The following is a 72,089-nucleotide window of genomic DNA, read 5'->3' as shown; positions in this document are numbered from 1 at the left end:
GCCTCAGGCTGGGCCAGGGGAGGCTCAGGTTGGATATTGGGTAAAAATTCCTTCATGAAAAGGGTTATTAATCCTAGGAACAGGCTGTCCAGGGCAGTGTTGGAGTCCCCATCCCTGAAGGGATGTAGAAGCTGTGTGGATGTGGCACCTGGGGACTTGGGTCAGTGGTGGCCTTGGCAGTGCTGGGAGAATGGTCAGACTCAGCAATTTTGGAGGGCTTTGCCAACTTAAATGATTCTGTGACTCTTTGATTAAATATGTCCACCCTCTCTCAGTAGTGCTCAATCTCAAATAATTCTGTTAGTAATTCTATTGAGTACCCAAATTCTAACTATAGATTTTAGGGAGCCTGGCCTTCCCTCATAAGTCAAGAAACACAGAGGAGATTTGAACATTTAAACATCTGGCCTTCTCTGATCAGTTTGTGTCATACTTTTGATGCAGCTGTTAAAAATATTTTACCACCTTTATCATTTGTATTTACTAATATAACTGTTTTTCTTCTCTTTGTCATTCAAGCACAGACAAGAACAGCATTTTAGTGCAAGCAGAGCAGAAAAGAACAAAAAAAATTTGTTTTTGGAATACCAGAAAGTGTTCGGTAGTTGTGGACTGCATCAGAGAGATGGGTTTAGCGACAAAATGCACCTTTGGCACAGGAAATGGTGCATTCTATGATTATTCAAAGCCTAAAGGAGTGTGTAGTAATAATAATAATAATAATAATAATAATAATGCATTGAAGAATATTTGGTGGGGTGCTTGAAGAAATATCTTTTTGAGAATATTAATTTCCACTATATCCAGAAGGGAAAAGACGGGACTCAGAGAAGGCAGCTATAAAAAGGCAAGAATTATGAACTTAAAAAGTAGTCAGAATTAATGACCATGAAAAAAACATTTCAGAAACAGTATCTTCTTCTTCTTCTTCTTCTTCTTCTTCTTCTTCTTCTTCTTCTTCTTCTTCTCCTTCTTCTCCTTCTTCTTCTTCTTCTTTCTTTCTTCTTCTTCTTCTTCTTTCTTCTTTCTTCTTTCTTCTTTCTTCTTTCTTCTTTCTTCTTTCTTCTTTCTTCTTTCTTCTTTCTTCTTCTTCATCTTATCTTACAGTTTTTACAAAGCTTTATGAGCAAAGAATTCTTTTATTTTTAAATATGCACCTAGGTAAACACTGAATTAAAGATGTCAGGATTATACTGTTGCTGATCTTTGTGCAGGATGGGAAGACATGAAAGGAATTAAGTTTTGCATACGTGCACATTCTGCACATTTGATAAGTAATACTATTTTACAACTAATCAATACATTTCATCCTCAAGTTTCTCAAAGAACTTCCCACAGTAACTACGTGTGGGTGTGCGTGTTTGTTTGGAAATCCTGCCATGTGTCCACATGTCTCCCTGTACACTACTGAGGGGGCACAAACCATTTTGCCCAAACCCTGAGCAAATGCTGTGGGTACGTAACGGATCTGAGTAACAGACACATGGAGACCTTGCCTAAAAGATATAGAGGCTGTTACTGCCCACGACTTTTGAACCCACTGGGTGCCAAGATTGCCACCCTCCTAGCATAAATGGCAGAACAGGGAGTGTCCTGACAGCTCAGTGAGCCAAAAAAGTTAGAACAAAACAAATCATATTCTGTCAATGCCCCCAGTAAGAGATCAACGACACATGTGCACACACACACTTGTGTGTACAGAGAAGGAAGAAGCACTGAATCTTCTCCTCTTTCAGTATAAAGGCTCCCAACCATCCCACTGACCTGGCTGCCAAGAGCAGGGTTTTGCATCTTGCCTTTTCTGTTCTCTTCTGGACTTCACTAAGAATCATAGAATCCCAAAACAGTTTGGCTTGGAAGGGATCTTAAATATTGTCTTGTTCCATCCCTGCTATGGGCAGGAACACCGTTCTCTAGACCAGGTTGCTCCCAACCCCATCCAACCCGGCCTTGAACAGTTCCAGGGATGGGGCAGCCACAGCTTCTCTGGGCAACCTGCGCCAGGGCCTCATCACCCTCTTAATAAAAAATTTCTTCCCAATATCCCACCTAACTCTGCCCTCTGTCAGTGTGAAGCCTGGCACTCTGTCTTTGTCCAAAGTTCCTCTCCAGCTCTCTTGGCACTGGAATGGGCTCTAAGGTCTCCTCTCCTCTCCTCTAAGGTCTCCTCTCCTCCCCTCTAAGGTCTCCTCTCCTCTCCGGTCTCCTCTCCTCTCCTCTCCTCTCCTCTCCGGTCTCCTCTCCAGTCTCCTCTCCCCTCCTCTCCGGTCTCCTCTCCAGTCTCCTCTCCTCTCCTCTAAGGTCTCCTCTCCGGTCTCCTCTCCTCTCCGGTCTCCTCTCCTCTCCTCTCCTCTCCTCTCCTCTCCTCTCCTCTCCTCTCCTCTCCTCTCCTCTCCTCTCCTCTCCTCTCCTCTCCTCTCCGGTCTCCTCTCCTCTCCAGTCTCCTCTCCTCTCCTCTCCGGTCTCCTCTCCGGTCTCCTCTCCTCTCCGGTCTCCTCTCCTCTCCTCTCCGGTCTCCTCTCCTCTCCTCTCCTCTCCTCTCCTCTCCTCTCCTCTCCTCTCCGGTCTCCTCTCCTCTCCGGTCTCCTCTCCGGTCTCCTCTCCGGTCTCTCCTCTCCTCTCCAGTCTCCTCTCCTCTCCTCTCCGGTCTCCTCTCCGGTCTCCTCTCCTCTCCAGTCTCCTCTCCTCTCCTCTCCGGTCTCCTCTCCTCTCCTCTCCTCTCCTCTCCTCTCCTCTCCTCTCCTCTCCTCTCCTCTCCTCTCCTCTCCTCTCCTCTCCTCTCCTCTCCTCTCCTCTCCGGTCTCCTCTCCTCTCCTCTCCTCTCCTCTCCTCTCCTCTCCTCTCCTCTCCTCTCCTCTCCTCTCCTCTCCGGTCTCCTCTCCTCTCCTCTCCTCTCCTCTCCTCTCCTCTCCTCTCCTCTCCTCTCCTCTCCTCTCCGGTCTCCTCTCCTCTCCAGTCTCCTCTCCTCTCCTCTCCTCTCCTCTCCTCTCCTCTCCTCTCCTCTCCTCTCCTCTCCTCTCCGGTCTCCTCTCCTCTCCAGTCTCCTCTCCTCTCCTCTCCTCTCCTCTCCTCTCCTCTCCTCTCCTCTCCGGTCTCCTCTCCTCTCCAGTCTCCTCTCCTCTCCTCTCCGGTCTCCTCTCTGGTCTCCTCTCCTCTCCGGTCTCCTCTCCTCTCCGCTCTCCTCTCCTCTCCGGTCTCCTCTCCTCTCCGCTCTCCTCTCCGGTCTCCTCTCCTCTCCGCTCTCCTCTCCGCTCTCCTCTCCTCTCCGCTCTCCTCTCCGCTCTCCTCTCCTCTCCTCTCCTCTCCTCTCCTCTCCGGTCTCCTCTCCTCTCCGGTCTCCTCTCCTCTCCTCTCCTCTCCGGTCTCCTCTCCTCTCCTCTCCTCTCCTCTCCTCTCCTCTCCTCTCCTCTCCTCTCCTCTCCTCTCCGGTCTCCTCTCCTCTCCTCTCCTCTCCGGTCTCCTCTCCTCTCCTCTCCTCTCCTCTCCTCTCCTCTCCTCTCCTCTCCTCTCCTCTCCTCTCCTCTCCTCTCCTCTCCTCTCCTCTCCTCTCCTCTCCTCTCCTCTCCTCTCCTCTCCTCTCCTCTCCTCTCCTGTCTCCTCTCCTCTCCAGTCTCCTCTCCTCTCCTCTCCGGTCTCCTCTCCGGTCTCCTCTCCTCTCCGCTCTCCTCTCCGGTCTCCTCTCCTCTCCGCTCTCCTCTCCGGTCTCCTCTCCTCTCCTCTCCTCTCTGGTCTCCTCTCCTCTCCGGTCTCCTCTCCTCTCCTCTCCTCTCCTCTCCGGTCTCCTCTCCTCTCCTCTCCTCTCCGGTCTCCTCTCCTCTCCTCTCCTCTCCTCTCCTCTCCTCTCCTCTCCTCTCCTCTCCTCTCCTCTCCTCTCCGGTCTCCTCTCCTCTCCTCTCCTCTCCGGTCTCCTCTCCTCTCCTCTCCTCTCCTCTCCTCTCCTCTCCTCTCCTCTCCTCTCCTCTCCTCTCCTCTCCTCTCCCTTCTCGTACAAAAGTGAGGCAGAGGAGGCCTTCAGGACAAGCAGTGGGACCAGAGGAGCTCTCAGGAAAAGGAACTGCTGAACTGAGATGAAATCTCATGGGATTGCTCATCCCAGTGAAGACAAAAGTCACAGGGAAATTACTGCAGTCTCTTGGGAACAAAGAATGAGGATTCCAAGGACAGCAGTCACTCAGAGGATGTGTGTGAGTTGACTACAAATAAATTTTAACTGGAAACAGTGGGAACAACAGATAAGAAAAGGAGTTAGCAGTGCCCTCTAACAGTAGAAGGATGGGACCCCATACCCTCAGAAAGGACTTGCTGAGATGATTGTTAGCATTATGAAAATCATTTGTTTCATGACCAAGAATGCCTTGTCTGGTCTTCCAATGCACAGCACAGCACATCTTCTGGCACTTCAGCAATGTGAGCACTGTGCACCTCACTTACACCAGTTTCACTGCTGGCATCTCTTCCTCCTCTGTCCCTCCAACCACCCCCGCTCTTAGAGGTCTTTGGATTTGAGATTGTTTCCTTAGATATTTAACCAGCACTTTTTGTGACTCCAGTTATTTACTCTTGCTTTAAGTACTATATTAAAACATCGCAGTCAATACTGCAATGAATACTGAATAAACTGGACTCAGTAAAAAATTAGCCTTCCATGTGAATTACTCTGATATCTTGTGCAAGTTTTAAATTATAAGTCTTCATACTTTGTGCCTTGGGGTGACTTTATGATGTTGTATCCCATATTGCTGTTCTAAGCCCAGAAATTAATTTTGTGCCTTTCTATGCCTTTAAACTGAGCCCGAGAGGGAGAGAGAAAAGTGTACTTTTTCAAAGCAGTTTGCAGTTTGTTTTCATGTTCCAAGGACACAGATAAACCTCTCTTGCCTCTAACAAAAGCAGCTGGAGAGGGAGGAAGCAGCTTGCTTTCCAGCCAGTTTTCAGCTTTCTTTTTCTCCAGAGAGAGATGGAGAGTTGAACTTTTGTTTTACTGGGACTTTGTTTCTTCCCTTTTTCTCTGCTAGATGGTTTCAACACCACAATACATTGGGAGGAATTTCCTCCGAGGCCTCAGCCCTGGAGGTGGGCACACCACCCCGTCCCAGCTCCGAGAAGGAGGGGAGAGGCTACCTACAGAAGGACTCTGAAATTTTCTCAGGTTTTCTCTCTACAGTGAGGGGTTCTATTATTTAGCATTATTATTTTTTTTCTGTGTGTTTGTTAAATAAATAGTTTTATCTCTTTCACTTTCCTTCGAGGAAAATTCACTTTTTTCCCGAACCTGGTGGTTGTAACCTGCCTTCTCACGGAGGATATATTACCAAATTGGCCCAAACCAGCACATTTTGCTTTCTTTTTTTTTTCTTTTGTTTTAATTCAACTTACTAAACTGCCAATTGCTCTGTTTTATGCAGGGATTTGGAAGATGCGACATTTTTTTTTGGAACTGGGAAAATTTGGTTTCCTGCACTGAGCTGCGATTTATATCTTCTACGTATACATGTCTGTGTTCAAACAGAGAATAGCAGGAGTCCACAAGATCAGCCCTCCACTCGTTTTCAAGGAGCTTTATGACATTCTTGCTGCAGGTTCTTCTTTCTGGCTTAGCTGACAGGAGGATAGGGAGCAGCATGAGGCAGCCTCACTGGTCACGTACTCACTGCTCGTGTGCCTGCATTCAGAGACAACTTTATTGACCATATATAATGGGTATTATCAAACCCAGGTGGTTCCTAGGGGAATATATCTGTGCCCCAGGAGGAGATTCTCCACCATCTCTTCATTCACAGGTGGTTGTTCTCACACTGAGATGCTGCTGCCAACCCTCTGCTGGAAGAAGAGCCACAAAAGTTATTTAGTTCTCCTCAAAACTGGATCATATGACAAAACCTGTGCAGAAACAGGTCTATAAACAATGTGCAATTCTAAGCAGCCATCCAGAAAAAGTAATTAAAGAGGACATCTAAATCACAATAAAGTGCACGGAATTTTAAATAGCCTGTCTAAATGTGTTCCTGCCCTCGAGCGAAGTCATTTACAATCACTTGTTGATTCTTTTAACTACACATTAAAACCTATCTCTTCTACTTTCACACAAACACAGAGATCAAATCCATTCTCCCTAAACTCTTTTGGTTTAAACTTTTTGATGGGACCAGTCTGCAAATAACCAAGCTGCAGCTTGGCTTTGCATCCCAACAGCTCTATTGCCTGGCACAGATTCTTCAGGGTCCACAGGGATGAAGGGTAATAATTTGCTGCTCTTAAAGAGCGGTCTCTCAAACAGTGTCTGAGTCCTCCAGGCTCTGCCTCCCATCCACTACCTGACCATACAGATTACATGCAGATAACCTGTGGACTTAGTAATTCAGGCAGCCAGTGGTGTATGGAACATTTTTGGTGTGCATGGGAACTGCCTGCTGGTGCTCTTCTGTTCTCAAAACAGTTGAGTTTTACCTTGAGAACTGCCACAGTGACATGCACAGGGTAGCTGGACTATCAGCACGGTTATGTTCAAACAATAAATTTCCCTCTCATTTAGCAATGCCACACTGTCACACAGCCTCATAGAATCATAGAATAATTGGGGTTAGAAAAGCACTTCTAAGATCATCAAGTCCAACCATTAACCCATTAACCCAGCACTGCCAAGGTCTCCACTAACACAAGTGACACATCCACACTGCTTTTAAATCCTTCCAGGGATGAGGACTCCAGCACTTACCCAGGCTTCCTGATCCAATGATTGACAGACCTTTCAATGAAAAACTTCTCCCTAATATCCCAGTCTAAACCTCCCCTGGCCCAGCCTGAGGCCGTTCCCTCTCCTCCTGTCCCTGTTCCCTGGGAGGAGAGCCCGACCCCCCCGGCTGCCCCCTCCTGTCAGGGAGTTGTGCAGAGCCACAAGGTCCCCCCGAGCCTTCTTTTCTCCAGCCTGCGCCCCTTTCCCAGCTCCCTCAGCTGCTCCTCACCAGAGCTGTGCTCCAGACCCACTCAGCAGGAGTTAACTGATGTGTGAGATTGAGTGACCGTGATTACAAAGCAGTAAGTCAGAAAACTTGTGTGGGCAGCCGTTGTTCCTAAGGTGTCCAAGAAGAAAAGTGTTTGCTAATTCCTCTCCTTTATGCACTTGTCCTTGCTTTGCTTTTATTTACAATTTTGGCTGAGCTGTTTTTCTGGCACCTTTAATTTTGCATTGATTGGCTCTATGCTTCATACCCACACATTGACACCCTTTTAACCTAGTGATGTTTTCTCAGCTTTGGCCACTTAGGGGTTAAGCTGGGATGTTTTGATCAGCCAGTAATTGCCTCAAAGCCTTCTCCAAATTTTGCAGACATGGAACTGATATTTTTACTGTCAACACTTGAGTCTTGGCTGGTCATAATCCACAGGAATGCACCTGGATGCAATTGTGCTTGGATAACTAAACCCGAGCGATGTGTTTCACTTAGTGGGGACTCCTCTGGCTTCATTGTAAAGATTAGAGAGTGATTCAGCATTCATGAGAAAATGTGGCAAAAAAAAAAGGTTAGCTGAACAGTGCTAGAAGTGGAGCCATATTGGGAGCAATTGAAGGAGGAAATGGTCTGGATTTATTGTCTGCATTAAAGATATTGTGGGTCCCATGGATACCAGGAGTGTCATGGAGATGCAGCTAATAGGATTTTTATTGGATTATTGTCCGGCTGCTGCACCTGCTTCTGAAGGGGACAGTGCAGTGGGTTTTCTGGCACAATCCTTGAACAAGGGATCAGAAAGGAGCTATGGGAACTGGAAGCTCCAATATAAATTTTTAAGGAAACTTTTACAGTACCCTCAAAGCCATTTCCAGGAAGGCAGCCCCTTCTCTCTCTTTACAAAATGTTCAAGTATAGAAAATATATTGCTGGAGTGAGTAAAAACACCAAGGACCTAGCTTACACACTTTTACTCTTCAGTCCATATGTAGGTTACTTTTTATTTGAATTGACTTGAAGGAAGGTTGCTTTTAAAGTTTTTATTATTTTTAAAATAGCAATATTGATTATTGCTGAATTTTATGTGGGGTTTTTTTGTTTGGTTTGGGTTGGGTTGGGTTTTTTTGGGTTTTTTTTTGTTTTTTTTTCACAGTGGTATACAATCATAGAATCATTAAGGTTGAAAAAGATGTCTAAATTCATTGAGTCCAACCACTAACCTAATCATGTCTCCACATGACACACCTACATGTTTTTTGAACACTTCCAGGGATGTTGACTCTACCACTCTTCTGGGCAACTTGTTCCAGTGCTTGACTCCCACTTCAGTAAAGAATTTTTTCCTAATATCCAATCCAGATCTTCCCTGGCAAAACTCAAAACCATTTCTTCTCATCCTATTTGTCTCTCATTTCCCCTGTCTCCTGTGCATTTAGGTTGCAATAATTTCCTCTGTTGCCTGAATCAAAGCTTTTTTACCTGTATCTAGATTTTGCTAAAGGTTCCAGGTGCAGACCCTTTCTGGTCATTTCCACCCCTGAAGATGTCACACAGAGTTTGCCTCTATGTTTCACAAACCATTTCCCAACTCCCTGTTTTAGTTCTTTTGTTATCCAACAGAGAGCTGTTCTGAGGGGGAAAAAACGGGAGTTTTCATCACCAGTTCATTTTAATTTTTAGTCCTGCTTTCTATTGAAGCTGAACATCAGAGAAAATTGGAAGCCATCTAAATTCAGGTCTCAAGCTAAACACTTCTAGCATTGATTTAAGATAGTCTTATTAGATTTTAAGTAAGTTTGGATGAATAATTTGTAACAAGTGATTTCATGAATTGCATCTCATTTCTTTGCTCATTAATTACTTAGAAAGGGGGTCAAATTGTTCCATTCAAGATCAATTTCAAAACTTTTTGGAGTAAATGGAAGGAAACAGATGCATTCTGGATTAAGATACACAGATATTTTATTGAATTTCTAAGATCCTCCAGAGAAGTAGTGCTTTAATAGCTATCTATAATACATGATGTAGTTCCTATCCACATATAAAAATGCTGTGACTTTTTTTGTCTATGTTTTCTTAACAAATACAGCATCTCCTGGAAAAGTCCTACTAATGTGGTGTGAATATTTTACATTTTTTTACTTTAAAGGTATTGTTTTAGAAAGTTTTTTTGCCAGTTAATATAGGGAGAAAACTGAGATCATTAACGTTTTTAATTAATATTGTCATCAAGGATTACAGTCAGTGGCTTCTAACAAGTGCACAGCAGGACGCAGTCTCAAGCTGCACCAGGGGACATTTAGGTTGGACATCTGGAATTTCTTCACTGAAAAGATGATGAGACTTTGGAATGGGCTGCCCAGGGAGGAGGAATCACTATTCCTGTAGGTGCTTAAGGAAAGCCTGGATGTGGCAGTCAGTGCTCTGGTCCAGCTGACAAAGTGTTGTTTGGTCATAGGTTGGGCTTGATGATCTCAGACATATTTTTCAACCTAATTGTTTCTGTGATTTTCCACATACATTTTTTTCCCCTCCATCTTTTTTTTAATCTTTTCCCTCAGTGATGCTATTTATTTGCCTCTATACTAGTCTCTTATTCCAGCAACTTGAATAACACTGAGGATGTTTATACCCACTTCTAGTATTATTTTATCACTTGTTTCTTCACCTGAAATTAATAATCTTTTCTTTTAAATTGAATCAGTTACTTTCTCAGCTTTATTAACGTATTTATTTATTTATTTATTAATCTTTTCAGCAGTCACACTCTACTCACTTTCCAATAACCATTCCTCCATTTCATATATTTTTTGTTCCCTTCTTTCCTTTTGCTTCATGTATTATTAAACCAGCAGTCAGCATCATATGGTACATTGTCCCTCAAGCATGGCTAATTTCTGTTTCTGGTAATAAATTTAAAGGGAAATAATTTGATTAAGAATATATTTTCTGTTGAAAGAGGCATTATTTCAATTGCAGATTTTATTGTATCTTTGTGATCAGTTTCTCATCTCCAAGAAGTATACCACTAACAATAATACTGTGATGGAGATGCAATTTAACAATTTAAATTGATAGTGAAAAGATATAAGAGTAAATTACATAGATAATGCAGATTCTTTGAAAATCCTGCTTGTTTTAACTTTGCTTTCTCATTAATATGTTCCTGCTAATTTAGAATAAATAATAGGAAATTTATGATGGCATGCTGCTAGAATTTCTCCTGATGTGGAGTTGGTCATTGTCATTTCCTCTGAGAAATTTGGGAATTTATATATTTTTGAGCAAATCTTTGAAGAGAACTGGTGCTCTCTCCAGATTGAGGAGTACAAGAGCTTAACAGTACATGTGTAGACCCCTCATGACATATTCCCTCCTTGCCAGTGTGGTCCTGAGTGTGCTTTATTTTCTTCTACAGGTGAATCCCATAATATTTATTGTGTTGTTATTCATAGTGCAGGGGCCCTCATCGAAGCACTTGGCTTTTCCCATGTCTTCTACAAGGCAACTACCAACAGTTTTGTTCCTTTCTAATGGCTAATAATAATAATAAAAAAAAACAACTTCTAAAGCTATCCCACCTACTTTATAACTTGGCTTGGCTTAATCCAAGCAGATGCACCCACTTCAAGATGTATTTCAGGAGAATACTTTTGTACTCAAATAACCATGATGGATAAAATTTAACTGAAAGACTTAAGATGAGGGATTGCCTACTTTGAAATACTGTCAAGGAATATAAGTTATCACTTTAGTCACACACTTGCTTTGATGACACTTTCATTCATACACAGTATAGGTGTGCATTTGACACTGATGAAAACAGATTTTTTTTAATTAATAAAGTGAGGGTACAATGCATGTCACCATAAGGTGGGTTGAATAATTGCCTTCTGCAGCTGCTTTGTGACTGTAAAGGTAGTCTGAAATCACTCAGGGGTCTAACTCTGACACTTTTAAAGCTAGATAAGGCATAACCTTAACATTTCCCTGCCTCGGTTCTACCACCTGGAAAACACAGAGAATCTGAAATCTGTACTAATTATCTCACTAACATGCTTAAAATATTTAAGGGGTAAGCTTGAAGATATGATTGTAAAAGGCAGTTAAGAGCTAATTAGCCAGGCAAAAAATCTGTTTCCAGTTTACCAGGGGAAAAGAGGTTGCTTAGATGAACTGAAGAGGGCAAGGTACCAAAACATCCTGCAAGTAACCTGTCTGTTACTCTGGACCATGAGATTATTAGGACATGGATTGTACCTTTTAAGGCGCCATCTAACTAACACAGAGCAGAACAAACACAGAAGTTGTCTGCATTTAAATTGGAAATGCTAAAATATATCTGTAATCACTCAATTAGACAGTTCTGGGACAGCTCTCAGGGTTATTTTACCCCCAAGGATGTGATTGCCAAGGTTGGGATTGATGTGGGGGTATCTGAATTTCATTCCAATGATTCATGTGTACATGCTCTCTGTGCCTCCAGGCACTGTCTCAAGGTAGGTAGTAGCAGAAAAAGCTGAAAAGGTGAGGAGAGGCATATGTACCACAGTCATGGAAACTTGGCTCCAATGGTTTGAAGAGAGGGGTTGCTGGTACTCCACACAGTGACCTAGAACTGATTGTGTGGGAAGTTAGTGCCTGTAAAACCTGCCAGTTTAATATCTCTAGAGAATGATTATTTTTATTTATTGGCCATTCTGTAACTTACTGCAAAAAAATCATGAGAATCCTGCCAAAGTGTCACCTCTGGTCAGGGACATAACATCATAAACTGAAAATACACTATTAGAGACACACACACTGTGAGCAATACAACACCTTGTGTTGATACAAACAAGATTAAAAAGAGAAGTTTATGTTAGGTTGAAACTTTTCCTCCCAGCTTTCTATTTTCTTAGCTGAATTTTAAAGTTTTGACCATTTCGTTTCTGTGATTCCAAATATAAATAGTAAGGCTACTACTAGAAAGCGTTGACTCATAATACTAATATTGCCCCTAGGAGAATAGTAGGGCCATTAACAAGACACAGTCATCACATCTAAAGGTCCTCGATGGCATCAGCCCAAGCTTTGCAAAACAGTGTTCCTCCCACAGGGGTTGTGAGCTCATTCAGATTTCTGCCAGCTTCCAGGATCAAACCCATGTGTTCAAAGGATTTGCTTTGACAATTGGCTGCTGGTTCCAGTGCTTCACTTCCTAGGTAAGAAAGGCCAAAAATCTCACTGCTCTCAGACATGATGAAGGATATACTTTCAGGCTCAATATTAATAACAGAAAGAAATTCAAGGGGAAAAACCATCTTGTATAAAAATGAGACATTTATAGAGCAGTTTATTACACCCCAGCAAGATGCCTGAGTGAGTTTTGATGTTTTTCCTCCATGATGGCAAAGGAAGCCAAGATGTCAAACTCTGGATTAGACAAAAAGATACTGAATCCAAAGTTAGGTGAGATGAATCCTGGTCTCTAAGGAATATGTCACATAGCTACTAGGGTGGAAGCAGAAGTTTGTCCCACACATGCCCTGATCTTCTGTATTTATTCATTTTGCAAAACACTGAGTTAAGGTGTCTAGCTGCTATTTGAAACAGCAAGACAGAAGTTCTTAATGACCATCATAAGTGTGTAGTATCACATCACGGATCCAGAACTGTCTCTAGACATTAAAAATGTCAAAAAAAGTGATCTGAACAATCACTGCCCTCCCCCCAGGGACAGTAAGCTTTGTGATGAGGTTACCTCTGCTGAAGGATTCAAAAATATTCATGAACATTTCAATAAATATAGGGAAAGTATTCACAGAGCTCGGCTCAAATTTTTAAGTACAATGTGCCACCTCTTTTGAGAACAAAAGTCGTGGATACAGCTAATGTGGGATGACTTACAGATACGCTTTGCAAAGCATCCATATTTTCTCATCACTTTGTTATAGAAGAAAGTCACAACTATTCTTTTGGTTGTTTTAATTTTGCTATCTTGAATTTGCTTCACTCCTGAATTCTAGATGGTGTGCCTGACTCACAGGCAGTATGAAAGAGACATACATAGATGACTTTTTAAGAATGAAAAACACAAACTGTCTTAGATTCGAGTAAACCTCTGAACTTTCAATCACATAATTAACTTTATTCAGCAGTTTCTCTGACATGTATCTTATTCTTTGCACTTTTTTAAAAAAGTTTGTGCAATTATGTATGCTATTAAGATATTATCATGGACACAGTGTGTAGTCTTAAATGATCTCAGTGCACTCAGTGACAGTTTTTTCAAACGCTATTAAAAAGTAAAATTGACAAATTATTTTTCAACCATCTTATTCTGGTCCTAAGGGCCAAAAAAGCTCTAGTTTGCATAATGTCTGAGGAAAACAGAATTGACTGATTCAAAAAAAAAGGTCTGATAAAATTTTTGCTTATCTGAAATTGACACAAATTCTCTGAATTTGGAAAAGGTCAGTTGTATATTTTTTTAAAGTAATCACATAAAATCTTGGCCTTCAAAATAGAACAATCTTGTTAAGAATTGCTTAAACTTCAGAGCAGTATCTGTCATATAACTTATTTTACTGGAGACATCATTATTGCCATTATTGCTTCTTGAGTCACTTTTTGACAAATAGTATGAGAACAATCAAACTATTTAATTGGTTAAACATTTCATGATACAATTTTTTGGTCAAATCCTTTAAATTTTATCAATGTGTTTATTCATGGAATAGTTTAAGAGAAGCTCTATGGTGTGGTCTTATTTTTGAGCAGGAAATTAGATGGCTCAAATGAACAAAGAACTTTACTGCATTTTTTTTTAAAGGTTGGGTTGAGTTATCCTTCTTCCTCACCTCACCATTATTTTTCATTCCATTCTGATTCTAGGTTACAAGAAAGAGTAAAAACACATACATATATAAAGACTCTAAAAGCCTTTCAGACTGCATATTCTCTTAGAAAACAGGATTTCCCCCCCTATTTTGAAAAATCAAAAATCTCAACTAGATCAGGCTTTTGCTCCATAGCAATGCCTTTTGCCAGACATATTAGTTTATTCTTCTACCTTGAGCTTGCATGTTCAAGAACTACCCACAGGGCTGTCTTCTTTCCCCAAATACTGATTTTTGCTCAGATGACCTCCTCTCTTTCCACCTTTAATTATGAACAGTGGATATGAGTTTAGCTCTGCAGAAATATCTTTACAGGAATGTGCACGTTTACATGTGCTCATTGCAAAATGTGCTTTGACAGCCCCCTGCTAAGGCTTTTCCCAGATTAAGGAATCATAAGCAGCTTTGGACCACTTGACCCTGCTGGTTCATCATTTATGCTGTTCAAAAACATGTATGTGGCCAATTTAAGTTTATCTAAACACTTAAGAAGAAACTCTTTGATTAAAGATCATGCTAAGTGACACTGACAGGAACCCTCTAACCAATGTGGTGTAGCTAAGTCACCATTAGATGCTGGGAAAAGTCCTCTTCATAAAGAAACCCAGAGAGAATCATGTTTGGAGCAGTTCTTTCTTAGCAGTAATTTTTCACTATCTTGAAAGGGAAAGGTAAACTACCATCAAATGATCCAGGAAGATTTCACTACAGAGTTTTGCTTGGGGTGTAATTTCCAAATATTTGAAAGAGAAATATACTTTTATACTTTTATATAAAAAGGAATGTAGCCACAATTTTCGCTATCAATCACACACAATGATTTATCATTTTAGTAAATGATTCCATATAATCTTTTTGTCACATCAAACACCAATTAATTCACTGGGGGGCACTTACAAGGGTATCCATGTTGAATTGAGTTGTCTTTTAGTCCTTTTCCTAAATTGTCACATTTACTGCCTGCTGTAGAAAGAGGAAGCCACCAATTGATTTCTAATTCTGCAAACCCCAGGGTGTAAATGTGATTAGCAGTAATTGGAGAAGTTCAGCAACTGTTAATTTCTCCTCTCTTTTTTGTTTTTCCTATTTAAAATATTAACGAAATGTGTATGTAGACCAAAAACTGACTCCAATGCAGCTGAACAAATGATACATATTTAATCAGAGCTGTGGGACCCCAATGCGATTGTCTGAAACAAATGTGACATGTGCTTCCTCTCCAAAAAAAAAAAATAGTCAGGCAGCTAATAAACAGCATCAGTATTTTGTTGTAACGTTCGCTGTCTACATGATGTCGAGTTTAATGGCATTACACTATGTAAAAAAGCCAGAAGTACACTGCTAAACTCGTCTTTTCAAGCTGGCTGTCCCTGAGGAGATTATAATGTGAGCAGTGTCTTTGTTGCATGCATAAGTGCGCACAAATTCCTAAGTTTTCAGTTGTAAAGTAAGGTGGCCAGAAGAAACATTAACCCCTGCATGACTGAGTGTCTACCTGGAAAGAAGGAGTTTCACTGGTGCATCTGGGAATTGTGGAAAATAAAAAAAAAAAAAAAAAAAGTTTTGCTCTCTAACTGCATAATATCTCACTTGGTTTTTCCTAGTCAAGATTCTCCCTCATCCATAGTTACAAAGGTTTGCTAATATTTTTTAGCAAGGAAATGGCTCTTATTTTTCAGTACTTGAAAGGAACCCATGTTTACCTTTATTCCCTAGCATTAAATAATTTTCTTCTCTTACTTAGACCTGGGAAGGTCACGAGCACAACAGTGTGTTGTCCTATTCAAAATGGTTTGAGTATCTCAGGCAGCCAGCTGAAAGCTGGTTAGCTTGGCATCTACAGTTCATTCTTAAAGGCTAAAGCTAACCTAGCTGTAATTATTTTAAGCAAGAATCTTAGAATCATAGAATCATGGACTGGACCAAATTGGATAGAATCATGGTTGGACTTGGTCTTTATTCAACCTTAAAAAATTCCATGATTCTATGATCAGTCCAATCATTCCCCCAGCACTGCCAAGCCCACCACTGACCCGTGTCCCCAGGTGCCACATCCACACTGATTTTAAATCCCTCCAGGGATGGGGACTCCACCACTGCCCTGGGCAGCTGTGCCAGGACTTAACCTGTCCAGTGAAGACATTTTCCCTAATATCCAACTTAAACACTTACAAGAACTAGGTGTTGAAATGCAGAAATTTCTTACAGACAAACTTTCATTTTGGGCATATCTTTTCCTCTTGGATTGACTTAGTAATATGTAATTTATTGAGTAACACCCTGTAAGTTTTATGTCTGCCTGATGTCTGTTGTCTGCTCTGTTCAGTTGGGAGCTAAGGATGTTTTTTGTGATAAAGCACAGATGCCACCCTGAGCTCAGGGTGGGTGCACAGCAATATGAAGATTCAATTGACACAAGAAGGGGCACATCAAATAGACCTGCATTGCATTGTGAGATGGAATAGGTATCTCCAAACTCCAGTTCTGTGACCCCTTGCTAATTTACAAATTAAATTTGTGTTTTATTCTATATTTTCTTCACTGGAAAGAACAACCTTGACTTCTTTTGCTAACAAAAGTCAAGCGACTCTGTCTTTTTTGGTCACTTGATTGCAAACACGATCAAAATCATCCCAAATACCACAAGGAGAAGAACTCTTCTGTCTTTCAGTATTTTTAATTGTGTTTGGCCTTGTTTGTCCATTTTCTTTTGGCTATACAACCTTGACTTTAAAATAGGCAACTATTGCTAAAAAAATTTAATATATTTTGAAGTATATTAACCTACTATTAATATTATATACTAAACAAAAAATCATGGATTGGTTTGGGTTGAAAGGGACCCTAAAGATCAACTTGGACAGGAGCACCTCCCACAAGACCAGTTTGCTGAGTGCCCCATGAAACCTGGTTTTGAACACTTTCGTATTGTATAGTAATTATATAATAATACTGTATTTATTAGATAGTATCATTATATGTAAAATATGCATTTATATAGATTTTAAATTTACTTTAATAAATATATTATTTATATAGACACATATATAAAACCAGACATGAACACATATGCATTTGCAAAAGCTTTTACAGAATGAATGCTGACCTTGGGTGGGACTGGTGGGACTACTGGTGGGACTTCTTTTCCTTGTCTAGCAAAATGCAATGCTTTTTGCTGCTGTTTACTTAATGAATAATACTTCTAGGACACATTTTTAAGTGTAATACAGCAATTTTTTCCTTCTGTTTTCCCTGGTTTGCATCCCAGATATATTGAGGCACCATCACTCAGAAAATCAGAAAGTGGAACCATAACCCCTTGTTTTGTTATCTGTTATGAAGCAAGATGGAGTTGTCTGAGAGTTTTGTTTCTTGTTATTTCTGTTAAAATTTTTTTGAATGGGGAGATTTTCTCTAATAACATGCTACACAAGCTGTATTCTACTCATGACAAACCTGTACTTTGGCTTCAGGAGAGCATTTCAGACACTGGTGGACACTTCTTTGTGCACTGGTGTGCACAATTCCTTAGGCCCCCAAATGCTTACACCATGCCCATTTCAAAAACACATACCTCTCTCTGCTGACAACTAGGAAGTTTTAACAAGGTGAATCAAGGCTCTTGATCTGCTGCTGTTAGAGGAATAAATATGCTCTTAACCCCTCTCTGAACAATTGCTCCCTACAATTCCCTGACAGGAGGGTGCAGCCAGGTGGGGGTCGGGTTCTTTTCCTGAGTAACAAGAGACGGGACAAGAGGAAACAGCCTCAACTTCCACCATGGAAGGTTTGGATTTGACATTAGGGTAAGTTTCTTCATGGAACAGGTTGTTCAGTCCTGGAATAGGTTTTCAGGGCAGTGGAGGAGTCACTGTCCACTGGAAGTGTTGAAAAAATTGATAGATGTGACTCTTGGGGACAAGGTTTAGTGATGAGTTGGCTGTGCTGGGTTGGACTCAGTGATATTAAATGGCTTTTCCATCCTCAGTGATTCTATGACTCCATGATTCTGCATCTACTGCGGATTTCCTCCCAGAAATAGCTTCCAGAAAAAGTGTTACCACTGACTCCAAAAGTGGAACCATGTACAGCTCCAGAGGCTGTAGGATAGTCACTGCAGTACCTCCACACATGCAGTAAATCCCTACATCCTTGAGGGAAGCCTATGAAAAGAAGAGGTCAGACTCTGTTTTAGCTCAGATGCCTAAGTCACTTGTAGGTGATTTTTTCTGTATCTGAGTTTAACCCTCCTAGGCTGCATGGATATTTGGAAGAAGACTTGGCAGTTTGGTCAATGAAGTAATTATTTGTCACATGAAAGACACTGCAAGCTCCATGGACTGAATGAACTACATCTCTGGGATGATTGACTGAGATGTGAACACCTACATTGCAGACAACTGAGGTGGGAGAGACGAATTTCGCAAAAAGATCCCAAATTAATTTTTTGTTAAGTAGAATTCTTTGTAATTATTTTTATTTAAACTACACTCCTTTAAATAAAATGAAAAATAACAAAAAAAGAAGAACAAACACATTCTGTTTCCAAATTTCTTATTCTTTTTTCCCCCCTAGATTTAGTAGAATGAACAAAAAAGGGGAACTTACAGTAAAAGGGAAGTATTTTTTCATAGAAGGACTTGAAAGAAACAAGAGTCAAACCTCTTCTTTGATCAGGAGGAAAATATAGCTCTTCACTGGATACTGTAGTAATGAAGTAAATGAACTCTAACTAAGTGAAATTACAATAAATCCCACTCTTTGGAGAATAGCACCCAGATGGAAAATATATAGGCATTCCAAATGAAATGCTGGCCTTGTTACACTCCCAAGAAAAACCCATTGATAAATAGTTTCCAGAGTCAGAGGTTTGATTCTTTTTTCTGCTGTGTTCTTTTATGTATCCCTCTCTCCTCATCTCCATTTCTGACAGTGCACTCCTCCACGCAGTCCTCTGCCTTGTACTGCTGTGCCTCCCTTTCAGGGAGTCCCCTTCCAAAGCCTTTTTATTGTGGTAACCTTTAGTTTGTGGAGACATTTCTCATAGAAACTAATTTTCCTTCTCGTTAATGAAAAGGCATTTTTCTGCTTTTTCTAAACAGAAGAAAGAGTGCAAGAAAACGTAGTTAAGGAAGATGTTGAGAGCCATTCACACCTGAGTGAGACCTTGGTATGTCTATACCTCAGAACAAAAGAAGTCAAGATCAGTTTCTGGCATCAGTTATGACAGTGACTGGCTCACATCCACTGGTGCTTGGAGGTCTCAAACTTACAAAATTGTCTTGGATTCAGCTCATTGCCTCAGTCCAAGGCTGAATCAAAACAGAACTATCAATTTGGTGGCTTTAGCTCTTACACTTTCTTTTTGATTTATTTCATGGTAAAGGTGGGCCCTGTGGCTTTTATTCAAGTCAAATGTTGAGGATGAAGAATCACAGAATGAATATGGTTGGAAGGAACTGTGTCTGGTCCAGCCTCCCTGCTCAAGAAGGGTCATTCTAGAGTGAAGAACATAATAGATATTTTAAATGTAGATTATACAGCTGAACACCACTTGGTTACAATACTGTCCTCTGGTCATCATAAGAAGTCTGAAAACACCTCCTTCCTCATGTGTCACCAACATACTCTTATTTCTGCTTTTAAGCAGCTGTTTAGATGCTTTGGATATAGGTGATATGTAGCCTTGTATGCAAATAGTTTTAGAAAAAAAATCTGGCTTCTGCAATTATTTGGCTCCTTTTTTGGTCCGGGTGTTCACAAAAATTTTGGGCTTCAAAGGCGGTAGAAAAAATAAGTATTCCGCCACAAAGTCTTGGTGGAAAATAAATGCTGTGCCTTTTATAAAAGATTAATGAGATCAGAGGAAACTTTTACTTTAGAGCACTCCAGCACTTGTTACAACTCGTCTAAGTCTTTATTTCTCAATTTGCCTATTTTCTCTCTTCTTACTGTCTGCTCCACCCACATTTTCTCCCTAGAACAACTATAAAATTGCATTTACAGCTTATTTGTAATGCTCAGAAATGCAATTTAGATTCCTTAAGTGAGGCTGTCTCCTTCTAAAAAGAGAGGTCTCTCACTGTTTCTTTTTTTACCTGGCGTATATCTAACCCTGCTCCTCCAGAATGGCAAGTATGATAACGGTGTCAAAAACATTCACACCAAAACCACGTGATACGAGTTGTTATTTTGACTTCAGTTGACACCTCCTGATCTCTTTCACCCAGATGTTTCCATAAAGTAGCTCAATTTTTATTTATTTTTTTTCCCTCCTCTGACAAGAGAAACATGCATTTCTGTTTCTGGTGAAACTGAAAGTCTTTCCTTCCTCTATTACTCCATGTGCAGGTGCTTTTACACAGCTGAACATTTCTTTACTGGAACTATCTTTAAGATATGGGAAGGATTTCTGTCCAAACATAGCTTTGATTCACTATGAACTAGATATTCAGTTCATGCAAACTCCTGTGTGCATTTGCAGATATTTAGCTTGAACAGATTGCTCCCCACAAAGAAAGTTAAGATTATCACAAGATAAAAAGTCTGTTTTGTAGACCAGTAGGTGAATTTTTATGGCTTCTAAGTCAGAGTGTTAAAGATGTTTTCACACCGGACTGCTATTGAAGTCATTGTCTTTTAAATATCTGTAAAAGGATATTTCTAGCGATTTTTTGACCTAAAGTTTCAAAACAACAACACCACTAGGGTCTGTGCCTAGTGAAGCATCCAGCCATGACTTGGAAACTCAGGATTCTGCTAAAAGGTGCTGAAGAAAGATACCCCATTCCTCGAAGTGTTCAAGGCCAGGTTGAGTGGGGCTTGAAGCAACCTGGTCTAGTGGAAGATGTTCCTGCCCATGGCAGGGAGGTGGATGTAGATGGTCTTTAAGGTCCCTTTCAACTCACACCATTCTATGATGATTCAAAGTAAGTTGCTGTGGTCACTGGCAATGAGATGCCTAAAATAGCCACAGTGAATGCCCAGAAAAGGAGTTAGGACTGCACTTAAGGACAGGTAACTGGCCAGGCATCTAACTATGGAGCTGAAGTTTATTTTTATTCAGCTTTTTCTAACATGAGCCTCTCCTAAAGTAAAAGTGCCACATTACACACCTGGGCTGCCCTTAAATCTAGTAAATTAAGCACAGACAAGGAAGCTCCTTTAGAAATTGAACTTGTTTCAGTCCCTCACTATACCTGACCTGAAACAAAGACTGGAATCTTTTGGTCTTTCTCTTGGTGAAGTGTCCTATTTGTGAAAATAGTCCAATTATGGTATATATCCACCTCTCTTCTCTCTGTCCTCCACATTCATGCTCTGTAAAAGAATGTGTCCTAAAATCTGTCTTGTAAATATTTTCTTAGTCTTATGGCCGGGGGGATCTTTGTAACAACCTAGTTAAACCAGAATATTTTACCTAGTGCTCCCTGTGTTAAAACCAGTACCTTAAATTAGAGCAATTGCACTTATAAGGAAAGACAGACTCAATTTAAGGACTGGCATGGGTGGTAAATCCACTACATCCATTGGCAAAGCTGTTCCTGTGATTAATTGCCCTCACTGTCAAAAAAATTACGTCTTGCTTCCTGTTTGAATTTTCCAGTACTACTTCAATTGTTTCAGTCAGAAGTTTCTTAGCTTCTAGGTTCTGTCCACAACAGGAAACAGAAGTGCCAAAATACCATGAAAAAAATATTTTTGTCTTGTTTTTCCTCCCTCAGAAGGAGGAAGGAATTAAACCAGTGAAAAAGAAACTAGAGATTTGCTTGGTCTGAACACAGCTTCACCACTAATCAGAATCTGCAGAGGCTTTATTTAAGCTAACCTTTAGTTATCAAATCCATCCCTGCAGTGTTTCTCCAGTTTCTGAGTCAAAGATATACACTAGATAAAGAAGCTCATCCCATCTGAATCACTGAGACTGGGATTCAAACTGCAATAACAACTCTATAAATTCTTATGTGCTTTTCCACTGCTGCCGAAAAATTTGGCCAGTCTCACAAGGCTGGGATTAATCAGAATTCCAGCACTCCTTGGTTTAAGGCTTTCTGATGTACCTTGCACTTTTACTGAATTCACCAACTTTCTTCCCATGGGATTGCAGGGAACCTAGCTCTCTGCTCTGGGCATATTATTCTGTGGTTTCTGACTTTCTGCCTGTGTGTTTCTGTACAGCAGCTGGCAGGCAAATAGGCAGCAAGGGCACTTAGTGCACCCAGGCAGAGTGAAGCATGTGTTTACATCTCTTCCTGAGCCAGGGTCAGAGCAGAGGTACTGGACCAGATTGTTTGTTTTATACTGACTCCTTAACAGCAGGACCCGGGTCTAGCTTCTCCTCCAGGAAATGTTTTCATGTCAGCTTGAATTCAAGGGTAAAAATCTGGTCATATGTAACATCAGGCGCAACATTTGAATTGTTAGTGAGCTGAAAATTCTTGAGGTTTCGTATGACTTTCTTTCCTCATTCTTTGCTTTAATAGCAGGATGTGTATGTTATGCATTTCAGTTTACACACGGTTCTACCATTAAGCACCTGGATTTGAAGTAGTTTCTTCCCTGAGGATTTCAACAAAGGCTTTGCCCCAGTTTCAGGATCCAGGTTGCTACGAGCTAGCCATGTGCCACAGCAATATTAGCTCAGAGAACACTGTAGCTGTTTGCACTGCGAATGCAGCTCTCCTGATGGTCATAATGAAAGAAATCAGCCTGCATTTCTTTAATGACAAAGCCTCCCTGTGTATTAATTTGGTTCTACATGACTATACGTCTTGTCAGAGCAGCCCAACAAATGTGAAAACGTAGACTAAGAGAATTGTCAGTAAAGTAATTTATGACTTTTTGTTCTGTGTTGCACAGCTTTACTTCTGTTTAGGAGCATGGGAAGGCTCCCTAGAAAGGAATACATTTATAAAATAACTTCTTGGCAAAGTGAGTTCTAAAATAAACTCAGGTTTCCAGTGCCTTTTACAAAATATAATCTAGTTCTCATACTAATACATACACTTTGATTCCTGGGCCAAATACCTGTTTGCATTTTAGATTTAGTTTCATTGTATGACAGAGCTGGGATGTGTAATGTGAGGCAGTGTGTTCCTCCTAGTAATTTGAAAAGACTTTTTAATTAATCTATATGTGTTGTGATAGCCTAGTGCAGCAAAGTCAGGCCCAGTAAACTGGACACTGAAATTATGACAATCTCAAATTGGAATTGAGATTAGTCTAAATTATTGAACTGGTGTCATTTGCCAAAAATTATTTCATGTCCTTTCATTTCACTCTCTAAAATAAAACTGGATAAAGATATGCCATACTGACAAGTTACCAATTTCTTTTTGGTTTTTCCAAAATACGTGGGAAGAAATTATCTTGTTTAATCCAGGAATCACTGGGTAATGTTACAGAATATTATATGCTCTAGAATATTATGTGTTATAGAATATTATAGAGTATAATATAGAATAGAATGTTATAGAGTAGATTTGAATGTTATAGAAAGCTATATAGTTGGGCAAATGTATGTCATAGCTTGATCTTGATGATTACAATACCCCTTTTGGCCTAAAATCCTAACAAATTTCATGCTATTATTTTAATTCACTTTACACAAGACGTGCTGGAATATATCCTTTGAAAAGGCTTGTGAATATAAGAAAATGTGTAGCAAGTGAACTGGCAACTCTGATGCTGAAGAAAATGCTTTTAACATTTCTTTCTTTTGAATAGGGATGATTCACCAGGGATCGTTTGCAAATCTTGGGGATTTGTGAAGTGGTGTCTTTGTGTAAGATAAAGCAAACAAAAATCCAGAGTCCTAGTGCTTGTCAGCTTGATGCTTATAAATGTTTCTATTCTGAGGATTGGATTTTGAAGACAAAAAAAAAAAAAACAAAACTAAAAAAACGCCTCAGCACTGCAATAAGGAGTGTGACTTCAAGCATGAGCTCTGTTCTCAGGTTGAAAACAGACTGTGGAGTGAAAGGTGGGGCTATCCCAGTAGCAGGTGGACTACAGAGACACCTTTTCCACCACTGTATTTCTCAGACAGCAGGTTCATGTTATGTGGCTCAAATGGCTCCACCCAACAGGTTTTCCACATAACCCATTTCACCAGCTGTCAGGCTCACAGCAATCCTAAACCCAAAATATCCATCCAACCTAAAATATCCGTTAGTCTTACACAGTCTTCATTTTTAATTCCTGTTTGACTAAATTTATGCATAAACTGAAGTGCTTCAAAGGAATGTAGCTAAATTATCCATGGTTCCCTGCCTGTGGTTTCTTGCATCAGTAACTTGTGGTATTTCAGACACATCTTGAGGTTTAGAAGTGACCTCACCTTGAAGGGAAAGATAAAATCTCAGTTGCTGACATTGATTTGGCTTTAAAAACAGTAATAAAGCAAATATCACTAATGTATAGCCAGAGACAGATATTCAAATGAGAAGAGAATCCCTTCCACTCCCTTTCCCAGCCCTCTGGCCCTGAAAAACCTGATGATTACCCTGTAGCTCAGACTCTGTCAGCAATTCCACCACTGCACTCTGACTGTCTGAGCTCACTTGTGGGAAATTTTCAAGCCATGCTTGTTTGGTTTTCCTCTTCTGTTTGACTTGTATCTTTAAATAATATGGTTACTTCACAACAGCTTTTTTTTTGACTGGGGCACAGGGCATATTTTTCTAGCAGATAAAAAACTTCCCACAATTTGCTTTGTGTTATTTCCCCTTTTGAAGGCAAAGCTGATAAATTCAGGGTAATATGTAATAGATGCCTTCCTGTTTTTACTTATTGCTCTGTCAGGCTTGTCAGCCAGAAATTTATTAGCTAGTTTTGTGGCTGTAACGTTTAAAGAAGAAAGACTAAGCAATACACTTACCTAAAGACCTAAAGAGCAAGTGTGAATAACAGTGCTTATATTGTATTCTGCTCCACAAACCAGCCTTGGAGAGGTATGGTAGGTCTTTTCCACATTGGTAAGACCTTACCTGTATACCTATCTTAATTTTTATTGTTTATTTCTTCATTTCTACTCTGTGCCACTCTCACTTTCTGAGCAATTGGCAAGAGGACAATAGGAATAGCTGTTGGTTTTAGTTTAATCCACCCAAAAGTGAGTTGACCTGACTGAGCAGTCACTGATCCTCTGTAACCAACGGAGTCAGGAAATCTCCATGAGCTAATGTATTTATTTATTTATTTATTATGGATAGGATAGGTTATTCTCTGGGTCCTCTTGTCTTCTCATTGCATGCAGGGAAATTCCATGTGATTAAGTAACCAAAACTGAAGTGCCAAAATTCAAGATGGTGAATGCCTTGCTTCATGAGCTGGCCATGGAAAAAACACTCAGGAAAAATCCATGACCTGAGATTGTCTGTCACATTATCCTACAGTACTCCTGATATTCATACATCCTTCCTCTACCTTTCCCTGCTTATTCTACTGCTCAGTGTCTGAGAGATATATTACCTTCCATCTGACCAAGACTGACCCCACCCATGGAATCAGTGCCACAGGCCCTCTGCTGTTCAATAAAAATTTCATTTACCCAAAGTGAACTGCTCAGATCTAGTAAAGGGATTGGTGTTTGGCTATTCAGTTTGTTTGTTTGTTTGTTTATGTATTTGTCTGGAACCCAAATTATTTTTTATAGAGGGAGGATAAACCTAAGTATTCCCTGGGCTGGAAGCTGATGAGATGATGAGTTGGAGACAAGGAAAGAGAGTAGCTTTTGTAGCACACAGGTTACATACCACGCTAAATGGTGATAGGAGAGTTAAAGGGCACTTCAAATCTCTTCACAGTAGTGAACCAGCTTCTTAATACTATACTGAACACTGACTCCTAAAATTCTGGAGAGGTGTTGGAGAGTTGACTGAATACAGAAGAAAATCTGTTGCTGAGCTGAGTCATTGGATAACTTGCAAGTGTGAGAAGCATTTGAGTTAATTTTCCCCTTTTACCCAAACATGGGGGAAAATGCTAGTGTCCCCTTGCACTTCACAGCAGAATTAAAATGTTTCCTTTTCTGGAGTTTCTGAGTCACTTCAGGCTGCTGCAAGCAGTAGGCAGGAGGAAGCACTGGTCCTGCAGAGCTGCTGTGCAGAAGGCACTGGTGTGCCTCAGATTATTCCCCGCTGGAGCAGTGTCAGTGGAAACAGAAACATGGCCAGGATAATAGTCGTGCCAGCTGTCCCCACGCAGTGATGTTTTGGGCACTTTCTGTATTTGGAAAACGCCCTATTTTCTGTGCTACTCAAATAACACCCACTTAGGGCTTGTGAGCTTGCACGTTGCATGTAAATCAACTTTTTTCTACTGATTTTGCAGCCTGTGATTGTGCCCTGTTGATACAAGTTGTCAAACATATCCCTTCTCCTATCCTGCTGACTGCCAGAGAAGAGTCACGCTCTGTAAACTGCACAGCACACAAGAATTGTGTGGCATTTGAGACAAGAGGGTATAAAGAGGAAGCAAATCACAATGGCCACACATAGTTAAGTCAAAGGTCTCTTGTTATTGGTCTCCTTATTTTAACACTTGATGGTAGCAAATGATAAGGAAAAGTGTAAAAAGCAGGGTGCCCCCAGAGACTTTCCACAGTGATCTTTCCTTGTGTCATCCAAGATCTAATTTTTGGACAATATAAATCACTCTTAGGCTCCAACAACCACAATAGAAACTGGGCAAAAAATATCACTGGAACACTATTCTGAATCAATAATGCATGTAATACCCACAATCCAAATGTCTGTCTGCCCATAGGATCACACCATTTTGGAAACAAAGGGTTTTTCCTCCCTTTGCTCCTCTGTGTGAGAGAGTACATCCAGACTGAAGATCATTTTTTGTTGTTCTGAGGCTGCTGCTGTTTTGAGTTCAATCAATTTAGGCACTTCATTTCTTCCACTTTGTTGTCCATGGGTCCCACCAGTATTAACACTGAACGAAACATGGAAAGTGGGGCAAACATTTGTACTCCTTCTAAGAGCTTCCTGAAAATCCAGACAGTGTCATTTGCTTCACCCTTTTCCATAGTCAGTGGCTACTGTATTCCCTGTTACATTATTGTACTGAGGAACTGGCCAGGATGTCATTGATCTCAGATTTTCTAAGGTGAAGAATCCCACTTTTGAAAAATAAGCCATTTATGAACCACTTTATAATCCAAACATATATTTGTAGGATAAAAGTGATTATCGCTTTATCCTGGAAAGAGTATGAGGAAATGGAAGCACAGTTTTGCAGGAGGAACCTCCACGGTGCCATTATAAAAAACTTCAAAGTATGTTAGAATTTACTTTCCATCCCTACACCCAGACACAAAGTCTATACATTCTGTCATTACTCACATAAAATGAAAACACTTTCCAATCCAAAGCAGAAAAGGGCTTTGCTCCTTGTTCAGCATTTAAGAGGGGCAGCTATGGAAACACTGTGTGTTCTTCAATTTGAAAAGGACCTAGATCCTTCTGGTGCCTGATGTTATTAAATCCACATTAAAAGGACACAGCTTAGAGAAACAGAGAAGTCATGCATCTAAATGGAATAGCACCATAATCCATTTCTATCACATGTTGTGTTTTCCAAATTACAGCTCTTCATAGTTGTAGATTGAAGGTTGTATTTTTCTATTTAGCTAACAGAAAATAACTTCTACGGATTTTCCATCAGCAGTTCATAAATCACCATAAACAGAGAGCTTATCTAGAGGTTTGTGAATACATACTTTTTCAATTTAGTGCCCAAGAGAAAAACAGCAAAACAAAACACTCAGTTTTGGTCTAAATTAAATGTTTCACATGACCCAAATGGTATAATTTCCTTTTTTTCCCCTATCTCTTTAGTGACAATGTGCCATTTTGAAACTGAAGTATGAAAACATTTTGTTTTGAAACTATTAAATGCTTTATCCAGAAATGTACCACTTTCCACACTGAACTCTGTACTCCAAAACCACAGAGTAATTTATCAGGATGGAATCAGGGTCTTTATGAAGAGACATGGTGCTTGCATTTCAGGAAATGACCATAAACAAAACAGGAAAGGGTCTGACTTGATAGAAATAAAATATTTCTCATTAAAGGACAGTGAAGGGTTGGAAGTGCCCTAAGAAGTTTGTGAAGTCTTGGTCTTTGGAGATTTTTTTAACATCAAACTGGAATAAGCCCCAATGAACTGGGTAGAATTAAATGTTGATCCTACCTTGAAGTTGGACTAGAGGTCTCATGAAGTTCTTTATAACCTAAAATATTCTATGATTCTGTGCATTGGGCAGAAACAAGTAATTTTGACTAATCCCAATCTGTCTTGTTCAGGAAGTACACCTATTCAGCCACAGACATCCCATTTAAAGCTGGTCAGCCACTTCAGCTTGAAGCATAACAAAGGACATTGTAATGAATTTGACTGTTGGCCTCAGCACAGCAAAAGATTTAATGTCAGAATTGTTAGGATTGAATTTGCTACTCTAATTTCCCTTTTGTTATGTAATTCTCATCCTAAGGAGTCTTCAGCAATACTTAGGTGAGAACTGGTTACTTATGGACAGGGCTCACATTTTTCTTCCAGGAAAGGGATATTATTTTTAGATATTTGAACTGGAATAAGCTGAAGCTTTAACAATGAATAGTCTTTTCGTGAATATGGTTAAAGATTGGAGTCACTCTTTTGTTCTCAAGAACAATTATTCCTGTACTTGTTGCAATTACATTTGTAATTACTGTGAAGAACATTTTCTGAACCATTGTTCTTTCTTCACAGATTGCTCCTAAAATAATTTGGTGAACATTTTTGTGTTTTACCGCACAGAAATGGAGCTGTCTAGCTCTGCCTGGAGAAGAGATCCAGGGACATCTCATTGTCGTCTTCCAGGACTTAGATATTTCGGAGAAAACCTTCACTCAAAGGGGCATGAGGCCTTGGCACAGGTTGCCCAGAGAAGCTATAGCTGCCCCATCCCTGGAAGTGTCCAAGGCCAGGCTGGACGGGGCTTCGATCAATCTGGGATAGGGGAAGATGTCCCTGCCCACGGCAGAAGGTTTGGAACGAGAGATGCCTTCCAGCCCAAGCCATTCTCTGACTCCATGATTCCATGGTTCTAAATGGACTTTTGGAATGGTCACTGTTTACATAGGTAACTTTGGTTACCAAGTCAGGAAATGAAGTCACATAACAAACACTTGATAAGAAACATTCCCCACTCAAAGTAAGAATGAAGCCTCAGGTTCCCCCTCAACTGAATCTTGAGTGGTACCAGCAGGTCCTGGATTGGTCCAATTACATGAGGCAAACTACATCCTGATGGTTTCTTCCTCCTTCAGCTCTAACACAATAATTTGGAAAATTATAATATTTTCAACACTTTAATTCCACCAGTGAAAAAAACAAAATTGTAATTTTATAGAATTAATTCCATGCTGCGAGAGACTGAAATGGCTAATGGCTTAAACATTCTTAAGATCATCAGAGGACTTTTGTCTGCAGCAAACTGTGCAAAGGAGCAGGTGCTCATCTGCGACCATGGAAAGCCCATTCCACTAGTCAGGGCTGATTTGGATTCAACCATGACAATAGGATGTCCCCTTTTTAAACTCCAAGCTCTACAGAGTGAGCAGAGTGAGTGAGAACCCTTTCTGACCTCTTGGGCATCCTCTGTGTGTTCTGTACACTGAGTTCTTGTGCTTCATTGTGTGCTTAGACCATGATGATTCGTTGAGAAGGCACTAGGACCATCCTGAATATTTTGGTGCAAGTAAAAAACCCAACAAAAAGATAAGGAAGTCAAGGTTGGAATCTTTAGGCCAAGGAGCTAGGGAAAACATGTAGTCAGAGAGATGTTAGAGGAGTAGTCAATTACTTTGCATTATTCGGATGCTTTTTCATTACTTCCTGCAGTGCAATATGACTGGATGAGTCATCACAGCAGCAAGGACTAAATTTAGGATATCTTTGAAGTAATGACTCTTCACTACCTACACTAAATGGCCTCTGTTTTCTACCTAAAAGACTACTGATTCAAACAGTGAAAGGACAGGGATTTTAACTTCTTGCCTAATACAGGGTCATCAAGGTGAAATCGTGACATTTAGGAAATAACCATCAACTTGTGTCCTTTGGCAGTGTTCTTAGAATCCATACAGTATAAATCAAGAGTTATGGTGTTTTACCATGCTCTGAGACAAATGCAGTGGCAGTCATGGTTCCTAAAGTATTCCTGTAACTGTAAACTAATTATTTTGGGCAATAATTGCAGTGATAGGGTCAGTCGCAGTTCTCATCACTGCACTTTCACTAGCTAGCATGCACTCATTAATGCTCCCAGCCATTGGCATAGCATATATGAGCAACTGGAGATCTCAGGGGGATGCACACAAAATCCTGCACACAGGCAAAAATTAAAATAATTTTCTTTTTCACTCTCCATCTATATCCTCATGCACCCACTTTTGTGATGAGGGAGCCCAGAGTTATATTTTAATGATGGGGAGTTATACCTGGCAGCCAAGTATCTGTGGAGCTGGAAAGACCAGAAAAATCTGTGAAGGAAAGCTGGCATTTGGCAAATTATGTCAGCCACTAAGAATCTTACAAGGCATATGATCAGAGTTCCCTGACTGTGAGCCAGTGATTCCTGAAAAAGACCAGCTGTCGGCCATGAAAAGGAGAGCGGCTCCTGGTATGGTGGCTGGGAGCTAAAAACTGCAACAGTCTTGGGAGATGCAGACCTTGGAGCCTTGTATTTCTCCAGCACCTGCAGAGCAGCTTCAAAGAGAAAGGGAGAAAAAATGAGGAAAGAAAAAACTAAAAGAATATTAAACAAGATTGTTAGGACTTGCCTGGGGCTTGGGGAACCTGAAATATCTTCCAGAATGGATCACTATGATAATGAAACTTTAGAACCCGATTAAAGTTCTCAGCAGTGGGGAGAGGCAGCTCCATCAGGTCACAGCTGTGGCTGAGCCTGGGAGGAAGGAGAGCTCTGCCTTAAAATCCACCCAGGGAGAACACAATTTCAGGAACATCTGGCACACTGGAGGAATTTAAAGGGTCAGCTAGAGTGGTAAGTAGGGGAATGCACCTGGCAAGACCCAAGTGGAATTAGGTTAAAGCACCATACAACATGTACCCAGATGCACCGCAGGTCCAGCCCCCTTCAGACCGGGGGTCCAGAGAACAGCTATAGAAGGAAAAAGAATTTTCATGAGCATGGCTGGGAGGACAGGGAGAAATCTAAAGCCAGGTGACTTTTTTTGGTAACAAATATTTCTCAGGAAACATTACACAAGAAAGCCAGAGTCAAATTCTAATGATTTTAGTGCAAAATAAATTTTAAGGAAAGTAGGAAGAATGAAACTTAGAAAGTGAATATAAACTACATTTCCTGAGGAATATAAAGGCGTATGTCCCTTTGGAAAGCGAGTGCATGAGGATAAAAGAAGTCCAGAGAGAAAGGGCATTCAGTCTTTCCTTCCTTTTTTTTTTTTTTTTTTGTGTTGCATGTCAGAACCCTTTCAAGACTCCTGTCCTTTTGAGGAAGGACATAAAGGAGAACTGCAGGTAACATGAATTGTTCATGGGGGTTTCTAAGACATAGAAGAATTTTCAGGAACTGTAGACTCAGAGAAATAGATGACATTCTGTCCTTATTGAATCCAGAGGCTTCATATTGACTCTTTGCTCCCCACATAAGGGCAATTCCCAACAAAAGACATGCAGAGAGGGGTGACCGTGAGTATCCCTTCTGAAAAGAGGTAACAATAAGCATTTGTGTTTATGTATCAGGACAGTTCAGGCTGTTTAGAATGATTGTGGACACCATTAGGTCTCATTAAGTCCATAGCCTGGATAACCAAGGACAAAATCTTATGCTTGAAGATCCAAGTTGAAGCTCCATTTTTGATAAGTGAAGAAAGTTAAATCCTAAAGTGAGATCCAGTGAAATCATAGGATGCTTTTCAACACCTTATTTTTTTTTGTGAATAGCCAAAATTGGAGATCCCCCAAAAAAGCAGCTGTCACTCATGGATTTTAGTTCATTTGGAGCAAAGCTCAGTTGGTCCAGACAAAAATTTTCTTAGAAATTTGGAAGAAAGTTTTACTCTCCTGCTCTATAAACCCAGTCTAATAATGGATGGTGGCAAGGCAAACTGTTGGGAAAGGCAATTTTACCTAAGAAAAAACCTTCCCCCAGACTGCTGTAGGAACCTGGGCCTTAGGGCCTGTTTTCCTCTCTCCACCCTACCTAGGAACTTTATACAGTTGAAAAGAAATCTAAACAATTGCAGGGAGATTGGGAGATTTGGCTGGGAATGCTGAGAGCTGGCAAGGCCCTGCTCCCTCCCTAGCTGCAGCCATTTATGATCATTAAAGCTAGTCTCTCTAGGAAAAAAAAAAAAAGAAAGACAAAATGTGGAAGTGCATGAATCATACATTCCAAGCAGTAAAAACATAAAATTACAGAAGTTAGACTGTATGATTTTCCTGTCCCTCCCCCACTTCGCCTCCATTCCCTGACTTAAAATAGAAGAAAGCTGCAGAGAAGTGAGACCAAGGATTAAGTCAGTCAGGAAAGGAATCAGCAGAGCTGCTCTGAGATCTGTAGGCGAAGCAGTAAGCGGCAAAAGAAATAACTATAACAGCATGTTGGGAAAAAGAATAAAAAAAAAAGGAGGATTAGAAGAGTCACAATGGATTTAGGAAATTTTATTTAGGATCCATTTTGTTTTTCCGAATGTGAAATAGTTTTAGGATCTCATATATACATTGCAAGAAAGAATTCCCCACTTTCCAGTCTAAACATACAAAACAGAAGGAAGCGGACAGGAAAAAGCCAAATAGCAAAGACATTTGTGGTTGTTCACTGTTGAGGCAACAGAACAGCCTGAAGCCCTACATGGGATGAAAATTCAATTTTGAGAATACCATGTCCTATTTATATGATAGATCACTGAACTGACCAGGGCAGTCTCCATGCACAAGTGCTCTAACTTCCCAGAGTTACACATCACCGAGAAAAGTGCACAAACCAATCCATTTGTCACATTTTCCTTTCTGGTTCTGTGTTACTCTAATTTGTGTATCAGTCAGTTGGGTTAAAATTGAGTTAAATTCAAGAGTAACCACAATTGCAGGGATGGCTCTTAGCTCTGTTTTAGCAATTTGTCATCGTGTTTTCTGGAGGACGTTTTCGCTACAGCTGATGACATTTAGGTCTGAAAGACTTCGTGAAATGAAACAAAACCAAGCACAGCCAACGCAAAAAAAAAGGACAAGCAGTGTTTTGCTCATTTTACTTTCAATGTTTCTTTTCCTATTTGGAAAAATCCGCTCACCAATCTGACTGAAACCTTATCTCCAGTTGGCACAAGCCATCATGGATTCACTGACACCAATGCAGTTTACACCTGCTGTGGATCGAGCTCAATGACCAGAAACCTATGAAACCTTACACTAAGTAGAAAAGGGGGCAAAGTATTGCAGCCCCTGTCCCAGGGGGTGCACATGTGTTCTCACAGAGTGAAGAAACATGAGTTTCCCCTCAGAGGAAAGTGGAGTAGGTTTGACAAAGCAGCGCTGATGAAGAAAGTCAAGAAGTTGCCAAAGCTGGAAAGAAGATGTGAAAAAGGAGTCGACATATTAATGATGGTTTTCTGTGTTTTCTTGTCACTTTCAGAACTCAGCACAAATCCTTCTGCTAATGGAGAGGTTTCACTAAATTAGAAGGCTGATGATGTTCCTATCAGCTTTCCATTAAATCAAAATTACTCTGGACGCTGATTTTGACTAAACCCCTAGGTTAGAAGTGACAGTTAAGGAGCCTGATGAAGGGGGAAATTTTAGAGTCAGAGCAGCCTAATAAAGGAGAGAACATTTGAGTCCACTGGCTTTTTACAAGTCCAAGTACAGCTCTGCTGCATGATCCTCAGATAGCTTCCACACCTTTCCTTGCCTTACTTTCATGATTCCACCTTTAATGCACACACATTATAACTGTCCTCCTTTCCACAATAATGTCTAATGAAAAGTAAAAAGCAAAACAACCCTGCCCATTCCTGCTCAAGATCTTTGAGATTTTAGATAAAAACCAGTGGGTTATTATGAAACATGTAGCCTAAAACTGAATCTTAGGGTAACTGAGCTACTCTGAAGCTTTACATATATACTTCAAATTATCTGTTTAATGGTACTCTGCATAAGGAGTTTTGTTCAAAAATTTGGGTTTTTTTCCAAAGGCAGAGCAAAGTCTCATAGGAGATATCTGGGTAATCTGTAATGGTTCATTTTCCTGTTCTGGGCAGAAGAAAATACAAATCTTCAGTGACTCATCCCAAAATATGATGATAGCCTACTGGGACAACTTGCCTTCTTTGGGACTCCAAGAAGAGAATAATAACCAGCCCCAAAGTTGACTGAAAGCTGAAATCAAGAAGCTGATAAGAACTGGTGGTCAGTGCTCCATGGTGGAACTTTTAATACTTCAGTCATTGAGACCTGAGAGCCTCTTGGAAGGTGAGGACACATGAGCAGGGAAGAATTTTCGAGGACAACTGGAAACACAAGTTGCAGCACGCAAAGGCACTTTTGTTCCATTGCAGGATGCCTATTTTGGCACCCCCTTAACATCCCTTTTCCTGTCAAGGCCCATCTTTCTATCACAGAAATGCTGGGGATCAGGCCCAGCAGCGAGGATCATGAGATGATGTAAAGATGGGCATCATTAAATTGTGTTGACTGGAGAATACAATTGTAGAATCACAGAATGGTTCAAAGGGAGATTAAAGATCATCTAGTTCCAGCCCTGCATGGTCAAAGAGGGAGGAACAGCTCGTGTGCAACAGCTAGGAGAGTTTGATGAGATAGGGAACAGGGAAAGGTACTAAGATGTCAAAGTAAATTGACAAATAACAGCAAATACATTAAAAAAAAAAAACTCAAAAAACCAAAAAACCCCAAACTATTAAGTCAGCATTGTATTTTTTCCCCACTGATTCTACTTTCAGTTTTCTGCTGAAACCACCAGCCTTAGATTATTTGCTGACAAAAAACTGCTAATTGCTGACAAGTAACTGCTGACAGGAGGATGAGGCAAAGGTCCCACCACAGTTTTCTTGATCAGAGTGCACTAATGTGGCACATTTTGGACTCACCTACCAGCAGGGATATAATTCACAAACCTGTGAGGCACTTTTGGTCTTTCAGCATTGTTTTGCTTTACAACTCTACAGCACTGGTGAGAAAAAGAAAATATTAGCCAGAACTGGAAAGGCTTATGTCAGACAAAATATCAAACCATCAGTAATTCTTTCTTTTTCAAAAGAACCCTTTGATGCCTCTTTGATCAGTGGCTACTTAGTACTGTATGTCTTCCTCTGACAAACAATTTCCTGTGCCAATATTATAGAGTGCTCTGATCTGCACATTAAATCTAAATTAGTGTATTAAATGTTAAACTGCATGCAACTGTCAACTAATCTGACATTTATCTCATGCACCTGATATACTGCCACCCACATCTTCAGCAGAATCTCAATTTTGTTATACTTGAAGTACAGGAAAATAATGTGTATTTGATACAAGGCATTACCAAAATTCTTGCATTCTACGTACATTTAACTGGAGTTGGATGTACCACAGGTGCTGTGATTGCATTCAGGATGATCAGCTGAGTTTTCCTGGGATTCTAATGTGGATCTTCTGTGGGCCTTCGACACCTTCTGCTTGGATATGAGGCTACACACTCCAGCCTCAAAGCACAAATTTATTGAGAGACAAGGGCATGGCTATGGAAAACTCCACTTCTGGAGACATTACACTACAGCAGGTAGCCTGAAGTGTTTCTGTCTCATGCATCAAAGAGATATCGTTGTACGCAACTACACTTGACAAATTATGTAGTTTAATTAATAGAAATTCAAGTAAAGACATCATGGAAGTTATTCAAAGTAGCACTAAAATGAACTGACAACCAAAAGCAGAATAAGAACTAATTTCTGTAACTGGATTAGTTTGATTTGAGCTGTGACAAAATTGAGTTTTACAGAACCATACCAAAGGATTAGGCAGGTAGTGCTGGACATCAAGATACAATTTGGGAAGACCTTTAGCTGATGAAGGATGTGGCTTCAGGGAAAGAACAGATGAGTTCTAATACCTTTATCCTGTAGGGTTAACATGCTTTTTTTCACCCATTTAAGGATGATTATGTTATCACTTGTTGTAAGTAACCTTGAAATAAACTTTTGAAATATGCTGTAAAAAATCTTGGATGAGAATTACCACAGGTTTTATAGACTACAGATCATGTGAATACCAGCTGAATATAGATCACTCTGTAAAGTGTGAACACACACTTCAGGACAGCATCTCTTCAGGGTTTCTCTATCCACTCTGTATCAGGTAGAAATTCAGTGGCACTACACTAACAAGGAAGTCATAGAAGGGTTTCAGATGGTAAGGACCTTATAGACTATCTTGTTCTAACTCCTCTGCCATGGTCAGGGACAGCTTCCACTAGATCAGGTGCCTTGGGCCCCATACAACCTTCCTGCATGTCTCAGCACCAAGAAAACTACAGGAAGACCTAAGAGCAGGAATGTCTTCTTACAAACACCACTTATATAACATTGTTTTACCACCATGAGTAGGTTAAAGGGCATTGCAGAAGTAAAACATTTTCCCAGATGGATATAGAAAATTCAGCTGTTAATACTTTGAGTTAAAACCCAAAATTTACTGTAGCCTGAAAAGGGTGAGTTTTCCTGGCATTTTTCTTACAGTAGCAAAGGGACATGAATCACAACTGCTGAATAAGTAGTGGGAAGACATGTTCACTGGGATGATGCCAGTGGATAGTTTCAGCCTGTCTCTGCTGACAACCATGGCATAGACTCTCCATGCACAAAATCTGGGTACTCCCATCCCTAGACAAAAAAAAAAAAAAATTAGAAGGATGAAGAAGTGCTGAAAAAGCTTTGGAAATGTGACACAGCTCTTTTCACTCTCTCTCTCTCTCTGCTTCCAAAGGAACCTTGGTAATACATCTCTCCTTGGCTTTTACAACAGAACTGCCTTCCAGTTTGGAGGTGGTACCACGGGTAAAGCTGCCAGTCCTGTGACACGTTGCATGATTTATGGACACTCCAGCTTACAGTTATTCAGCTCTTCCCACAACCCTCACCTGTGCTTGAGGAGCTCCTCTGAGGGTATTAGAATTTTCAGGGGGCCCTATCACAGCTCCAAAGTCTGCTTTGTGGGTTTTGGGCTTTGGAAATATCCAGCAAAGGAAGGGAGCAAGCAGAAGGCTGCCTGTGAAATGCTACCACTCCATTTCACAGTACCCATATTTCAGAGCATTTCTTTGTAAGTGTCACTTTTTTGGTCACCCAGTTAATTGTGGCATGATGGAGGTGGGAAGCAGAGTTTCCTCAAGGCTGTGTGAAGTGGATGCCATCATTACGTAAACACGGTTAGGGGAGTTTTACTCATGTATGACACCACCAGGCTTTTGTTTGCTAAGAAAAAGCTTTCCTGGCCCAGTCTGGACCCTGTAACTCCTAAATTTCAATATGAAAAAAGACCCTTACCTCAGTTTCTCCACGCAGTGATCTCAAAACTTCTAAAGCATTTTCCAAATGACAACAACTGCACAATGTGCCATTAATCACTGCTGACAAGTTCTCCTGAGCAGCCCCTGATTGATCCTGATGTTGTCAAACTTTCTTTTTCTTTGGACATCTTTCTGATTGGCATCTCTGTTTAGTGCTTTTGTGACCTTTCTGCTGTATTGATCCACACAAATCACAGGAAAGTGAGCAGTTTCATGAAGGGGGAAAGTTGATAAGAACAGGTCAAATGGTTACTGGGACCTCCACACACCTCCATTTTAATGATTGATGAGTGGGAGAGCAGAGCAAGAGCCAAGGACATCAAAATTAGGAAGTGATAAGCTCTCTATAAAGAGATTCTTATGGTCTCTTTTTATGGTTCCTATTGAAGCCTCTTATCTTGCAGGATTGACTAGCAATGTGAACAGACTCCTCTTGCACTCCGAGATAATTTATAACAACAGGTTTACTGAGAAATTTGGCAGAGTTTGGTGGTGCTGGTTCCGTGGAGGCAGGTCTTGGCATCAGGAACTGCCCTTCCTCCTTTCACAGGTTGGGTGGAAATGAGGTGAGAGTCCCCACTGAAAGGGAAAATGATAGCTCCATAGTTTTGGGATCAGGACTGTGTGTAGCTGCACACCTTCAGGGTATCTCACAGCATACCACAGCACAATTGATGGTTGGGGAATTGTCTCCAGCACAAAACTTCCTATGATCCAGACATGCACAAACACACAGTAAATTAGCAAAATCTTCAGACAGATTGATAATGTCCACCACAAACACATGGATTGGAATGTGGCAGTGCAGAACAGGGTGATCCAGGGAGAGGGCTGGATGCAGCTGAATGCACAAAATCCCCAAACAAAAGAAATTATTCCACAGAGTCATCTGTCACAGCACAGAAAATCTTGCTTTATTCTATTTTCCTCCTTTTCTCCTCATGCATCACTCCTAAAGACTTGCTGTTCAGGAGGATATGTTAAACAGGGAGAACAGGCTAGCTGAGAAAATAATTTGCAGGCTGGGTATCTGAACACTCAATTTTTAATCATTCTTTCACTTCAAAGCCCTGCGCATTTAATATGGAGAACATGTATGTGAAAGTGCATTTGAGTGTGCCCCTTTCCTGAAAAACAAAGTATTTTATAAATATATATTTTTTTAGAAATGGCCAAGTTTGTTAGTTTCTATGATAAACCTGTTGCTGATATTGAATATTTTGAATTTTGTTGTAGAGACAACAGCATTGTTTTATAATGAGAATAAATATAGGTTCAGTGCAAGGACATACAGCACTTAGAAAAGAAATTAGAGTCTTTCAAAATGGGAAGAATATGTTTTCTTTAATCAATCTTAGCCTTTTTTAGTGTCTAACACTGATCAATACCTTTCAGAGTGTGGTAATTGTCCATATTTAGATATCAAGCAAGTTAGCTGTACTGTATTTTGTATTGAAATAGCTGATTCTTAAATTCTCATTTTTGTTCCCCCACTCCACAATTTCAATAAACTGAACTATTATCTCATGGGAAGCCCTGAAAATTCAGAGGAAAACAAAAACCAAGACTACTGAAAAGGAATATTTTGTTCATGTAATATCTTCCACCCTAGCAGTACCTCTTCCTGTCAGATGCAAATATTCATTTTAAATTTTGTCACCAAAGTCCAATCAAAACATAATATACCTCAATAGGAATGCAATTGAAATCATCACAGATTTGTAAGAATGGTTGAATTTACTCAGAAAATGTTTTCAGCAGGAAGTATGCTGATGCTTTTTAGAACATGTCTTTTCATTTGATTTTTGGGGAGCACATCTGTGTCATTGATCCTCTTAGAGTGGTAAAGCTACAACTTGGAAATCTCAGTGATGGCAGGAAAGCCCATCCTTCCTTTCTTTTCCTACGATGATATCTTAAACCAGTATTTTACTTCTTTTCTTGCACAGATATAAGACTTGCAATTGCCACCCTCACACTCTGAGGTGCATGTGACGGACCTACTCCACCTAAGGTGCGTGGACACAGGCTATACATTTATTGGACTATTCTGGTTTGTGTTTTTCAGCATGCTCAGTGGAGTTTAACAATATGAGATGACATTTGCCACACAACCCAATGTCCTGGGGCAGAACAAGTTCCAGAGTCAGAAGAGTGCAGTGGTTTACTAAAGATTTATAGCCTGAGTTTTAAAGAGTAGTAAAGAGCAACGTAATAATATGTGGCACTCAGAAGCCTGGAAGCAAAACTTACCCTGATGCCTGTACTACCAATCCTAATTATGTTCTGCTATTAAGTAAGGCAGTTAATCATCTGTATCATAACTAAAAGAGTTTGAGGGTTTTCTTCTTTCCTAGTTTCATTCATTTAATATTCTATTTTACCAGTTCTTTTGATAGCAAACATATTTATCTTATTTTAGACTTTGGATGGCACCCTGCTGCCCAAGGAAAATTCATGGCAAGGCATTTTGGTGCAGCACCAGGAGAAGTGACAGACATCTCCAGTGACCTGCAAGATCACAACACATCTGAGTGTCCCAGGTGCAATGCAGAGTTGGGTTGTTTCTGGTTCTGTTTTAACAAAGGGATCCGCTCATTCAAGTGTATGGATTTCACATTTTCACATTTTATGCAATGACAGCTCTTAAATATTCTTCTGCTTAATTGCTCTGAGGAGTCTGTTTTGGTACTAATCATTTAAATGCACCACGCAAGTCTCCTGTAATAGTAGATTCTGCTTTTCTTTCTAAATTATGTGGTAACACCTATATTTTACAGCTGCTTATGCATGAAAAATGCACAAGAACTTCAGTGTTTATATGGAATTACCAACTCCTTAGGTTTTTTACCTGAAAGTAATTTTTTAAAACCCAACCGCTCAAATTAGTAATAAACATAATGCTTTGTGAGAAGCAGAACAAACAAAATTTCATTGCCTTTTTTCCCATTTTTTGTTGACCTGCGCAGGACATTAATCATTTCAGTTATTAGTTATAACATACCTTTTTTTTTTTCCTTTTGATGAGAATTAGTTTATATTCGAACCAAAGAGACTAATTGCAAGACATACAGTATTATCTGTATTAAAATAAGCAAGACTTTGGAATATACTGGGCTGTGAGAACATATTGAGATGAAACCATACTAGTTCAGAAACATTCCATTTTAGAATATTGAGGTTTAGGAATGAATAAACAGTCAGACAGCCTAGAAATAAACAAGAGTACTTGCTGAACCTGAAGAGGGCTCTGGAAAGCTCTGAAAGATTTGTGTACCTACAAACTGGGTAATTTTTTCTTGACTATATTAATTACTCCAACTAAAATCTTGTGAAGATGGGCCATATTTTCAGCAGGTTCTACACTCCCAGGATCCAGGGTTCAGGGTTGACCCTGGGCAGGCTCAGGGAGGGTTAAATAATGGTTTTAACCCAGGCAGAGAAGCAGCCACTGCAGTGGCACTGGAGCTGGGCTAAGGAGAAGTTTGGAGGTTTCTTCCCTTGGGTTTTTTGCTTACACAACATTTGTGTAAAATGCTGAAACTCAGCAAGGATTGCATCATGCCAGAGCTCTTCCCTGTGTGCCGAGGATGAGGAGTTGTCCGAGGAGTTGTCCAAGGACGTCCCAGAATGCCTTTTAAACTCCTTTTATTACTGAGAAGAGCCTTGAGAATTTTGGAAAATCTTCCAGCTCTATGAGGATCCTTAAGATTGGAAAAGGCCTCCAAGACCACCAAGTCCAAGTTTTGACCAAACACCACCATGTCAACCAGACCGTGGCACTGAGTGCTACATCCAGCTTTTTCTTGAGCACCTTCAGGGACAGTGACTCTACCACCTCCCTGGGCAGCCTATTCCAATATTTAGCAACCATTTCTGTCAATATATTCTTCCCAATATCCAACTTGAAGCTCTCCTGGCACAGCTTCAGACTGTGTCTTCTCCTCCTGTCCCTGCTCCCCGGGAGCAGAGCACAATCCTCCCCGGCTGTCCCCTCCTGTCAGGGACTTGTGCAGAGCCACAGGGTCCCCCCTGAGCCTCCTTTGCTCCAGCCTGAGCCCCTTTCCCAGCTCCCTCAGCCACTTCTCATCAGACTTACTCTCTAAACCCTTCCCTATCCCCTGTGTTTTTAAATGAGCTTTTCTGGGCTGTCGTGAGTGGGTCAAAGAACAAGAAATTTCAAATGTTTTTAAGTAAGGAAGATACAGAGGAGACAGGGAGTAGAATCTTTCAAGCTCTAAATGGTGAAATGCTGGCCTCAGGGGATCTGTAAATCTTCATCATTACTTGTCTCAGTGGGGTGTGGAGGGGAGAGGAGCTGCCAAGGCTGTGCACCCTCTGTTGCCTTCTAAATTCTGAACTCTTTGGGGCCAAGACTAATGGGATTCAGAATCTGCAGAACACTATCTTAAACACTATTGATTTTCTAAGAAACACTTGTGATTCAGAGCCCACAGAGGTTCTTTGATTTGGGTTCCCCTATGTTCAGAATATCTGCTACAGCAAATGACGTTAGGCTCTCCTGCATGTTTTCAGTGTATTGTAAAAATTCAGAGGCTTCAGTAACCATCTCTTCTCTTACATTCTGTCTACATAAATCAGTCCCCTGTGCTATGTTTGGAGAAAATAATCAGTCTTCAGACTCACTCATTTTCCCCAAGCACAATTACAGAGTTTTGTTCATCTTCAAAACATCTGAATTTGATTTTCCCTCATTAGATGGGAAAGTTTCTTGAAATTATTTAAACTCAGTACAACAATATGACTCTTCCACTCCTTTCTGCCATCAAAAGAGGAATGAAGATGTTGGTTTGGGGAGCAATCAGGCAATCTAAATTATTCAGATCTGAAAGTTTTAAGTTAGAACAGTTTTTCAAATTCATTTGTATTTGGATTACAACAGTCTCAACCTATGTCTGTCTAATGAAGCTCCTGCTGAAAATCTCAGCTGGAAATTCAGGGAATCAAGTCTATCCATCATCTCAAAGTCATGATTATTTCATAAGCAACACTCGGTGTTCAGTCAAGTCTTTAACTCATCATTCGAGTTACCATAGTTTAACCATACTGGCATCTTTTAGAAGAACTCATGCTGAACATTACTTGATGAAGATAAATCCCATTAGCAGAACAAACAGTACAAAAGTCTGTCCTGGCACCACAATAAGGTATCCTTAAATATTCATAAAGGATACAGGTGCAGATCTCTCATCAGATATTGGAGCATATCCAAAGCCTATAGGAAGGATATTAATAACTCCTTCTCTTGCGTTTCTGTTGGAGGAATAGCTCAATTAGTCTCAGTCTGCTGTCTTTCCCTAATCTATTATACATTTGAGAGGTTACACTTTGCTTCTGGAAGTGCACATGGAAATATATGCATTAACAAGGTAAGGGTGCACTGGAGAGCACGTGGGCACCCTATGCCAAAATTCTTGGGCTGAGGAAGACCTCTGCCCATCTGTCTGTGCATGTAGTCTCTTTGCTCTTCTGCCCTTTCCCCACATTGCTTTGCACACCAAGAACTGTCAAAGAGCTTCTTGTGGTATATTCTATGGGTGGAATGAAAGGAAAACTTAATACAAAGAAGGATTAAAAGGGTTAAAGGAAGGGGAGACCTGAAAAGGAAAGACAGAATGCTGGTGAAGAGTGCAAGCAATATGAGAGACTGCAGGTCCAGGGAAGAAAACAGAGGTGGGAAGGGAGGAATGGTTAAATCTGACAGGAGGCACAGAGAGAGGTCACAACTTTTTGGACTGTGCTCTGAAAAACTGTATTTATTGTAGTATATCTGTGAGTCTGTAAAAAAATAAGTCATCTTCTAGACTTTTGCCTTTTGATTTCTATTTCTACTGAGTCATGAAGGAGACTTCGATGATTAATGATGTGGAATCATAATTCGTGGTATATGCACATTCCCAAAAACCTTTTAGAGTTCAGTGAGCAGGTCAATTAATAACACCTATCACCCCTTAAAAGTGGGTTAATCATCTATGGGGGATAACACTCTACATTTTCCAAACTGTAATTACATAACGGGATGCTCTAACAAGGTTCATTTTCTGTCATGCCATCCACCACAAATGTATCCCATGTGATGTATAACATGATTTGACTTTTGAAAATCGTATAGATTACCATTATCTCCTAGGATACATATTAAAAAAGAGACTAGAACACATGTAAAAATATCTAAAGAATGCCATTTAAGCTGGCCAGATATACTCAGTTAATAAATGATGGTTAAAGTTAAAAAATAATCATTATAGCTGTCAGTAAAGGTTTATTGAGTTCTGCATTAAAATAGTGTAAAATTTCCTAGGGAGAAAAATTACATCTTCCTTTCAGCTTGGGAAAAAAAAAAAAACAAACAAAAAACCCCCCACCAAAACTTCACAACTTTGTGGTTTGCAGAAATAACACTACGAAACTCCTTCTCCAAAAAAATGAGACTATTCAACTGAGGCTACAGAAAAAAATTGCCACCATCTGTTATCAGTATAAAGCATATAACACAAGCAAGGAATTCTGTTTCTAGGCAGAAGGAAGGGTACCATGTACTGCAATAAAAAAATCACTATACTCACTGAGACTGAATATTCTTGATATTCTAAATATTCTGTTTGAGGTAGCTCTTGTATGAGGCTAGGGGTGTGCCTTGAGTCATCTCTCATTCCTCTTCAGAAAATACATTGCTAGGAAGTAAAGCAGCCTGAAATGATACTGAGACTGCTTGAATAGGGGATTGAGCCTTATTGTGCTCTATTCTAGCAATTTCTCAGTCACAGCACTGGACTGACTATGTGAAATTATGATTTATGACTCAGTGTGGCTTGGCTTTAAGTTTGTGGTTCTCTTCAGAACAATGTTGAAGCAGGAATATCACCATCGATTCCTTTACCAAGGCTCCTGAGTGAGAGACAGACCCAACTATCCTAATTATTAATCCAGAGCTCTTCTAGGTAGACAATTCTTTAATCCCAGCAAGTGTACTTTCCATTCTAAAGTGTTTTATGGATTGAAAAAGTCTGACAATCTCCTTGTAGCAGTAACATCTTAAATGTGTTTCTTTGCCCCATGACTGTTACAGGTAAAATGCTCTCTTTTGTTTTGGAACATAAACCAGAAAATCTTCTTTTCCCTCAAAGGAATATGGCTTAACCTTTAGTCTTCTTCTGGACCAAGAATTTAAATTTTGATGGGTGGAAAACACCTGCTCAGAACAGTAAGAAGATACCAGGGACATCTACCTCCAAGAGCAGGTTGGGTATGGGCAGGCATACCCAGTGGTGGGGACTGAGCCCGGGATTTCCCCCTTCTCAGTTTGAAAGTCGCTAACTCACGAGCTGTTCTGTTCCCTTCTCTCCTACCTGCTTTGAAAGGGAAGACAGGTATCTTGTTCAAATGTTTGAAGGAAAGATGAGAGACATCTCCCTGTAGAAGAACACTCTGAACCAGCTTCCCTGTGAGCAGAAGTGTCTCCTTCAAATACAGAGGAAAACACCTGAGAGAGATTGAGACTTGTTACCTGTTCAGTGTGTAGAAACACAATTGGGAAACTCTTGGGAACTCATTGTTCATCTTGCTGGCTGACTTAAATCTCCTTCTGAAGTGTCTTAACGCTCCTTCTTCCCTGTACCTTGAGCACTGGGACCTTATTCTATGATACAAATCCTAGTCTGCAGAAAATTAAATCAGACACTATAATATTCAGGGGCAGGAGGAGGACAAGAGGAAAATGAATGGCAATTTGACTTTCATAGTTCCCTTCTAATATTTTCTTATCTCCCAGTGCATGTACTTTACTGTCTAATACCAACCATGTAAGTACCCACAATTAGTAAAGAGGTTTTACTTTAAAAGCACAGATGAAATACACTCATGGAATCCTAGAATGGTTTGGGTGGGAAGGATGACCTCCAAGACAGTTCCAATCCCCTGCCACAGGCAGGGACACCTTCCACTAGAACAGGTTGCTCCAAGTCCTGTCCAGCCTGGGCTTGAACACATCCAGGGATAGCATTGTGGGTGAAGATGAGAAGTGGATCACAACCTCTGTCACTAAGGAGTGATTAGAGGAAAGTTTAGTCCCTTTGGACCTGTGCTATATCTACCAAATCCATGAAAACATCTCAGGCAGATATTTTAAATTATCTAAAATAGTCCTGGACAAAGCAGGCGAATGAGTTGAGCTTCAGGTCATCTCCATTGATAGTAATGGCACCCATTTCCTAGGTCACATGTGGCAAATATGTTAAATTTGACACTTAATATGGACATAAATGCAAACTCAGCTGACTTGGCCAAGAAACAAGGAAAATAGATGGCACAATAGGAGCTAAACTCCATTCACAAGTGATGCAAATCATTGAAAAGGAAGGTTCCTGCCTTGCCATCACCATCTACCTGTAGCAAAAATGTGTGGTTCTTGAATTAATAACTCACACTATTTCATTGGTGATGCTATCAGACTAGACATAAGAAGAAACTTTATAATGAGGGTGGGGAAGCACTGGCACAGGTTGCTTGGAGAGGTGGTGGATGACACATCCCTTGAAATATTCAGGGTCAGGTTGGATGGAGCTCTGAGCAAACTGATCTAGTTGAAGGTGTCCATTTCCATAGCAGGAGTTTGGTGTAGATGGCCTTTAAAAGTCCCTTCCAACCCAAATGACTCTATGATTTTATCTTAAGATCATAATAAAGAAGGTAGTTAAAATGTTAACATAACAACAGTAAGGGATGGTGGATGTCGTCAAAATTCAAGGAAGATTGTTTTGTAGCAACTCAAAATGCAACACTTAAATGGAAGAATTTTTTTTTTTTTTTTGTTAGGCTGCTTGTGCATGTAATTACTTATTGTTGGAGAAATAATACCTGATCACAAAATTATGTTATAATGGACCAGACTTTGGTGTGTACCTTCTTGGGGATAATTACCCAAGAAAATATTTACGTTCTGAGTTCCCAAAATGGAACACAGTAATTCACATATTTGAGGAATATTCTTGCATCAGATCAGGGTCTAAAACTCTTTGGATAGAATATGAGAGTAAAAAAGAAAAAGTCTATCATCTTTACACTAGAGAGTGCAGTGGTACAGTGGTTTCCATAATAATTGGACTACCACTACCCACTTAGTGGGAGTGGTAATATTTTTTGCTGGTATGGAAATCAAAATGAGCCATTTTGAGAAGTGAGGCATCTTCACAAATACACTGAGCATTTTGGTGTGATCTTCAGTGTAACAATTGAGTGAATTGCACACCTGCACCTGGAAGCATTTTAAGTGCAGGTCAGCATTGAGTGCAGAGAAAACACACACCCTGCAAGGGATTCTAAGAGGTAAACAGACTGGATCAAGTAGGCTGAATCCAAGCTGCTGAACAGCTTGCTTTCACATGCAGGGTCCTTCACTGTGAAAAGAAGATTCCTATTGAAATTGTTGACAGTTTTCAAGTATCTCTAGTGCCTCTCTGCTCAGGGAGGGTACTTAACCTTTGCATTTCTGTGACATCTCAAGAAGAAAGACTCTGAAACTGGAAGGAGAGATCAGAACACTCAATAAGCCACTTTGGTCAGTAAAAATGGCTGAGTAGAAGAGAGGGAAAAATTGTGCTCTTTGGGGGAAAACAGAACCAAACAAAAAGAACTTGAGCATATGGCTCCAAATCTGTGAGCATGCACATATTCCTATCTCTGCACTAGCACATGGTCTTATTAGCACCCAAGGATGCTGCTGATACACAGCACCTTTGCAGATCTGGGTCTAGTTTGTAATGTCATGACATGGCTAAGGCCAGAGCCCATCAGCCATCTGTATGAGCTAACAAAACATGCCTCTTTTTTTGTTTGTTTTTCTTTAAAGAGGTTTAAATTGGTCCATTTGTTTCTTGTAGTGTTCCATTTGCACCTTATAATGTCTTTACTACTTGGTGCAGAATGGAAAACTGAAGCTTTGTGATCTCATATATATATTAATTTTAATTTACTTTGTGTTTATATGCATACTTTCAATCTTTCTCAAAGGAATAAACTGCCAGTGTTCTTGGGGAATCTTTTTTTTCCTCTGATATTTTTCTATTGGAAGCTGTCATAGGTGAAAAAATTAGGTCTTGCACTGTGAATACAGGTGATAAAAAAATGGATATATATATATATACACACACACGCACACACATACTTGCATGTCTGGGCAATACCCAAAATTAGCTTTTGAACTCACAGGCAGTTTCTATATGCACCTGGTACGGGCTTGTTGTAGATTTTGATAACACCTAGACAAAACAGAAGTGGCACTTCTTGAATCCTCCAGTATATAGGGAGACATGAGTCTGGAGTCTGTTCATGTGATGTACTTCTTCACACAAACTGGAAAACTGGGGACTGGGTGTTTGGGAAGAAGAGGTGGTGCCAAAAACTAAAATAAAACATAAATGTATCATTTAAAAAAAAAAATAAAAAGGAAAAAGGAAGTGTTCCTGGATGGGAAAAAAGGAAAAGGTCCTGGTGAAAGCAAAGATCCAGGAAGCAAGCAAGTGAGCATGTGAGACAACCTATTCATGTCAAACTCACATCTCTCTGGTTGCTACATTAACTCTGGGGCCCAGATTATTTGTGGGTTGTCACTCATCCCATCTCATCCATGGCAGGAGAGAGACCATGATCCTAGCTGTGATCCCTTGGTAATCAGATAAACAAACCCTACCAAAGCAGTACTTAAGAGCTGTGGGGTTCATGAAAGTGACACAGCTGGGGAATTAATGGGTAGGTGGGAAGAATTTAACTGTCAAGAAATATGTGGTCTGATAGATTAGTAGTTGTGGAGGTCAGGAAATGTGTGACATGGATGAGCTGGGGAAGGGTCTGGAGCACAAATCTGATGAGAAGCAGCTGAGGGAGCTGGGAAAGGGGCTCAGGCTGGAGCAAAGGAGGTTCAGGGGGGACCTTGTGGCTCTGCACAACTCCCTGACAGGAGGGGGCAGCCAGAGGGGAGGGGGGGTGGATCAGGCTCTGCTCCTAAGTAACAAGCAATAGGACAAGAGGAAAAGGGCCTCAAGGTGCTCCAGAGGATAGAGGTTTAGATTGGATATTAGGGTAAATTTCTTCACAGAAAGGGTTTTCCAGACCTGGCACACCTGCCCAGAGCAATGGTGGAATCCCCATGCCTGGAGGGATTTTAAATCTGTGCGGATGTGGCACTTGGGGACATGGGTTAGAGATGAGTTGGGCAGCTGCTATGGTGCTGTCCTGGGCTAGTGTGAGGTCCTGGCTCCAAGCAAACTTCTGCTTGCCTTGAGCAGGGACAGACGGAGACCGAACGTGGTGCGGGAGGACAGGCAAAGCACCAGCATGGGTTCACCTCACCCACAGATGTCTAGGGCACGCAAAGGAGGTAGGAAAAAGGTGGAGGGACTTCTTTGTGGGGGGAAGGGGTTTATTCAGGAGCAAAATCCACGGAGAGCAAAATCCAAAATACAGCTTGCCAGGGCGTTTTGTACCGCTAACAAAGGGGTGTGGAAACTGCACAGTAACCAATGATACATCAACCAGGGGGTGTTACAGAGTCGGGGAGAAGGAATTACAGCAAATGGGGAAAGGGTAGGTGGGGAGGAATAACAGAGACCAATTAGCTGCTGAAGAACCTAGATCTCTCTGGAAAAGTGGCCAGATATGAGAAATATGGGGAAGGGAGAGCTGCAGCTGAAGATAAGGCATGGATCACAGCCTCTGGGGTGCTCCCTGTGATTTCAGGGGTTTTGGGCCGTGGAAGGATCAAACCAGTGGACTCTCTCATCCCCTTGATCCAGCTGGCTTTGGCCATGGCTCACTGCAACAGGCAGTGGTGGGTTAATGGTTGGGCTCAATGGTCTTAGAAGGGCTTTTCCAACCTAAATGATTCTATGATTCTGTGACTAAAGGGGGATTCAGGGCTTCCTTTTTTGCTATACTTCCACAGCATGGTTTTGTAAATACCCAGTGAAGGGACAGAAGTGCAGCAGCGTCTCTGATTAGTTCCCCTCCACACTCCCCAAGAAGATCCTCTTACACAACAGTCAAACATAGACCTGAGTTGATCTAAAGCCCTGATAGATTTTACTAACGGCAAACTGATTCTTTCTACAGTCAATGGTGCTGTGGGACAAACTGACCTTCAGAGCACTTGCAGCCTTGCCTGCAGATGTTGCAACACAACCAGGTTGCAGTGAGATGCTGGCTGAAAGGCAGCTAAAGCAGGCACAGGCCTCATGCATGTCCTCTGATAAATCTGAGGAAGTCTGTAGAAAAGTAAGTGGTAGTTTACACGTCTAAAAAGTTGGCAGACAAACATAGGGTTGAAAATTAGGCCAGGTACATGGCCAGAAGAGCCTCTTGACAACTAGGAGGAAAAAAAATATTATTTCTGTACCTACAATTGGTTTTTTTATGTGACATCTACCCCATGATTCCAATGGTTACACAGAATTATTTATCTTTTCCTTTACTCCTCTGTTCCTCACTGTTTAATGTGACACCATATTGATTAGATTTCCAGAGCATACCACTCCAGACGTATTTATATGGCTGTTTCAAATGACTTACAATAACTAATCTCGTAACACAAATATAATTTTGGAAATATAATACCAGTCAATAGCAGTAAATTTTCTGCTAATGGCCAGGACTCTGTGTGCCATGGGAATAAGTTGCCTCTAACAACTTATCACCTGAAGGCTGTATCTTCAAGTTAATGTAAGCTGGCATGGGACCAAATTTCAGTGTTCAGTGGAGCGCTACAGAGTTATCTCAGCTGAACATCTATATGTCCTAATTACCCTGATAGTAAAGCTGGATAGAGCACCCTGCAAAATGGCAAACTGGTCTGAGGCTTGTCATGGTGCAGGAAACCTGGATTCCTGCTTTCCCTCTTGCCAGGGAATTCCTCCTGTCTGCGGAAACATTTTGGATCAACAAGTGTTATTTATTTCTCTAAAACATAGGCCTTCCATCAGGAGAGGAGGAGATGAGTTTGTTTTGATCCAATGAAACATACATTTTCCAGAAAGCTTTGAAATTTTGTAGGAAGGCTAATACCTCTATTATTATGCTGTTCTAATTCTTGCATTACCTAGACACAGAACAGACACTAACAATTTCAGCTTTGCAAAAGACTTCTCAGAAGAAAAAAATATTACAGATTCAGGATTATCCAAGTTAAAGGAGGGATTTCAGACCAGAAAATAGAATAACATATATATCCAGTGCTTTTACTAAGAAGTGATTCTCCCTTTGGGGACACTGGCGTAAAAAGGAGTAATTTCATGAGTGAATTGTTAAGGTCTTATCTATGAAACCAGCATGATGAAAAGAAGTATATTATTTCTACCTGAATAGCATCTAATCTGTAAATATTAAGACAATTACTTTTTCCTTTTTTTTCCTGCATAGAACTGCAATTTCTAGTTTGCAAAATTCACGAGAATGAATGAAGTCTAAACAAAGGAAGTCTACAAGTCTGTCAGAAGAGCAAGGGATCAAAGCTGTGTTTTGTAGGCTGGTCACTTTACTAATAGAAGTAAGAAGTTCCGAACAACCCTTCAGTGCTAATTGAATGGAGTGTCTTTATCTCCAGATCTATTTGTGGATCTATTTACGAACTCTCAGTACATTCTTTAGGAGGTGTAGAAAGATCATCTTTGTTTTCCACGTTGACGAGATCCTCTGCATTTTTTAAGGTGTTTTGGTTACCTAAAAGGTTTTTTGCATAAAAGACAAACTCCTCAGACAGCAGCCTGAAGTGTTTGCAGAGTTTCAAAGCCGTGGTTCAAGAGGATTTGACTCCACAAGTGTAGCATGCGTATGCTACATACAGATCTGACGAAATCCCAAGTTTCTGCATAAAAATTGCACCAAGAGTAAGTCCATGTAAAGCAACAGAGAAACATCTTCTCTCAAAAACATCTTTCTCTTTTTATCATAAGCTTTTCCATCCTGAACTGGTTGGTCCAGTTGATTGTTAATATCGATAACTATAAATTCTGGCTTAAAGTTCCAAATTCATTTTTTGCTGTCACTGGGTTAAAGGACTGGATGCATTTAGTAACCAATAACAAAATGATGAAGTCTAAAAGGTTATCTGAGTATCTTAAACATAGTGCTGAAATCCTTGAAAAATTTGAAATTAGGAAGATCCAGATTCTCATAAGAATGTAAAAAATGAAGAAATTTTTGAGATTTGTAATGTATTCAGACTAGTTAAATAAACCATGCAAATATTCAGGGTGTGAAATCCATAATCTCTAATTTAAGATCAGATTTTCGATCAGGTCCCCCCCAAGGGAAAATAAAAATATTTATCTTCTCTTTCTGATTTAAATTTTAAAAATTCTATTTCAACAAATGCATCGCATAGCCAGAAAAAATGTAATTTTTCAGAGGGAAACATGGAGGCAAAACGAATGCAAAGATATTCAAAGATAAACATTCCAAAATGCAAATAAAATTCAAGCAATGTGAAATATCAAATATAATGTGGTAGCAAATATCTCAAAGTAGTGAATATTTTTTAGATGTAGCTTCACTTATTTGTAAAGCAAATTCATTTTAGGAAAGCTCTAAAGAGGGTGTGCACATACAGACACACACGTGCATGTTGAGAAATGAAGATTTCAGAAGCAATGCATGAAGGAATTGAGAAGATCTGTTGTGCTCTCAGAAGATGTTGCACCCAATCTGTTTTTCAAAACAGCTACACCCAGTGACCAGAACACTCCCTTAACCACTAGTGGACAGTGTGTGGCTTTTGGGAATCAGTACACAAATCATAATGATGTGACCGAGCTTACTTGATTTTGTAGAGTTTATTCACAGATGAAAGACCTGATGATATTGAACAAGCATTAAAAAAACCCATAAAACAACAAACCAATATATGCACCAAATAATTCATACATGAGTATCTGATGTGATGAACATTCAGGTAGAACAAAACCATAATCAAATAGATAAGACACATAGAGAGAAGTGTAAGTTGGAAACAAAACTAACTTAAATACAGATGAAACAAGTCAGTAAGCCAAATTCCTATTAGGAGCACAATATTATGGGAAAAAAAAAAAGGTAGAATAAGTTTCAACATTTAATACCACCTTTAATACCATTATTGTTGAAAACTTCTACGTACTTTTAATAGATAGAAAAGATTGAATTGGTTATTTTACAGGCAAAGTCTCTGAGATTATTTCTGTGTATTTCTCCACAGATTTATTTGCACACACATAGAGGTTATGTATATTTCAGCCACCATAGCTTTGGGATATTACGGAAAAAAAAATGAATGTGACTAAACCCCCAATATATTAATAAATTTTATTAAACAGAATAAACCTTTTGTTCACTACAAATGCAAATTTAGTTCTGAATTCAACTAAATTACACTTCTAACTGAGCTGCAAGAAAATTGTTAATTTTAGGGATTATTTGGAGGGAATTGGAAGTGAAGTGGGCTGGATTAATTATTTTTAAGGAAATTCAAAATTAGGAAAAGAGAAGAACATTAAACATTTTAAATTTCTTTGAGCACTTTTTTTGAGGAAAAGATACATTGCGTGCTATTTATACAATTTTACTAATAGATGTGCAATGTTATATACAGAAAGAGTCTTTTCCTCGTTCCTCCTTTGCAGTCTGTTAAACTACAAGAGGAAGCTCTTAATCCTCTTAAAATGTTTTCAAATAAGGATGGAAAGTAAAGTAGCAGGATGTTGTCCAGTCCAAATGCTGTTGGCAAAAATCTCTGAAGTAATCTTACAATTTCCAGTATGAAGACATCTCCATTTAGATAATTTAGCAGCACCCACATTCCCACCTCCCATAGAAAAAAAAAGAAAAAAAAAAAAGAAAAAAAAAAGGAAGAAAGAAAGAAAAGGAATTAAAAAAAGATAGGAAAAAAAAAGAAAAAAAGAAAAAAAGAAAAAAAAGAGGGGTTCATCCAGACTGCTGAAATCTTTGTGATCTTTTTACTAATCTCAACTTACTTGGTATCAGAGCTCAATGAGCTTCAATACAAATTCTTGAACCTACAAGTACAGTTTCCATGTGAAAAGAAATTAAACATTATTAGGATAGTTCAGTTCAGGAAGGGAGGTTAATTGAATTGTTTTCCTAATGCAAAAGGAGAGAGAACTGCTGAGAATGGCTTTCGCCAAACACAGCACACTGTTAACTTGCATCTCGCTACACTAAGGACTTGCAGATGCAAGATACTACCTAATTTTGACAGAGCACTTTTCATCAAGATATCTCAAAAGGGCTTTAAAAATGATATAACATCATCCGTTCCACTGCTAGAAATAGAGGCACGGAGAAGTGAAGTGACTCACAACGCACAGAAGCCCTGGAAGAAAATCAAGATTTCCTTTTCATCCAGTCAGTGTCCAATCCTGTAGGCTGTACTGCTTCCCCCAGAAAACGTGTGCCATTTAAGAAATCAGAAGGAAAAAGTGATGGGAATCAAATACAAGGAGTGACTAAAATAAATAAACAGAGCAGACACTGTAGCTGTTTGCAAAGCAGCCGCTAAAAAGGCTGTTTCCAAATGTAAAGGGCCAGTTCCCTGAGAGACAGGCTGGAAAAACCTGGCACTGCAGCAAAGTGCAAGCTTCCCTATGGACAGCAAACCCTTTCTGAGGACTGTGAGTGTCCAGAACATATGCACAGTCTGTATCGGGGTGTTACACTAAAGGTTATGCTTTAAAGGGTCTTAGTCAGGCAGTTTAATGTCCACTGCAACCCTCAGGCTTAGCCAGAGGAGAATACAGGCACATCTAAGAATTCAAAGGTTTAATAAATGTCCCTCAATTTAGGGGTCTCCCAGACCCCATCAGCCAGATACAGGGCTGTAGCTGGAAGTCAGCTTGGACACGTCTTGGTGCCTTTACTGATTTTCCTAAATAGGAAACGTGCAGATACAGACCTTCAAAACCAGAGATGGGCTGATATGAATCCTGAGAAACTCAACCAAAAGGGTGTTACCTGGTTCTTCACAGCCCACAGCCTCAGCTCCAAGCTGCACATAGAACTGTGTATATGAGTGATCTAATTATGCATGCAAATACCTCAGCTCCAGCTGACTATTTGCCCGTGTAATTCCTGCAGTAAAGAAGAACATATTATAACCAAGCATTTCTATACACACAGTTCTAAAAGGCTGAAGCTCATCAAGAAACAATTTCTTCTCCTAGGACAACAAAACTGGAACAGCAGAAGCAGCAGCTGTATGATCATCTAGAGAGGGCCAGAGCCAGATGCTCTGAAAAGGCCAGAGACCTTGCAATTAAGGCAAAGTCTGCTCAGAAGAGCAGAAAAGTTTCTTCTTGAGTCTCAGTAGCTAAAAGTTGGTACACACCAAGGAGCACAAGAGCTTTGACCCTTCCAGAACTCTGAATATTTTATCTAAGCCTGCGCCAGACCCTTTGTAATCCTCTGAAAGTCTTGGCTTTAATAACAGACTAGGGAATGATTGCCACCAATTTCTGAGCATAATATGGAAATACACTTTCTTTAACATATTTTAGATTCTAAGTCCACTTTTGGTGGATATTTCCTTAATCTCATAATAAAGAGGAAAGTTGAGGGGATAGGCAGGCAAAGATCCAAATTGTCTATTTACATTGTTGCAGAATATTCAGAAGAAATACAGCCTTGATCCTAATTCAGGTTTCTACATTTTAATTATCACTTCATCTCCCTGATTCATGCCCAAAGGATATCTATTCAATTTAGAAAAGAAATGCACGGGGATATATAGGTTGCAGAGATGCAGTTTCAGCTCAATTTCCTTCAGATTGCTTCAATAAACATTGCAAAGATTAAATTCTTTTAATTATTTCTCAGATTGATTTCTACTGAAGTCCAGTGACAAGGACTCCTCTGTATTCTTCATCTTTATAAATGGGCAAATAATAATAAGATAACAAACAATAAAATGCTTCTTTGTCACAGCTGTTTTGTTGTTTATCACATCTGGTTTTTTCACCTTGCACACAGCAGGTATCAATAACTCAGGTCTGAGGGAAAGCACTTCTGTAAAAGTTTATGCAGCTCATACCATTAACAATAGATCATTTTTTAAGCATTGCTAGAGCCTCTCTTCCGATTTCATGATCTGGTTGTTATCTTCATTTCAATAAAGAAGATTTATTTTTGCAAAAGCCACACACCTTAGGCAACTCAAATGGCACAACTCATGAAGGAGAACATAATTCAAGCATAAATACCTGGCCAGGAGTTGCAAAGACATCTTGTGTATAAACCAAAAGGCAAAATGAACACTTTCAAAATCTTTACAATATTTTAGGAGATGACTTCCCATTTTGTGGAATAAGACATTTGATGATGTGCGAAGTTCAGCTTCCATCCCCTGGACAACTGGAGAAGTGTTCAAAACCTGGATTTTGACCACTGTAGCTACTGTACACAGATTTACTGAAGGAGAGGTTCGATATATGGATTTTAAGTTAACGTGATCTGCATTGTTCAGCCTGATCCTTATCACACAGAGCATTTATATCATGGCCAAGAGTCATCTACAGAGTTCATGGTAGAATTAGGTCCTTCAATACAGTGACTGCACAGTGGGAAGGAGAAGCAGACTCCCCCTGATGCCAGTTCTGGGCCAGGAGCAGGTCACAGATGCCAGGCTCAGGCTGGCAGGTGATTATGTCCCTCCGCTCTGGGTTCAGAGCTCATTTTTCTAGGGTGGGCATTTATGTGTCTTGCAGAGACCTGAGTGAAGATAGAGTTTTTCTTTGTTCAAGGACAAGCTGGACAGGGCTTGGAGCAACCTGATCTAGTGGAAGGTGTCCCACCTCAGGGTTCTTCAAGGCCTTTTCCAGCTCATGCCATTCCATGGTTCTGTGATTTTAAAACAGGACTTCAAGAGAAAGTAATGCAAACAGCTCTATTGGATATCGATGTCAAAGACCACCAAGACAGGATTAGATCACAATTCTGCATCTGTGGACTGCAGAGTGACAGACTGTCAGCTCTCTGCCTCAAGAGAGTGAACTAAAAGGCTTGTGGTGCTGGCTAAGAGGCAGGGAACAATCACTGAACACTGCTGAAACTGCAAGAAAGGACATGAAGGACCATAAAGATGGAGGGCTGGAGCACCTCTGCTATGGAGACAGGATGAGACAGTTGGCATGGTTCAGCCTGGAGGAGAGAATCCTCTGGGGAGACCTCATTGTGCCTACCCTCCTCTAAAGGCGACTTGTAAGAAGGAGGAACAGGGACTTCTTACATGGGCAGATACTGGCAGGACAAAGGACAACGCATTTAAACTGAAAGAGGACATTTTTAGGTTAGATATTGTGAAAAAATTCTTTACTCAGAGGGCAGTAAGGGACTGCCATGGGTTGCCCAGAGAAGTTGTGGATGTCCTGTCCCTGGAAGTGTCCAAGGCCTGGTTGGATGAGCCCTAAACAGTTTGGTGAGTGGCATCCTTTCCCATGGCAGGAGAGTTGGAGCAAAATGATCTTTTGGGTCCCTTCCATCCCAAACCATTCTATGATTCTATTATATTATGACTCTGTGACTCAATAACTTTATGACTCTATAACTCTATGATTCTATGAGTCTCTGGTTCCATGATATTAGAAACTGATGGCCTAGAGGGAGAGGAAGAACTCAAACACGAGTGAGTGAATGCACAAGTTTTCTGTATTTCTCATCCTACAGAGCCATGTGATTTTCTAACTTGGTCTTGGAAAGGATAATGTTTGGAAAAGAAAAAACACCCCCAAAAAGGAGCTTAGTGTTTAGAAGGAGATATATTTGTGCCTGAACCTGGAAGCAGAATGGGTGTATCCTTCACAAACTGCATCTTGCCAGAGGATCAGCCAGTGCTATTGGGGTCTCTCTATTAGGAAATGTTGGGGACTATCATCTATGCAAACATACAGACACCATAAAAAATGGTAATTGTTGAAGAGCTGTGAGAAACAAGCAAGGTCCATTTAGAGCAAGGGTGTGACGACATTATTTCAAATGCATCAGCTTCAGAAGTTTTAAGGGTTTTTTTTAACCATTCTTTTCCAGATTTGTTGAAGCTTTTGTAGAATTGCTGATAGTACTCCTGATCTTAGTTGAAACCTGAAAAAAAAATCGCTAGCAAGTCTAATACTCTGCAGAGGCCCTGTTTTCTCCTGCAGGTGATCTCTCATTTGCAATGTCTTGATAACTGTAAAAGTGATACAATGCCTTGGGGAACAGAATGGTCTATATTGATAGTAGAGATTTGAACACAAGAAATTTGAACATATATTTTGTTTTTATTTTTGTACTGTATACACGCAGTAATGATGATCAAATACCACAATGTCCCTGGCACTTTAAAGCTGCCACATAAAAAACATGTATCCCTCCAAATGTCTCAGAGATTATATTTTTTTAAAAAATTATTTTTTAAAAAGATGTCAAAACCAGTATTATCTGCTTGTAACATGGAAAATTGAGGCATAGAGAGGGTTAGTTCTTCATCCACAAGCCCCAAGACATCAAGACTGTTCGACAGAAATGGGAACAGGACAGTTTCCCAAGTCTAAGCCTAACACATTCAAGACTATCCTCCTTTGCTTTCCCTGTGTCTTCATTACTAAGCTTATTATTAAAAATAAATGCTTGGGTTTGGGTCTGTTTTCCATATTATTTGACATAAGCAGTACTTCAGTAAATTTTGTCTAAGACCACCTACAGTGCAGAGGCTTGTGTTTGCCATTCCTTTCAATCAAGTTGCTGGTATGCTTCAGGAGAATGCAAAACTGCTTGGACGTTAATTGGTGCACTTGTCTTTAAAGGAATTTTTTTGCCTTTTGTTTTATCTTTGTTTTGTTTCTAATGTTTTGAGTGTTTTCTGTCTGGCTTGCTGCCTTTGGATTGTTCTTTGCTTCCCGTGGAAACTTCATGTAGTTTGTTTAGGTTCCTTTCTTTCCTTGCTTGTAATAAAAGGGTGTCTGAATAGTCCGGTGAGGCTTTTCCAGGTCTCCATTTTATGTCACATATGAAATTAAAACTGCATCTCACCAAAATAATTAAGAATTGACTAGTCATTGCTCCATTTCTAAGTAGTAATGAACCCAGATATACACATTTTTTAGACCATGGCTTCCTGATAGCCATTAGAAGACATTGCATATAAGAGGAAAAAGTGATATTACAATCCCTCCTGTCTAAATATGCATTATGAATAGAATCTACCACTTCCCATGTGCACAGAGGACTGATAAGAAGCCAGTGTTTAGATTTATTAAAGGGGAACAAGCTAAAAAGCCCATAATCTGTGGCTAAGATTGCGTGGTGCTTTGTAAAGATCAAGAAAGAAATGTTCACTTCCCTGTGACAAATAGAAAATAAGTACAAATTTGCTTTTGTCTATGTTAGAAAAAATATTTCTAAAAAACATTTTGGAATCTTTTGCTTCCTCATAGATATATAAATATGGAGAAAGTGGCAAAGTTAATTTTATCTATTCTGGCAAGACGGGTACATCTTTGGCACACTGGGGCCAAAATGTCTAATTCTTAGTGCAACACGTGTTGAAGGCAAGAGATGTGTGGATGCCTCAGGAAGAAAATGCCTTTTATTTTTGGAAAGAATGTGCCATATGTCTGGATTAAAAAGAATTAATACTAGAGCAGAGTTTGCACATGTACATTTTAGACAAAATTATTTTCTGTGGTTTAAAGTAGATAAGATAATAGCCTGTCTCAAAGACACCCATACAATTTTAATCTGCAAGAGGAAGATAAACAGACTTAAATATGCAATATTTTCCCTAACTTGACACTCAGGACTGGATTTAAATTTCAAGCCACAGTTCCTGTTCTGGCTCATGGTCGAGGAACAGCCTGTGCTCCACATCCATAACCATGGCATGAATTCCATTTCAGTCTGATGCCATTTTATTAGGCCATGAAAGCTGTGGTGAGTGTTTCAGTCATGTGGAAATGTCAAAGACTATTATACCAAAGAAAATAGTATCTATTATTTGTAAATTGTGATACATTCCTGGGTGGTTAGAGTGAGATTTCAGAAGTTTTTTTTAAGAGAGTACAAAAAAAAGTGAAAAAAATGGCAGGCTATCTTTCTGCTGGATTTTTGGTTTGAGGGAAGCATTTTCATACTTTTGTGAAGTACTAGTGTGGAGAATTGCCATATACAAGCCCTTTCAAACATTCAACAGGAGAGTTTCCTGTGGAAGCTAAAGTCACTCCAGACCTAGTCCTACATGCAGCTGCTTTCTTTCCCTTTGGAAAATAAAATATAGTGGCTTGGTGTAGTTCAAAGGGTCCGAAGAATTTTTCTTGAAGACACTTCTTTATGAAAAGTTTCCTTTATCCAATAAAACAGTTTTCATTACAGAAGAGCCACCTCCAATCCTTGCACTAGCCCACTTCTGGGATTACAACACTTATAAGGAAAATAGACTGAGGAAAGAGTGACTTATACTGCATCCCTGTCTGATTTGAATCTCATGACAAAGTAATTCCTTCACAGCTGTAATGGGTTTTGCTTTTTCAGTGCTTTACCTCAAAACTCTTGCCTGCATCAAAAACTTTACAAAACAGAGCATGTGCTTCTCCAGGACTTTCAGACAACTAGAAAACCCCCCTTTTATCTCAGAAAGTACGTTCAAGCAATTCAAACATCATTTCCCCAAGAATGTGACATGGCAGAATTTCTCCAGATGTAGAGTGAAGATCCACAATGCCATGTCACCATGCCTCCACTTTGAGGAGGTCAGTCAAACCAGAAGAAGAAACAGAAAAGGAAAAAATAAAAGAGAAAGAAAATGAGAAAGAGAAAAAGGAAGAGAAAGAAAGAGAAAAATAAAAGGAGAAAGTGAAAAAGAAAAAAGAAAAAAAGAAAATAAAGAGTAAAAGAAAAGGAGAAAGTGAAAAAGAAAAAAAAGAAAGAGAAAAAGAGAAAAAAGTAAAAGAGAAAAAGAGAAAATGAAACAGAAGAAAAGAAAAAGAAAAGGAAAAGAAGAAAAATAAGAAAAAGAAAAAACTAAAAAATGAAAAAGAAAGAAAATGAAAATGAAAAAGAAAAAAAGAAGAAAACATCTTTATTCCTTTAATTATTACTGAGATTTACCACAAACCTTTTTCCAAAGCACCCTCTCCTCAGGAGAAGAAACTAACATTTCCCAGACCCTTGGATGTCACGACCAGCAGAAGTGCGTAGCTAACCTCTGCTACCACAGCCAAGAGAAACAAATGTCTCAGACTACTTTTCATCAGGGTCTAAAAACAACCTATGTTCAGTTATATCTGAAGGACTTACTTTGTGGACAAAACATTTCCCTGAGCTCATTTGCTTCTCTGGATTATACTTAGAAACAGTTGATGAATTCTTATTCTTCCTCTTCTCTCATTGACCAGGACCAATGCCCCCTTTCTGCTGAGATGCACATCTCATGCTGAGAGAAAGTCAGATCAATTTTTTCCTGACAGCTTTCTGTCAAACATAGTTATTTCATCAAATAAGAATAAAAATATTTCACCCTGTCTCCATGGAAAATGAGTTTTCCATAAGAAAAATGCTAACCTAGAGAAAGAACCTTTAAAATTCACTTTAATTTGTTTTTAACTTGACTTTTCTTGGCTTGTTTGTTTTTTTTTTTTGGTTTGTTTTGACATGATATCTTGGTAGGTAAACAGCAGCTCCAGTGCTGCTCATGGTGCCCCTATGTGGCATACTGATAGCAGTAGTGTGCAAAATGGTGTGTCATGGCATGGTAGGTACTGATATAAGCACGAAACAGTTGTGCTAACAAGCTTGTTATTGACTGAAAATCTCATTTTTCAAGATAAAAAAATCTCTTGTTTGTGTAGGAATTAAGCAGTTAACACTCTGAACAAGAAAAAGAATACGTAGCTTGAGTACTAATTAGGGAAATGGCTGTTTCTTGTGTTCAAGGAAAATAAAAGTATCGCTGACTGATGGGGACACACAGCAGAGGGCCTGGCAGATCCTGGCTGAGCATCTTTGGTGAACCTCTGAACCCTCCATTATACAAAGCTTCCTGCTACAGCCCCAGGGAAGGATTTGGAGTTGATTAAATAAGCTGTTCATATTTTACAATTTTTAATGCTTTGTACTTTCAATATTCACATAATAAATCAAAATGAGTATTCTTGAAGCAGGTGCTGGCCACTAGAGACTCCCTGGATGAGACCCCTCTAAGTCACCTGGGATCCAGGGAGTTTTGTGACTACCTCTGTGTTGTGAGGAGCAGGAGATCCAGAGTTCGCCCACCGTAACCAAGTGTTTGAAAAACGTGGGTGTAAAATGGTGGAAGCATGTCTGGATCTGTTGGGGGAGCTGGAGTGAAAATACGACCATTCTCATCTGCAATGTGCACACTGATTTGAAAATGCTTCTGCATCCTATTGTTTGGTAGTGTAGGGGGAGGGAAGGTCTAACACCTGAATTTCCTTTAAAAAACCCCTCTGAGTGATTCCCTTGAGGTCAGCAAGGGCTGTAAGGATTGATAGGACAAGGAGTCGATCAGCTCTAGAAGATGTAAGCCAGCTGTGAGAGGAACACTTGAATTGTTATTTTATTTAAATGTCACTTAAATTCTTTGCAGGCTGACTACTTTTTTTCTTGGCTCATCTTGCAGAAACGTGAAAATTCTGAGTCCAAACCAGGAGCAACCCAAAATGTTAACTAGAAGTAGAAATTCTGCAATAGCCTTGCCCAACAATAAAAAGCAAGACACCCTCTTCTCATCCAACATATAATTACGGGTTTTCAGGGTCTTTCAGGACTCCTACTTTTTGGAAAAGTAGGAAAATAGCAGCAATGTCTCTTGTGCCTTTTTCTTTCTGCTGTTCCCTTCAATGCCAGATACTTCTTAATAATTCAGTATTTAGAGCCTCCCCAGTTTGTCAGGCCTGGAAGGACCATGTGGGGCTGAACGGTCTGAATGGAATCTCAAGGACCTGATAATTGTGGTGTCATCACAAACTACCAAATAACTATTTATATGTATTTCTCTTACGTATTGTGCAGCCTCTTTGCACAGAGCAAGGCTGCTGACCTCATCAACCCTTGAGGGCAGGTGCAAAGGCAGTGCTTAAAGCCCCATTGCCAAAAGGATAAGCTGCAAATACCCCTTGGAAAACCCAATTAATCTACTCAGAAGTGATTTCTCTTTTAAATTAAGGACTGTCAAATGAGTTAGATACTGTGGTTGACTCTCTGCCATCTCAGTTGTCTGTGCCAGCTGTAAGTGACAAGATGGTGTGTTCTGTGATGAAGTGTAGGATGGAATGGGCCTTTCAAGAGGAGTTTATACGGACTGAGTATATTCTGAGAGGTTCTCATTGGGGTTATAGCTTCACCCAACGTTTTACACAGAGGCAGAGCCTCTCTGTGTTGTCTGTTCCTGCAGATGTACTAAGGCCCCAACCTCTTTCTTTGTTGTGGTTTTTAAGGACTTTGAGTGAACAATTCCCCAGACTGTCTAAAATAAGCAAGTGTGTCTCCTGGATTGTAAAAATGCTGAATCAATTACTGAAACTGTCTGGGAATCTTAAATGGCTCTTTTAAAATATATTGTCTGATCCGTTCAGGAAGAAGTAAGAGAAAGGAAATCTTTACTTGTAGTTATCCCAGTGAGAATATACCTTCCCACACCCTGCTCCCATCTCTGCCTCCCTCACATTCCCCCTTTCCCTTGGATAGGGACACATGGTAGGAGCTAACAACTTGAACTGCTGTAAACTGTGGCAGTAACTTCCACCCACACACCTCATTAGGCCTTTAACACATTTTCCTTTGCCTTTCCCCCGCACTATGAAGTGGCACAACTATGAAGCTGCCCTTTCACATCATAATTGGAAGCAGTCAGTTGTTTTTATGCTCTGTAACTCAGTAATTATATGGTCTGCCACTTACTGGACACTGGTCAGTCTGGTCATTTCAGGTTTTGGCTCTGTCCAGTAGTTGTTAATTATGAAGAAGCCCTCACCAGCCCATATGCCTCCTCTGTCCACAGAGTTGCTTTATTTCTACAGCCTTATTTTCTTTTCTTTCACTTTTTTTTAGACGTGAATGGAGAAACTATGGCTTCTCCAGTGGAAATATTGATATTGCATCTTGTCATGAGCTCAGAAGACCTGGTTCTATATTTTCCCTCAGGTTTATGCTACTGAAACTCTGCCACTGCCCAGCTGGCATTATCCTGAATTTGCCTGTGTGTCCAAGCTAACCCAACATGCTGCTGTTTACATGGTAGTTTTGGGAAATGTGTTCATAACATTTAGTGAGAGTTAACAACTTGATTCCATTGAATTATACCAACATTTGAGTGTTGAGATCTCCTTTCAATGTCCTGCATTTTCCTAACTATTTACCAATTCCAGTCATTTTAGGTTGTGTTTTTATTTCACAGAGGTAATTCAGTTTACACACCTTTCCTAAAATATGGTCGCTTAGGTTAAACAAAGATTTTGTAGTCAAATTTCCCTCTTTTTTATGCCATCTTAATTTTCTCCAAGAAGTGGGGTACACTGTTAGGCTATTCCTCAGAAAAATATAACATTTTCATAGTTTACTGCTGAGATGAGGTACAGCTGGTAGCAATTTTTTTATGATAAATACGAAGAAAATTAGATACATAAAAATAGGAACATAAGGAGTTAAAGAAGTTAAGGAGTTAGACATTTTAGGAGTTAAACCAGTATAACTGAAGATGACTGTGGCAAGTATTTCATAAATATTGGACTTTGGAATATGTGAGTTAATAAGAAAAAGTTGAAAGGTTTAAAATCTATGAAACTCCCGCAAAGGCAAGTAGTGTGATAATGCTATTTGTTTTTGGGGCTGGGACTACAGCTGTTGTGATAGCAAGGTACAGTTTGTGCATAAGTAGCAGTAATAAGAGCAGTAGGAACTCTTACATATATAGATATATACTTATACATACATGTAAGTCTTTGTGAGCGATAATGTAGATTCTTTTTTAAAAACCCAGGCACGTTTTCATATTTTCCAGAAGAAGTGAAAACACAGAAGGATCAAGGCATAAGGGCTAATATACCAGCATGGAGTGTAGGAGAGTACAGTTCCTGTATGTAGCATCCTACCTCGATAAAATGTTGAGCTAGATTAATTCAGTGAACTTCTGTTCCTGCAGATGGAAGGAACAGCTTAAGGGTGGCTTAAAATTAGTTATTACAGTGATGAAACCTAAGCCTTCCTTGTAAATCTAAACCTTGTTTTCTTTACATAACAGTTCCCTGTAGTAGTGTAGGGAAAGTATTGTCGAAGTTTCTCCAAGGTGTTTTGAAGGCAAAATATAGGTGCTGACTGAAATAAACTTTGTTCTGTGAGTATGAGAGTGCTCAAATGACTTCCATTCTACTCAGGAAAAGCAGAATGTATGTTCTGGTAAACAAATAAAAAAAGAATCAAAGGTAACATATTGCATTGTCCAATTCTCTTCCTAATCTGCCATGACGCTAGCATGGGGCTTCTGATGGCTGCCCAAGTCAACTACAATGGTGTTGGGGTTTTTCATGCTGTTTGCTTCGAGGATTTCTTTGTTTCAGAGCTGAAAACTCAACACTTCCACTTTACCTGCCAAGCTTAAGAGATCCCAACACTCTTCCATTGTCCTTCCTGTCACTTTAGGCTGTGGTTTAGAAACTTTCCTAAGATAATAATGGGGATTTTCTTAAGTTTTCTTTTAATTATATAGATGCAAATGCTAAAATTTTGGCTTGTTTTCAGCAAGACAGAGCAATGGATACCTGAAGGTTCATGGAAGCTGGGGCAGTAGGGTTGGGCTATTATGCTGCTCAAGCATAATTGACCTAGGTGGAGATTCTTCAACTGAAAACATGTATGAAAGCTCTAAAATCTCCTTCTACGTGCAATGCTTTTACTTCATACCAATTAAACCAAACTCCAATGTTTGAAAACTGTGGCAAGAACCCCTACAAGGCCTCAGGAAGGAACAAGGGATGTGAGAGGACAGGTACTTGAGGTATCACAAATCAGACCCATGCACATGACCAGAATGTTAAGCTGCAGTTTCAGCTTCTGTGTTAATTGGTGCTGGCAAAGCACAGCCCCAGTGCAATTAACTTTTCTGCAGTGGAAGAGGAAATATTCAAACCTTGTAAGTGCCGTGCCATGCAACTCCTAAAGGTATTCAGTTATTGCAAGAAAACTGTGTAGCTAACAATGCCGGCTGAAATACAGAGGTCTGGAAGTGACAACAGGGAAATCAAGTACTGATACATTGAGTTACACAGGTCACTGCAAACTGCAATTTACAGAGTGTGAATATCTACTGGCTTCAGCGAGATTTAGTAGTCTTCTTGTTCTCTTCAATGGATTTTGAATCAAAACCTAAATGAAGGAAAGGAAACAATTTGGATATATATATTTAGAATGATTCAGAGTATTCAGATCAGAACACTTTCTAATGCAAAAGTAGGATATCTTTGTTATAGCTGAAAGGTAACAAAATTGGAAAAAAGACAAAGATTATTTTCTTCTTCATTAACTTTAAAAGCTAACAATTGCAACAGGCTATCCAGGACAATACCTTATAGATATGCAGATAGATAAATAAAGATAAACAGGCAGTAAACCGAGCCTATGAAAGGAATGACAGGGAGAAGAAAGTCACTGACAGAATATATTAGTTACTTGTAATTATTGTGTGTGGACTTTCTTAATTACCTCACCCTGGACAGCGTCAGACAATATTAACAAAGAGGAAAAGATCACAGTTCAATTGGGTACAGATGTAACTATTTAAAAATGTATAACAGGAACAGACTCTGTAAGGAAAGGTGGAAATGTGAAGAGGTGGGATTACAACTCCTCAGACAATGCAGAAGATGTTTCACTTTCTCTCGCTGTAAGCAGATGTCTATGGGCCTGATATGGCCCTGAGGTTCTAGGATGACCTGCTGTGAGTTACTGCATGCATGCAAGCTTGATTATGGCAATTGCACACAGAAACTAACACAAATCGGGTAGGTTGTAGCTTCCTCATATGTCTGCTTAATAACATTAGTAGAAATCAAGATGGCTGGGGATTCACTTTGAAGTTGTATTCTTTATTGTTATTATTATAGATAGCGTTTATTATTAGCATATTATTATAGATTATTAGTGTATTATTATAGATTAGCATTTATCAGTTTCAGTGATAGAATAGAGTAGAATAGCATAGCATAGAATAGAATACTCCCTTTCTGAGTTGTAAGGGACTCACAAGGATCATCAAACTCCAGCCAAGAATCCCAGACCGTGTCCCTGAAAGCATTGTCCAAAACTCTTTGAATTCTGTCAGGTTTGCTGCTGTGACCCCTTCCCTGGGGCTCCTGTTCCAGCGCCCAACCACTCTCTGGGTGAAAAATTTTTCCTAATATTCAACCCAAACATCCCTTGACACAGCTGCATCTTCATGTGTGTCTAAACCGAAAAAGGTATGAAAAGTAATTTAATACCTACAACAACATTAACTTCTCTGCAAGAACTTCCCTGCATGAGATCTCCCAGACAGACTGGACCCTCGATGAGAATACCTGGCTTGCCATGGTACTGTCCAGCTAGCACACTCTCCTGGCACTGGGCAATCTTCTGCCTGCCCCGAACAGGGAGGACGGAAACCGATCGTGGCGCAGGAGGACAGGCGAAGCTCCTGCTCGGGGTTCACCTTGCTCACCGATGGTGAAGGTGCGTGAAGGAGGTAGGAAAGAAGCAGAGGGACTTCTTCATGAGGGGAGAGGGTTTACTGGAGAGAGAAATCCATGGAGAAAGCTGAAGGAACATGGCTTGCAGGGGGTCTTGTACCCCCACAATATGGGCATGGAAACCACACAGTTACCAATGGAACATCAGCCAGGGGGTGTTATGGAGGTGGGGAGAAGGAATTACAGCAAATGGGAGAAGGGATAGGCGGGAAGGAATAACAAGGGCCAATTAACTACCAAGGCACATAGAACTCTCTGGAAAGAGAACCAAATATGAGAAATAAGGGGAGGGGAGGGCTGCAGCCAATGGTAAGGGACAGATTTATATGTTTTTCACAGCCTTTTGAATGCTCAAGGCTTTTGGGCTGTGGAAGCATCAAACCAATGGACCTTTGGGTCCACTTGATCCGGCTGACCCTGGGGTTGGTCACGGTTCACCGCAACACTGGCTGAATCCAGACCCCACGAGGCAGGTCACTTTTGAAGTGGGACTTTTCTATTGTTAAGGACAAATTCTGGGAATGGTATGGTGCAAGTTGTGCCTACAACACTTCACACATTTATATTTTTAGCATTGACATGTATAAAGGTTCATAAGCATATATTTACTTCACTGGCTGAAATTTTGTAATAGCTTGCAATATATTATATATCTTATATATCGAAGAGGGAGACGTTCTTGCTCTCTACAGTTGTGGGAAAAGAGGTGGATATCAGTCTCTTCTTCCAGGTAACAAGTGACATAATGAGATAAAATAATCTCAAGTTGCACCATGGAAAAGTTTTTTTCACAGAAAGAGTTGTGCAGCTTTGCAACAGGATGCCCAGAGAAGTTTTGGAGACACCATACTTGTAAGTGGTCAAAAAAAAAGTGGATACTGCACTTGAGGACAGAGTTTCATGGTGAGTGTGGTGGTGATGGTGGGATTGATTGTTTTTAGATGTCCTTTCAACCTTAATGGTTCTATGATTCTACAATTTTATATATTTTTGTGCATATCTATATTTTTGGTTTTATTGATAGTCCTTTTATAGTAGTTTATAATAAAGGAATTCTCAGACATCCAGCCTCTGTGACTCGTGTACCTGTTGCAGGATCTTGAGAGCCCCATGGTCATGATCGTCACACACCCAAGGGATGGACAGCCCTCAAAGGTCATGACCATGACTGCTGTAGGTGTTACCAGCAAGGTTTACGTGCAGTGCCACTGTCACATGGCACATTTTCATCTATAGATCTCAGAGCAATTTACTGATGAGGCCATTATTACAATTCACATGTTTCAGATGGTAAAAAAACTGTAACACATGGTAAGGAAATTACTTGTCCTGGCTGACTCTGTCACTGAGATAGCAGAGATCAGATATTTGGAGTCTTAGGATGAGCCATGATGACCACCAACTCTCTAATTCCAAACCAAACAAATTGTCAAGAGAATTCAGGTGGCACTGAATTGTGTACAATGAGCAAAGAAGTTAGCTTGCAGTAACTACTGACAAACTTTTAGCTAGCTTCCAAAATTAACTTTTGAAAAGTTGCAGTGCCTTTCGTGTTCTTCTTAGAATGCTTAGAGAAAAACAAAATGTTTATTGTAACTTCTGGAGACTTGGAATTATAGAATATTTAAGGTGGAAAAAATCACTAAAATCTTAGAGTCGATCCAATAACCCAGAAACACCATGTTGACCACTACACCCTATCCCCAAGAGCCACGTTGACTTGTTTTTTGAACATTTCCAGGGATGATGATTCCATCACTTCCCTGGGCAACCAGCTCCAATGCTTGCTTCAGTGAATTCTTCTCTCTAGCTTCCTCTTGGAACCTGGCTTTCCAATTCCTGCTATCTGTTACTTGGAATTTTCTGTTGGACAGCAAACATTTCCAATGGAGGCCTCAGAGAGCTTTCATTCAGCCCCATTTCTTCCCTTTGGTAGTTTCCAGTGTGAGATCTGGGTTGTTTCACCAACAATAACTATTGTAGACCTCCAAGGTGTGACTGATCCCTGAAACTCACACACAGGAACAGAAAGAGATCTCAGGGAATGAGATCTCATGCCTAAATATCTCATAATTGTTAAAGTGTAAATAAAGTTGTGGTGTGAATAGCAGTTATGAGTCCATAACTAGTGTCCATACTTTAATGTTCTACAGAAAGTTTTGAGCCAGACAGGAAAGAGTTCTAAATACAGCAGGCAGTTGAGGCTATTCATGCCCTTGAACTGAAATAGAGAAAACATTACAAACTAGGCAGGCAAATTGAAATCCAGTCTCCTGCTCCCTCATTCATTCTCCTTTCTGCTTTTTTCAGTCATACAGGTTTGATTTCAATACACCTGGAGGGGAGACCATTGAACCAGTAAATTTTACTTCAATTCCAGCTCATCTGTGACTGAAACTCTTTTGGTTTATTTCCAATTCACACGCGTCAGAAACTGCTAACCTTGAACTAGTTAGAAATTATTCTTCTTGAAAAATGCATTTAAAGAGGAAAAGCCTATGTGAAAAAGGCATCCCTAGAGACAAAAAACCCCACCAAGAGAGGACTTCAGGCTGCTTCTTCCTGGTCCTCTGTCACAGCCCAGACAAGGTTTGAGTTCCCAGTAGTGGCAACCATACCACTGCTTGCTTAATTTAAGGAATTTAAGAGAAACTGAGCTGTGGAGTTCAGATCCCTGTTGTACCATAGCAAAATTAAAGACAGCAGGAGATGGAGCATAAGAACTGAAGGGGGTCACAGGCTTGCAGCTACATGTACCACTGAAAATATATTTATCACAGCAGCAGAAGGACATGGGTATTTCTATACAGTGAGGTACATGAGCCTGGCTGAGAGGGAAGGAATAACAAAACAAAGGCCTCCTACATGGTAGAATCACAGATCTTTTCAAGACCATGCCTGGTGGCAGAAGCAGGCAGATTCAATTTTGTTTTGAACCCATTCAGTTCTCTCTTAGGATTAACAAATAATTAAGTTATGATACAGGGAAAAATAAAGATTTTAATTGTTTTCACTTTTGGCTTTGGGTTCAGTTTGTGTTCTGTCCCACTTGGACATTTTGCTGTATAAGGACAAGATGAGACACCTCAGGGCTGCAGTGGACTAAAGACCCTGGATCTGGCTGGCTGGTGAGCAGCATTGATGGTGCAAAGGTCTGCCATTGCCTTGAGACCAGTGCTTGAGTACAGCCTGAGCCACTGACAGCTCTGCTGAGGGGTGGATTTGTGTCTGGTAGTCGTAAGTATAGAATAAGAAAAATGGGACAACAGCATACTTGCACCTCATTTCTCCTTTTGGATGGAGCCTTCCTTGAGTTTGAGAGTCAACATGGAGAGAGATCTTCGATTATAGGGTGAAATCACTGAGAAAATTTAGACACGTAAAATAAGACACTCAACACCAAGCCCATTCAGCAGGATTTCTGACAGTTCACTGAGGATCTGTCCTCACGCTGTTTCTTGGTGCAATCTCACTAAAGAGGAAAGGCCTTCATCACTGTGGCTGTTCCTCATGACAACACATCGTCCAGCTGTTCCAGACCAAGTGTTTTAACCACGTGCCATCTTCGTCACTGTTCTTCTGCTCAGTGCCTTTCCACATTCTCCCACTTTTCACTTCCAACTTCCACAGCATTGTTTACTGCACTGCAAACGCCAAACAGGATTAAACCTGATAAAGAGAAGCAGATGCATTACATCTGGCAGAAAACAAAAGATCAGCGTTTGGCACAAGGGTTTATTGTTTGTGACAAGGCTTTGGAATGCAATTAATTTTGCAAAGCCATGCCAGTGAATGCCATTCAAGCTCACCAGATGTGCCAGGGAGGGAGATGCCAACTCTTTTTCCAAGAGGATGGCTTGATGCCTGCTGACTCTCATTTGTGCAGCTCCATGGGTGTCAAATAAAATAATGTCTCTTTGGATGGCAACAAAGAACAGGCTATTTTCTGCAGAGCTACTGCATATGCAGTGACAAAAGGGGCTTTTTGCTTGGTGATAGTGTAGTTTTTCGGGTGGATGTGTTTTTATTTATTTATTTATTTATTTATGTAGAGTCTGCGTCTACAGTTAAATTCTGCACAAAACTAACACTGCTCTGAAGTCACCAGCAGTCAAAGACATGGGCACACCCAGGCTAAAGAAATCGTATATCCACACAAATAATTGCTCATGCAGAATGGGAAACATGAGATAAAATGCAATTTCCTCAGAATATGGCTTTGTATCCAATTTTTGCTCACTGGGAAAATTTCTCCAGATGCACATGTTGCTTCTGGCAAGGGGGAAAGTGTGATATATATATTTTTTTTTATTCTTCCCCCACTAAACTTCACTGCAGCACAGACGGAATAATACAGGACACAATATGCAATAACGGGCAGCTGTTAGTGTTTCATTTTACTGGGATTTAAAGTTTCTGTAAAGCTGACATCAGAGGTGACAGGCTTTTAATGGGGTAGGTAGTTTACTCCTGCCAACTGGTGGCTGCTGCTAAAACCCATCTTCTGCCCTTGGCCCCAAGTGTCTGTGGCAGAAGGCTGGAGGAGTCAGGTCAAGATGAAGCTGGGTGGGAGAAAGAGGCACACACACAAAAAAACTAAGAGTCCAAGAAACTCAGTCCTCCATAATGCAAAGTGCTTATTTCAAATAAACTTCATTTTAGCACATTAGCATAATTTTTATAGCACAGCTGATGCTTCTGGCCTGCCAATCTTCTGCCTTCTGCACACAGCTCCTGCTTTATGCTCCTGCACAGCAATTGTGAGCTTCTGCCAAAGAGATGTTTGACATAAGTGGAGTTGGAGATGCAGCAGGGATGGCAAAGCTGCTCCCCCCTTGTTCCTCTCTGCAGCCCCTGCACGTTTCCTGATGCATACCACAAC

The sequence above is a fragment of the Corvus hawaiiensis genome, chromosome Z (genome assembly GCF_020740725.1).
Source record: "Corvus hawaiiensis isolate bCorHaw1 chromosome Z, bCorHaw1.pri.cur, whole genome shotgun sequence".
Classification (NCBI taxonomy): domain Eukaryota; kingdom Metazoa; phylum Chordata; class Aves; order Passeriformes; family Corvidae; genus Corvus; species Corvus hawaiiensis.
This window is presented reverse-complemented; position numbering follows the sequence as displayed.